Source organism: Scyliorhinus canicula, chromosome 2 (assembly GCF_902713615.1).
Source record: "Scyliorhinus canicula chromosome 2, sScyCan1.1, whole genome shotgun sequence".
Taxonomy (NCBI): Eukaryota; Metazoa; Chordata; class Chondrichthyes; order Carcharhiniformes; family Scyliorhinidae; genus Scyliorhinus; species Scyliorhinus canicula.
Genome location: NC_052147.1, coordinates 219,190,408 through 219,262,496, shown reverse-complemented (window position 1 = coordinate 219,262,496; position 72,089 = coordinate 219,190,408). Strand labels below are relative to the sequence as shown.

The 72,089-nt window shown below is 48.3% G+C and overlaps 1 protein-coding gene and 1 long non-coding RNA gene across 2 annotated transcripts; both read left to right on the top strand.

The window, feature by feature from the left end:
• Positions 1-19,522: 19,522 nt before the first annotated feature.
• On the top strand, positions 19,523-31,583 carry LOC119961955 (cytohesin-interacting protein-like). The gene is made up of 8 exons (XM_038789577.1): positions 19,523-20,191; positions 20,686-20,735; positions 21,008-21,062; positions 21,172-21,274; positions 21,400-21,493; positions 25,950-26,016; positions 27,340-27,406; positions 29,822-31,583. The coding sequence occupies exons 1-8, from the start codon at positions 20,009-20,011 to the stop codon at positions 30,274-30,276; spliced, it is 1,074 nt and encodes a 357-aa protein (XP_038645505.1). The 5' UTR covers positions 19,523-20,008; the 3' UTR covers positions 30,277-31,583.
• A 13,793-nt stretch (positions 31,584-45,376) lies between these two features.
• Positions 45,377-69,697, top strand: LOC119961956. Its single transcript, XR_005459772.1, has 2 exons — positions 45,377-45,477; positions 69,189-69,697. It is a non-coding gene; the product is annotated as an uncharacterized LOC119961956 (long non-coding RNA).
• Positions 69,698-72,089: the final 2,392 nt, after the last annotated feature.

Here is a 72,089-nt window from a genome sequence, read left to right as displayed (position 1 = left end):
CACTGTTCCTGGTGCTGGCACGATTCACCAGGATGTGTTGAGGGTAGGGCCCAGGATCCTTGGGCTCTTATCTAATGACTTAATCCCTTTGTGAGGTATCTTGTCAAACATCTTCTGGAAGGCCAAATACAACACATCTACAGGTTCTCCTCTATCCATTCTGCCTGACACATCCTCGAAAAACTCTAATAAATTAGTCAGACATGATGTCTCTTTCATGAAGCCATGCTGACTCTGCTTGAGTAGATTATAAATTATGATTACTCATGTAAGAACCCTGGAGAATCCCGATTTTGGTTTTAATGCTAATTAACGACAACTAACTTAAATATTATGATTCATTGCACAAGTCTGTCATTTAATTGTTACATTGAACCATGTTTTAATCCAGTTTATCATAAATTCTGGGTAAAAACAGCTGAGCAGTGACTTGATGGGGAATTTTAGCTTGGTCTTACATTGACCAAATATTAAAAAGGTAAATAAACTTCAGCATAAATCTAGCAGAGAGTGCCGGCAGGCTGCTGTTGTGTGAGAATGAAAACAATATACCTTAGCAGAATGTAAGAGACTCAGATAAAGGGCAGAGAACACAATGGTGCCTCGAATCCTAGACAGGCCACCGGGATGCCAAGGCCACTGTGTTTTATGAACTGAGCATTGAGATGTTTATGAACTGGTAAGAGTCTGTACATGAGAAATCTCAGAGTTTGACCGAGCTTGGGAGTTGTCGGATGGTTCAATGAAATTGTTTGTAATCGGGCCATTATAAAGGAAGGAAGTAATTATTGGATTAAATTGGTCTCCATTGGCTTTAATGTGTAAAGAAGGTATAAGAGGTGATTGCCTGAGCACAGAATTATAGCGGTTTTACATGCTGCACTGATTGATGTGACAGTACCTGGGGAACAACCAAGGAATATTTACTTCTACCCAGAATGTAACGGCAATTCTGGGGCGAAATTCTCTGCAGACCGTCGTAACGCCGATTTCCGGCGAGAAAAATCGGTGTACATGACTCCGGTGTGGGGGCCTTCTTTTAGGCGGCTATTCTCCGTTCCCGGAGTGGCCAGCAGCTGACTGACGCGATACGCGTCAGTTTCACCAGCTGCGGAAGTGGTGAGACCCGGCGTTTTTTGGAGGAGGAGGAGAGAGACTGACCCGCGTTGGGGGGGGGGGGGGGGGGGGGGGGGGGGCGGGGGGTGGGGGATGAAGAGCAGACCCTTGATTGGGGGGGGAGGAGAGAGACAGACCCGGCATTTTGGGGGGGGGTTTCCGCATCGGGGGGGGGGGGGGGGGGGCATCGGGGGGGGGGGTGCGGCATGCGGGGGGGGTTGTCGGCATGGTGGGGGTTGCGGCATCGAGGGGGGGGTTGCGGCATCGGGGGGTTTCGGCATGGGGGGGTTGCGGCATCGGGGGGTTTCGGCATGGGGGTTGGCGCGGCGATGCGGGGGGGGGTTGCGGGCAGCGGCGTGCAGAGAGGGGGGGCGAAGATGCCCGGGCCAACGACCGTCGCCCCCCCCCTCTGTACGCCGCTGCCCCCTACCCCAACCACCCCCCCTCACCACCCCTACCTCCCTCCCCACCACCCCCTCCCCCCCTCCCCACCACCCCTACCTCCCTCCCCACCACCCCTACCCCCCTCCCCACCACCCCTACCCCCCTCCCCACCACCCCTACCTCCCTCCCCCACCACCCCTACCACCCCTCCCCACCACCCCTAACCCCCTCCCCACCACCCCTACACCCCTCCCCACCACCCCTACCCCCCCTCCAATGCCGCCCTCCATCTCTCGCAACGCCGCAACCCCCCCCTCAACGCCGGGTCCCCCCCCCTCAACGCCGGATCCCCACCCTCCTCAATGCCGGGTCCCCCCCCCCCTCAACGCCGGGTCCCCCCCCCTCAACGCCGGTACCCACACCCCGTCCCCCTCCCTCTGAAGGCCGGTACCCACACCCCCCCCTCTCTCCTCCTCCCCCCCTTCCTTCCTCCTCCCCCCCTTCCTTCCTCCTCCCCCCCTTCCATCCTCCTCCCCCCTTCCTTCCTCCTCCCCCCCTCCTTCCTCCTCCCCCCTCCTTCCTCCTCCCCCTTCCTTCCTCCTCCCCCCCTTCCTTCCTCCTCCCCCCTCCTTCCTCCCCCCCTTCCTTCCTCCCCCCCTTCCTTCCTCCCCACCCTTCCTTCCTCACCCCCTTCTTCCTCCTCCCCCCCTTCCTTCCTCCTCCCCCCTTCCTTCCTCCGTCCCCCCTTCTTCCTCCTCCCCCACTTCCTTCCTCCGTCCCCCCCTTCCTTCCTCCCCCCCTTCTTCCTCCCCCCCTTCCTTCCTCCCCCCCTTCCTTCCTCCTCCCCCCTTCCTTCCTCCGTCCCCCCTTCTTCCTCCTCCCCCCTTCCTTCCTCCGTCCCCCCTTCTTCCTCCTCCCCCCCTTCCTTCCTCCGCCCCCCCCCTTCCTTCCTCCCCCCCTTCCTTCCTCCGTCCCCCCCCCCTTCCTTCCTCCCCCCTTCCTTCCTCCGTTAGTGGGGGGGGGGTGCGGCGTTAGTGGGGGGTGGGGGGTGGGGGGGTGCGGCGTTGGAGGGGGTTAGGGGTGGTGAAGGGGGTAGGGGTGGTGAGGGGAGGGGGTTGGGGTAGGGGCAGCGGCGTGCAGAGGAGGGGGGCGACGGATGCCCGGGGCTAACGCACCGTCGCCCCCCCTCTGCACGCAGCTGCCCCCTACCCCAACCCCCTCCCCTCACCACCCCTACCCCCTTCACCACCCCTACCCCCCTCCAACGCCGCACCCCCCCCACCCCCCACTAACGCCGCACCACCCCCCCCCCCCACTAACGGAGGAAGGAAGGGGGGGAGGAGGAAGGAAGGGGGGGAGGAGGAGAAAGGGGGGGTGTGGGTACCGGCCTTCAGAGGGAGGGGGGGTGTGGGTACCGGCCTTCAGAGGGAGGGGGATGGGGTGTGGGTACCGGCGTTGAGGGGGGGGACCCGGCGTTGAGAGGGGGGGGGGACCCGGCGTTGAGAGGGGGGGTTGCGGCGATGAGGGGGGGTTGCGGCATTGAGGGTGGGGGGTTGCGGCGTTGCGAGAGATGGGGGGGCGGCGTTGGAGGGGGGTAGGGGTGGTGGGGAGGGGGGTAGGGGTGGTGGGGAGGGGGGTAGGGGCGTTGGAGGGAGGTAGGGGTGGTGAGGGGGGGTGGTTGGGGTAGGGGGCAGCGGTGTACAGAGGGGGGGGGGCGACGGTGCGTTGGCCCAGGGCATCCGTCGCCCCCCTCTCTGCACGCCGCTGCCCCCGATGCCCCCCCGATGCCGCAACCCACCCCCCGATGCCGCAACCCCCCCCGATGCCCCCCCCGATGCCGCAACCCCCCCCGGTGCCGCAACCCACCCCCCGATGCCGCAGCCCCCCCCTGATGCCGCAACCCCCCGATGCCGCAACCCACCCCCCGATGCCGCAACCTACCCCCCCGATGCCGCAACCCACCCCCCCCGATGCCGCAACCCACCCCCCCCGATGCCGCAACCCACCCCCTCCCCCGATGCCGCAACCCACCCCCCCCCCCATGCCGCAACCCACCCCCCGACACTGAACGGCGTCAACCATCATCAATGGTTGACGCCGTTTTAAAGCAACTGTGATTTTCGCCGACGTGACCCGTGGCCACGTCGGCGGGACTTCGGCCCATCCGGGCCGGAGATTTGTGGAATCTAAAAAAAAATGAAATCCCACCGGCGCCAGCTGTTTTCAGAGGCTGCCGGCGGGATTTGCACAGTGCCACCGGCCGGTCAGAGATTAAAAAACCCTGCGGGAGCGGGATTAACGCCGCTGCCGGCCGATTCTCCGACCCTGCGTGGGGTCGGAGAATCCCGCCCCTGTTGTGCGTTGACGCAACTGCTCAGACATTAGCATGTGCCGGATCGTACTTACATTGATTAAAAGATAAGTACTGCCACAAATAACCATTATCATTTTGAAACTTCAGAATGAGAGGTTAAAGATTTAATCACCATCCTCTGCACTGAATTCCAAAACAAAAGGCCTTGCACTGCACACTATTGCTCTCCATGCCCTGCCAGTAACTTCCAAAATGCCTGTGACCTTGAACTTCTTCACTTCTGATTTGTTCCAAAGATCAGACCTTGATGGCATCCTACAAGTGGTTGTGCATCACCCCATCGCGCAGGTCACTGGTGTCCTATTTACCAGAGTTCAACAGCGTATTCAATTCCAGACAGATGGCGGGTCGCAGGCACAGAGTGCAGTGGGATTCACCCCCTTCACTGGATTCCCACCAATGCAGTCATCAATTGCACCCATGTGGCCATCAGGGCACTGAGTGAATCACCAATGAGATTCGTGATCAGGAAAGGCTTCTATTTCCTCAACATTCAACTGTCCGTGAGCACAACCATGCGTGTACTTATGTTTCTGGCAGTTGTCAAGATGCCTTCAACCTCCACCAGTCTAGCTTTGCTTAGTTCTTCCGTCTCCTCCCTAAACTCGATGGATGGATTTTAGGGAACAAGGGATATCCTCTTAAGAGATGACGATTCACTCCTCTATGAGAACCCAAGACATAGGAAAAACAACACAACTAATAATAATGATAATCTTTATTGTCACAAGTAGGCTTACATTAACACTGCAATGAAGTTACTGTGAAAAGCCCCTAGTCGCCACATTCCAGTGCCTGTTCGGACACACAAAGGGAAAATTCAGAATGTCTAAATTACCTAACAGCACGTCTTTCGGGATTTGTGGGAGGAAGCCACCTGCTCACTAGAATCACCATCAAGCAGCTCATCGGGTTTCTGAAGATGTGGTTTCAGTGCCTGGACCAGTTAAATGTCTCCCTATGTTATACTCTTGCATGTGTCTGGCACATTGTGTTAGTCTGATGCACTCTCCATGGCATGGCCCTCCAGAGAGGTGTGGCCCTTGAAGAGGGTGAGGCCCTGGAAGGACACAGCTCAAGGAAAAGGAGGAGGTGTTGTCCATGAAAGAGGATGAGAAACAGGAGACGATGGGGGAAGATGTGGAACCCAAGGTGCCTTGATTGTACAAGAGGGTGACCAGGTCTAGTGGAGGGCTTGAGGGTCTTGTTAAGATGTTATTAACTTTAGAGATCATCTGACTCAGGCATATTTCAACTGAGCCCCTTTGACCCTAAAGGAACAGCATTGAGTAAAACTATGCCAGTGCCAACACTTTCATGGCAGGTGCAGCCTGGGACATGTAACTCTTTACCACCAATGAAAGAAGCACATCTTCCCTGAGGTTTCACCAGTACCTTTGCTCATCTTCACCACTTCATACTTCTTACTTTGACCCAGCATTATTTTTTTTTTATAAATGTTTTTTATTCAGTTTTCATGTTTTATATTGAACAAATTACAAATTGTTAGAGAGAGAGAAAAAAAAAAGAACACGCAAAAATTAACATATATATTTACAGGTAAGCATCTTCGTAATAATAACTGTGGCCTCCCCCCTTTAGCCGGCATACATATTTTACATTCCCCAATATGGCCGAGGCACATGTTTATTGGCATTTATTTACAGTTTGGTTTTGGGCCTTAGCTAGCCATCAAACCCCCATAACGAACCCGTAGCCCCCCCCCCCCCCCCCCCTCCCCACCCCCAGAAACCTTCCCCCGATTCCCGTCCATTTTCCCCTGATTCTTGGCCACCCGACTATTCTTCCTCTTGTTCGTTGGCCACAAACAGGTCCCGGAACAATTGCATGAATGGCTCCTACGTTCTGTGGAAGCCGTCGTCCGACTCTCGGATGGCGAATTTGATTTTCTCCATTTGGAGAGATTCCGAGAGGTCGGACAGCCAGTCTGCAGCTCTGGGCGGTGCTGCTGACCGCCAGCAAAACAGGATTCTACGGCGGGCGATCAGGGAGGCAAAGGCAAGAGCGTCCGCCCTCCTCCCCAGGAATAGATCTGGCTGGTCTGAAACCCCGAAGACCGCCACAATCGGGCATGGCTCCACCCTCACCCCCTCCACTTTGGACATAGCCTCGAAGAAGGCTGTCCAGTACTCCACAAGTCTGGGGCAAGACCAGAACATGTGGGCGTGGTTGGCCGGGCCTCTTTGGCCAACCGTTCACATCTGTCCTCCACCTCTGGGAAGAACCTACTCATACGGTTTCTCGTTAAGTGGGCTCTATGTACCACTTTTAGTTGCGTCAGGCTGAGCCTTGCGCACGTGGAGGTGGAGTTGACCCTATGCAGCGCTTCGCTCCAGAGTCCCCACCCTATCTCCATCCCCAGGTCGTCCTCCCATTTCCTTCTTGTTCCGTACAGTACGGTGTTGTCCCTTTCTACCAGTCGGTCATACATGTCGCTACAGTTCCCTTTCTCTAGGATACTTGCGTCCAGTAGGTCTTCCAGTAGTGTCTGTCGTGGCGGTTGTGGGTACATCCTTGTCTCCTTTCGTAGGAAGTTTTTGAGCTTCAGGTACCGTAGCTCGTTCCCCCCAGCTAGCTGAAATTTCTCTGTCAGTTCGTCCAGTGTTGCGATCCTGTCGTCCGTGTATAGGTCCCTGACTGTCAGTGTCCCCCCGTCCTGCCTCCACCTTTTGAAGGTGGCGTCAGTCAGTGCTGGTGTGAACCTATGGTTGTTGCAGATGGGAGCTTTGTCCGCCATTTTGGTCAGGCCAAATTGCTGCCGCAGTTGGTTCCAGGATTGGAGGGTGGCTGTCACCACTGGGCTGCTGGAGTGTTTTTTGGGTGGGGATGGGAGTGCTGCCGAGGCGAAGGCCCGGAGGGAGGTCCCCATGCAGGAGGCCTCCTCCGCACGCACCCACTCGGCTTCTGGCTCCTGGATCCATCTCCTTACTCGCTCGGCTGTTGCCGCCCAGTGGTAGAATTGTAGATTCGGGAGGGCTAGCCCCCCCCTGGATTTTGTTTTTTGTAGGACCTTCTTTGGGATCCTAGCATTTTTACCCCCCCTCCCCCATACGAACGCCATGATAAGTTTGTCCAGCGGGAGTGTGTTCCATCTTTGCAGGTCCTTTTTAACTTCTTCCGCCAGGCTGGTGAGGTTCCATTTGTGGATCCCTTTCCAGTCATGGGCTATTTGGATCCCCAGGTAGCGGAATTTGTGTCGGGCTTGTTTGAACGGCAGCCCCTTTAGTGCTGCGCCCCCCCCCCCCCCCCACCCCCCACCTTGCGGGTGTACTGGGAAGATCTCACTTTTGCTCATGTTGAGTTTGTAGCCCGAGAAGGCTCCAAACTCTTTCAGAAGCGCGATGATTCCGTCCATGCTGCTTTGTGGGTCTGAGATATAGAGGAGCAGATCATCCGCATAGAGTGAGACTCTGTGCTCTCTACCTCCCCTTCGGATCCCCCTCCAATTTTTTGCTGCCCTGAGCGCGATTGCTAGTGGTTCGATTGCTAGTGCGAACAGCAGCGGGGACAGTGGGCATCCTTGTCTGATGCTCCAGTGCAGCTGGAAGTATTGGGAGTTGGTATTGTTGGTCCATACACTCGCCATGGGAGCGTTGTATAGGAGCTTTACCCAAGCGGTGAACCATGTTCCAAGCCCGAACCGCTCCAGTACCTCTATGAGGTATTTCCATTCGACTCTGTCGAAGGCCTTTTCTGCGTCCAGGGAGACGATCATCTCTTGTGTTCTCTCCCCGGTGGGGGTCATTATCACGTTCAGCAGGCGCCTGATGTTCGAGGTAAGCTGTCTACCTTTGACGAAGCCCGTCTGGTCCTCTGTGACCACCTCAGGTACACAGTCTTCTAGCCTTTTGGCTAGGATTTTGGCCAGTATTTTGGCGTCTGCGTTCAGCAGAGATATGGGTCTGTATGACCCACATTCCGTTGGGTCTTTGTCTTTCTTAGGTATCAGCGAGATTGAGGCCTGTGCTAACGTGGGTGCAGTGTGCCCCTAGCTAGCGAGTCTGTGAACATCTCCCGCAGGTGCGGGGCCAGCGCTGTCGCAAATTCTTTGTAGAAGTCCGCCGGGAATCCGTCCGGTCCCGGCGCCTTCCCCGTCTGCATGGAGCTAATGCTGTCCATGATCTCTCCCAGTGCTAGTGGTGCTTCCAGGTCCCGTTTCCTGCCCTCTCCCACGACTGGTATGTCCAGTCCATCAAGGAACCGGTTCATCCCAGCCTTCCCCGTTGGGGGTTCTGAGGTGTACAGCTCTTGGTTTGACCCAGCATTAATAAAAAGATGCATGCCAATCTAGTATCAATCTTTAGATGGTGCTCATAAAAGAAAATAGTGTACCATTTCAGATAGATGATAATCCCAGTGACTCACTCAGTGCTCAGTCAGACACAGAAACCTGTCATCTACTTCTATGCAATGCTCCCCTTGTGTCCTCAGATGAGGTGGTGGTAGCCTCCTTACTTGTCTCTACCTGCAGCTGAAATGCACCTGTCAGTCATCCGTGTCATGGAGGTGCCATTTGGGGTATCTCCTGAAGCGGTCATATCACACTATAGAATCCCTGCACTGCAGAAGGAGGCCATTCAGTCCATCGAGTCCACACTGACCCTTCGAAAGAGCACCCCACCTAGGCCCAAAACCCCTCCCTATAACCCCAACTAACCTTTTGGTCAGGAAGGGGCAACTTAGCATGGCCAATTGTCATGATAAGGAGATATTAGGAACTTGGTCCAGAAAAGAGGTCCAAGATGTAGCAGGCAATTTAGGGGTTAAATGAACTGAGGAAAAAGCCTGCTGGCAGCAGTAAGAGGGATATTCCCCAACCTGAATTACCTTGTTCCATTCAGACATACCTTATTAGTGGGAATACACAGGATGCCCCAGTCGAGCCAGGCTAATCCATTCATACTCCATTGTCATTCGGGACAACCTTGTTTCATAGAATTATAGAATTTACAGTGCAGAAGGAGGCCCTTCAGCCCATCAAGTCTGCACCGGCTCTTGGAAAGAGCACCCTACCCAAGGTCAACAACTCCACCCTATCCCCATAACACAGTAACCCCACCCAACACTAAGGGCAATTTTGGACACTAAGGGCAATTTATCATGGCCAATCCACCTAACCTGCACATCTTTGGACTGTGGGAGGAAACCATAGCACCCGGAGGAAACCCACGCACACACGGGGAGGATGTGCAGACTCCGCACAGACAGTGACCCAAGCTGGAATCGAACCTGGGATCCTGGAGCTGTGAAGCGATTGTGCTATCCACAATGCTACCGTGCTGCCCTGCACGGTATTTGACCAGCCATTATCCGATTTCAGAATCTGATGACCTATTTGGGGCGGCTTAGTGGCACAGTGGCTAGCACTGATGCCTCACAGCTCCAGGGTCCCGGGTTAAATTCCGGCCTCAGCTGTCTGTGTGGAGTTTGCACTTTCTACCCTGTGTTTGCATGTGTTTCCTCCGGCTGCTCCGGTTTCATCCCACAGTCCAAAGATGTGCAGGTTAGGTGGCTTGGCCATGCTAAATTTCCCCTTAATGTCCAAAAGGTTAGGTGGAGTTACAGGGTAACGGGGATAGGGTGGAGGCATGGGGTTAAGCAGGGTGCTCATTCCAAGGGCTTTGCAGACCTGATGGGTTGAATGGTCTCTTTCTGCACTGTAAATTCTATGATTCTACGATTTGTACACCAATGGAACGTTAATTGTACATGAATGGTCCAGCTATGTTCTTCTGTAGAAACAACACAGCCTAGATAACGGTGATGTGTTCAAGTCCAGCCACCTCAGGGGAGAACCTTTGTTTGAGGGGGTTTCCAAAGCCTAGAGCGAGAGAAAGACTGCTGTTAGAAGAGTTACAGGCAGAATGCTGTGGAAATGGTCCAGAGAGGTCATGAAAGTTGCCACCGAGGCAGGCTTTGGAAAAGGGTTCTGAACAAATTTCGTGATCTGAAGAAAAATTTATTTGTAACTGCAAGTATTTTTGTCTGTTTCAGAACCTACTCAAAAGCTCTGAACCATTGTGCTGGATATGAGTTGGATGGTCTCCCTTATTCTCGGCCCGTGACCACACACCACCTCAGGGAACTTCGACATGTGGGAGTACAACTGGTGCTGCTTGTTAAGATAGAGCTGCCTTTCCTTTGGCTTCTGAGGCCTTCTACTTGTACCCAGCTGAGCAGGACTGTGTCTGTCCTCCATTGGCTGAGGAAGATTTTCCACAGCTGCCTGTGCCTCTGGCAGAAACGGCCCTAGGGTTGCTGGCGCCCCGGGCAAGCTGAACTTCGGCGCCCTTATACATACTCTAAAATTCTTCGTATTTTGTAATCATTACATTTGACAATCATTTCACTAGAGTTCCGGGAAGTTTGATGGTCATTAATCATTATCATAAGCATGAACAAAGTTAGCATTATTTGTGTTGCAGTTATGCATGTCACGTTTATGTTCTTTTAATCTAATAACTAAATATTCCCAGTTTCATCTATATTACACGGTTTACACCAGCATTTCGTTTTTCTGAAATATTATTTCTTACTAACATCGACTTAATGGTAGAAGTGTACTTAATAGCTATATTCACATCGAGATCACATCTGTTTGTAAAATCGTCTGTGGTACGTAAAAAATAGCTTCCTAGCCCAGGGGCTGTATTTTTACGTGGGTCCCGCACTTGACTTGACCGGAATTCAAGTAAAAGTAGCCAACAGAAAATGATTTACGGTCACGTAAAAATAGACACTGCGTTGTAAAATAAATTAAAAACAGTCAGATAAATACTTCATAAAAATTATGAAATAATTTGTCACGCACTCCTTGATGGCGCCCCCTAGCACATGGCGCCCCGGGCGACTGCCCGAGTTGCCGGTACCTTGAGCCGGCCCTGGCCTCTGGCACCACCTACTGCACACTAATGCCATGCTCATTATCCAGTGCCGCCTTATCTAATCGCATACACGGTCCTGCTGAGGTGACTGAGTGTGAATTATAGCGTGTAATGAAATGAAATGAAAATCGCTTACTGTCACGACTAGGCTTCAATGAAGTTACTGTGAAAAGCCCCTAGTCGCCACATTCCGGGACCTATTCGGGGGGAGGCTGTTACGGGAACTGCTGGCCTGCCTTGGTCTGCTTGCAAAGCCAGCGATTTAGCCCAGTGTGCTAAACCAGCCCCAACCATCTCTAGTCCATTTCCACTGCATTCTGCCTGTAACTCTTCTAATGGTACTTCTTCTGAACTCTGATTGGGCCAGTGATGGTAAGTTCTAATTGCTTTGATGTTTTCATCTATGAGAGACACAAGAGATCATGAAAACTAGCCTTGGAGAGCAGAAACTGACACTTCCCAATGTAATTGAGTGTTCGGCATGCTATCAGGGAGGAGTACAAAACATCCCCTCAATTAAAGCATTGCACTTCCACCACCATCTCCCCCACTTATGCCCATTTTGTTTTGCCCCACTTTTTTGTGCTCCATGACTGTTGTGATGTTCATGGCTTCTTTCTCCATGGTGGGTGATAAAGTGCAGATCGGGAACCCCTCTCCCATCTGGGCTCTCTCTCAGGCATTATGGGCCTCTTCCCCCTCGAAGAACAAACAAGATTAAGATACGGTACTACATACGGTACGGTACTACAGGGGCTGGTTTAGCTCACTCGGCTAAATCGCTGGCTTTTAAAGCAGACCAAGCAGGCCAGCAGCACGGTTCGATTCCCGTACCAGCCTCCCCGGACAGGCGCCGGAATGTGGCGACTAGGGGCTTTTCACAGTAACTTCATTGAAGCCTACTCGTGACAATAAGCGATTTTCATTTCATTCATACTAAAGGTTAATTAAGTGTCCAGTGTATACCCTTCCGAGCTGCAGGTGCCCTGAGGCTCCTCAGCTGGAGTGCCTGCTCAAGGGTGAAGACCAGAGGCCTGTCCTAAGGCTTTAGTATTGGATTCATCTTGCCAGAGTGTATAAAGCCAGTTAACAGCTTCCTGAACTGAACCCAGCTGCTTCCCACCACATTCCATCTGCTGACTGTGCCAGTTATCTCCATCCAGACCTGCTTGTTCTGAGTGGGTGATGATTCTAGGCCACCAATAAAACATATTTCAAACAGATGGTGAAACAATAAAATGGCAACCACAGTAATATTCTGCTGAACAGTCAGTCCCTCCATATCCACTCCCGTTGCTGCTAATTGGCTGACCTGTCTCCAAGCCAATTTCAGGGGCACTGCTATGAAAATCAGAGCTGGTGACTGTTTCTTCAAAGCTCTCCCTGGCCCATACCCTCTGTTGCCTTAACATGGTTCAATATTTTGAGGTCCTGTCACTGATCTATATCTCTTCGATTGGGTGCAGTATTCTTCTTTATAAACTGAGAACACATCCGCTTTCAGCATATTCATAAAAATGTCTGCAATCCTTGAGAAAGGTTTTGAAACTTGACCCCCCAGCCTGAGTCATTAATAGAATCTATAGAAGTTGACTTGAACTGATGACTCAACCTTTGCATTCAACTCAAAATAATCCTGTGAATAATGATTAAATGCACGAATTGATAATAGCTGGACAAGCGGCAGTCAGCTTATTGTGCCAATGCTGGTGAGGTGCATGCTTCTCTAACCTGTTCAATTCCATCAATTCTTACAATCACACTTAGACTGACCTACTGCATGACTTTGGTCACGCTCGAGGGAAATTTGATAGGTTTAGATAAATTGGGAGTGTTTCTATGAAAAAATGATGTACACTTTAAATTAAGTAAACACAAATTCTTCCGTGCAGATTTTTGCAGGCGATTTGGTTTGGATACTTTGAGCATGGTAGTGAATTTCCAAGTGAAATATTCAGCTATTTTTGTGGCTGTGCTCTGTGTATCTTAGTATATGTGGATAGAATATGGGCTGGATTTGGTGAGAAAAGCTGTGTGAAACTCGGTGGCTTCACCTTTTCTCATCTGATTAAACAGCACTCTGTAATTTCAAAATGCTGGTAAGGATTACATAGCCATCTGTGGGGGTTGCTAAACATGCCATCAATGCCGAGATTCCGAGGGGCTCCCCGATCTCGAAGTTAAATTAAAGAACCCCATCTCCCCACGGATATCAGAACCCCCTCCCAATGGAACCCCCCCCCCCCCCCCGGACATGGCTCCCCTGACAGACATCGGGACCCCCCCCCCCCCCCCACAGATATGCATCCCCCAATGAACATCAGGGCTCCCACCCACGGACATCGGGATCCCACCTCATGGACAAGCGGACAATCCCCAATCCTTGCACGCAGAGGCAAAACCCCCCCTACCACTCAAGACCAGGGCACCCTCCCCTCACCCTACCACACAAGCATCAGGGTAACCTGACCACCATTCCCCGCCCCCCCCCCCCCCCCCGGGCATCGGGGCACCCTCCTTCACTGGCATCTGTCCCACCCCTCTTCACTATCTCTGCTCCCTCCCAATCCCTAATGTATGCACAACCACTAGGGTCCCCCCACAGCAGACATAAGGGGAATTTCCCCAGTGGGGCTCTCCAGAGGTCTCACCCTTGGCATTGTCAACTTGGCAGAGTCAACCTGACACTGGCAGGTGGGCAGTGCCAAGTTGCCAGAAGGCAGTGCCGGGGCCTTGTCTGCCATGTTCCTCACCACCCAGGGGCTATATTCACCTCTGCACCCCTGGCGTAGTCATCATGACTTTTCCTTTGACAACCAGTAGTATTTCTTGCCTGTGTGATGTCACGCTGAGTTGGTGGGTGGATAAAGCATGGACATTATGGCCTCAAGACCGGGAAGTAGATGTTAATGTATTTTAAATTATGGCAATCAGGCTCATATCATGCCACCGGTGATGGTGGTGGTGGTGGTGGTGAGGGGGGGGGGGGGGGGGCGTTAAATTCCACATAGTGTTTTCCAACAACCTGTAAAATTGGCTGGAACATTCTAGCCATTCCCATTAAGGGGTCTTCTGGGTATTACAGTGGTGAGCAATGCATTCAATGGGAAACCCCATTGACAATGACGGGACCGGAAGATCCTGTCACCAGCCAATGGCATGGCGGGTCATCTCCTACATGGAGAGTTTTGTGGAAAATTCTGCCCAATTAATTCTGGATGCAATCCAATTGTCACGCTGTACCTGAAAGGCAGTGCGACAAGGCGCAGTGTGATGATAAAAGCCGGGAGAAACCCCCCCCCCCCCCTTTCTGGAATCTGCCCAGCTAGCAACGCCTCGTGAGATCTAATGTGATCAAACGTGGGCAGCACGGTAGCACAGTGGTTAGCACTGTGGCTTCACAGCGCCAGGGTCCCAGGTTCAATTCCCGGCTGGGTCACTATGCGGAGTCTGCATCTTCTTGTTGAGTCTGCGTGGGTTCCTTCCGGGTGCTCCGGTATCCTCCCACTAGTCCTGAAAGACTTGCTGTAAGGTAATTTGGACATTCTGAATTCTCCCTCTGTGTACCCGAACAGATGCCGGAATGTGGTGACTAGGGGCCTTTCACAGTAACTTCAGTGCAGTGTTAATGTAAGCCTACTTGTGACAATAACGATTATTATTATTATTATGAGATTCTGTGATGTAAACCCTGTCCATTGTGAGCAGGATCACTTTTTGGCAAACCTGCATAATAAAGCGAGACAGTTAGTTTCACTCGTAGGGGATTGGAGGCTCCAGCTACATGCCCTTTGGGCAGGCTGGTGCCCTGGAACTGCTGGTGCCAGCTGGATACCCTGGAAGTGCCAGCCTGATGCACAGTCAATTGCACAAAGACTAAGGTTGGGTACAACTGTGGCTTTATTGCAGTCAGATGCGTGGCCTCCTACTGCAGCTGGCGAAATGGCAGATTAATGGAGGACATGCATATTTATACTCCTCCTACTGGGCGGAGCCAGCCGACAGGGGCTACCGGCGAACCTGTAGTACAGGTCCTACATTACATGCCCTAATACAGGTGTACAGTGGTTCACCACATTCACCCCCTGTTAAAAATGAGTCCGGCGGGGGTGGTGTGGAACTATATACAGTGTTGAGAATTATGTACAGTGTCTTAGAAAAGAAGTGGGGGAGAAAATAAATGTCCATTTTGACCGTCCGGTGCCCGTTAGAGGTTCAGTCGATCTGGTGCTTTGACGATTCGCTGGGAGCGACGTAACGGTGGCGGCGATATCGGTGCTGGTGTCACCGATGTCGGTGCTGGCGGTGCTGGTGCTGGCCTGCTGTCGGGTGACTCCGGGAGCGTGCCAAAATATTCTTCGTCCTCTTGCGTGGGCAGGGGAAGGAGGGATGGCCCTGGTGGGGTTAATGTTGGGAGCGCCGGGGGAGAGGAGGATGGCGCCTGGGCGGGGAAGTGTGTTTGGTTGGAACCTGACGGTGCCAGGTCCCTGAGGGAGACAGTATCTTTGCGGCCACCGGGGAACTCCACGTAGGCATACTGTGGGTTGGCGTGGAGTAAGGGTACCCTGTCCACCAACGGATCCGCCTTGTGGAGTCGGACGTGCCTACGGAGCAGGACTGGTCCTGGAGCTGCGAGCCAAGTCGGGAGCGACACCCCGGATGTGGACTTGCTGGGGAAGGTAAAAAGATGTTCATGGGGTGTGTTATTTGTAATGGTGCAGAGTAATGACCGGATAGAGTGTAGTGCATCAGGGAGGATCTCCTGCCAGCGGGAGGCTGGAAGGTTTCTGGACCGTAGGGCCAGCTGGACGGCCCTCCATACAGTCCCGTTCTCCCTCTCTACCTGCCCATTTCCCCGGGGGTTATAGCTGGTCGTCCTGCTGGAGGCGATACCCCTGCTGAGCAGGAACTGACGCAGCTCATCACTCATGAATGAGAATCCCCTGTCACTGTGGATGTAGGCGGGGAAACCAAACAGAGCAAAGATTGTGTTGAGGGCCTTGATGACGGTGGCAGACGTCATATCGCGGCATGTGATGGCAAAGGGGAACCTGGAGTACTCATTGACCACACTGAGAATATACGTTTGCGGTCGGTGGAGGGGAGGGGCCCTCTGAAATCCATGCTGAGGCGTGCATGGTCTGGCCGGTAGAAGTGCGGCTTGCACTCCGCACATACCTGGCAGTCCTTGGTGACTGTCCGTACTTCCTCGGCGGAGTAGGGCAGGTTGTGAGCCTTGACGAGGTGGGACAGTCGTGTGACCCCTGGGTGACAAAGGCTGCCGTGCAGGGCCCGGAGTTGGTCTACTTGTGCGTTGGCGCATGTACCTCGGGAGAGGGTGCCTCGGGGCTAGTTGAGCTTGCCGGGGCGATACAAAATTTCGTAATTATAGGTGGAGAGCTTGATTCTCCACCGCAAGATTTTAGCGTTTTTGATCTTGCCCCGCTGTGTGCTATTGAACATGAAGGCTACCGACTGTTGGTCAGTGAGGAGAGTGAATCTCCTGCCGGTCAGGTAATGCCTCCAATGCCGCACAGCTTCAACGATGGCCTGGGCCTCTTTTTCGACGGATGAGTGCCGAATGTCTGAGGCATGAAGGGTGCGAGAAAAGAATGCCATGGGTCTGCCTGCCTGATTTAGAGTGGCGGCAAGGGCGACAGCTGAAGCCGCTTTCTACCTGGAAGGGCAGTGTCTCGTCTACTGCATGCATCCCAGCCTTGGCTATGTCTGCTCTAATACGGGCGAAGGCCTGTTGTGCCTCGGCCGTGAGGGGAAATTGGGTGCTGTATGAGCGGGCGGGCCTTGTCCTCATAGTTTGGGACCCACTGAGCGTAGTACGAAAATAACCCCAGGCAGTGTTTGAGGGCCTTGGGGCAGTGGGGGAGGGGAAGCTCCATGAGGGGGCACATGCGGTCGGGATCGGGTTCCAGAAGTCCATTCTGGACTACATAGCCGAGGATGGCCAGGCGGGTCGTGCTGAACACGCACTTCTCTTTATTATACAGAAGGTTGAGAACAGTGACGGTGCGGAGGAATTTAGCGAGGTTGGCATTGTGGTCCTGCTGATCATGGCCGCAGATCGTGACATTATCTAAGTACGGAAACGTGGCCCACAAACCGTACCGGTCGACCATTCGGTCCATCTCCCTTTGGAAGACCGAGACCCCGTTAGTGACGCCAAAGGAAACCCTAAGAAAGTGACAGAGCCGACCGTCCACCTCAAAGGCAGTGTATGGACAGTGCAATTTCTAGATGGGGAGCTGGTGGTAGGCGGATTTCAGGTCAAATGTTGAGAAGACCCGGTACTGCGCAATCTGATTGACCATATCAGATATGCGTGGGAGGGGGTACGCGTCGAGCTGCGAGTACCGATTGATGGTCTGGCTGTAGTCCATGACCATTCTGTGTTTCTCCCCAGTTTTAACTACTACCACGTGGGCTCTCCAGGGGCTGTTGCTGGCCTCGATGATACCCTCCCGAAGCAGCCTCTGGACCTCGAACTTGATGAAGGCCTTGTCCTGGGTGCTGTACCGTCTGCTCCTGGTGGCAACGGGTTTGGAAGTTAGATTGGCAAAGAGGGAGGGGGGCTCAACCTTTAGGGTCACGAGGCCCCAAACGGTGAGTGGAGGTAGGGGCCTGTCGAACTTGAGGGTGAGGCTCTGGAGATTGCACTGAAAATCCAGGCCCAGCAATAGTGCAGCACAGAGATTAGGAAGGATGTAAAGGCGGATACCGCTGAATTCAACGCCCTGGACTGTGAGAGTGACCGTGCAGAACCCTCGGATTGGGACAGAATGGGATCCGGAGGCCAGGGCGATCCGTTGATTAGCGGGGTGGACCGCGAGGGAGCAGCGCCGTACCGTATCCGCGTGTATGAAGCTTTTGGTGCTCCCGGAGTCCAGCAGGCAGGAGGTCGCGTGGCCATTGATTTTCACCGTTGTCGAAGCGGTGGCCAGGTTGTGTGGACGAGACTGGTCCAGCGTCATCGAGGCGAACTGCGGGTGATCGTTGGAGGTTTCAGACGGAGAGCGTTGGCGGCCCAGGTCATGGGATGTCGTTTTTGTTCCTGCCCCGTGGGGAAGACAAGATGGCGGCGTCCGGAGGTCCTGCGTGGAACAAAATGACGGCGCCCATCGGCCGCACGTTAGCAGAGCTGGACAAGATGGTGCGCCCATGGGCTGCACGTGGACTGAGGGGAAGGAGATGGCGGTGCCCATTGTGCGTTTGGCAGGGGGGAGGGTGCGATAGCGGCGACTGCGCGGGCCTGGCACACTGTGGCGAAGTGGCCCTTTTTGTTACAAGACTTGCAAGTGGTGGTGTGGGCCGGGCAGCGTTAGCAGGGGTGCTCCTGTTGGGCGCAGAAGTAGCAGCGGGGACCCCCGGGGTGCACAGACTGGCGTGTGGCGCAGGTGTATTGGCTAGGCAGAGCCCCAACTGGAGGGGTCATTTGCTGGGTCCAGGAGGGATAGGAGGGGTGGGTCGCACGGCGAGAGTGGTAGGCCTGAACATTACGGGAGGTGACCATCATGGAGAGTGCTAATGTTTTTGTCTCCGCTAGGTCGAGCGTGGTCCCTTCCAGCAGTCGTTGTCGGATGAGGTCCGACCCAATCCCCGTTACGAACGCATCCCGCATGTGGAGATTAGAATGTTCGGTAGCCGTAAAGGCCTGACAGTCCCAGTCCCGGACGAGTGGGATTAGGGCCTGCCAGAAGTCTTCGATGGACTCACCAGGGAGTTGAGAGCGAGTGGCGAGTACGTGCCTGGCGAAGATCGTGTTCACTTTCTGCGCGTATTTCTCTTTTAGGAGTGCCATGGCTTCCGCGTAAGTCGGGGTGTCCTGGATCAACAGGAACACGCTTGAGCTCAACCTGGAATACAGGACCTGTATCGTCTGAGCATCTGTCGGTATGGCGTTCGCTGCGTTGATGTAAGCCTCGAAGCAAGCTAGCCAGTGATTAAAGTCCTTTCTGGTGTCGGGCGAGTGCGGATCCAGCTGCAGGCGATCTGGTTTGATTCTGATATCCATCTTGTTGAAAATCTGACTGAAATATATTGATGCACGATCAATTGCACAAAGACTAAGGTTGGGTACAACTGTGGCTTTATTGCAGTCAGATGCGTTGCCTCCTGCTGCAGCTGGCGAAATAGCAGATCAATGGAGGACACGCATATTTATACTCCTCCTACTGGGCGGAGCCAGCCGGCAGGGGCTACCGGCGAACCTGCAGTACAGGTCCTACCTTACATCCCCTAATACAGGTGTACAGTGGTTCACCACACAACCCATCACCATGGCAGTGCCAACCTGGCACTGACAGTGGCAATGTGCCTAGCTGGCAGGGGCACTGCCAGGGTGCTAGGTTAGCAATGCCAAGGTGCCAACCTGGCATTTTCTGTGCAGGCAATCGGGCTGGGATGCCCTGTGTAGGTGTTTGGGGGTGAGGGGAGTGCAGGGAATAGTGCATTCATGCTGGCTGGGAGTTTGGGAGCCACTTTGGGGGCCTTGGAGGTCGGGATGCCATTTAAAAATGGTGTCCCGATCTCTGGCTGCACTGGAGAGTTCCGGTGAGTGGAGATCCTCAGCGTGTGGAACCGGGCGATGTGTGGCCTTGCCATGCGCTCCCCGCTGAGGCCCCTTGTACAACGTGAGTGCCGGGAAAGACGTGGCTAAACGTGTTCGCTATGGGAATTTGTTCCCAATTAGATGAATCGTGCCCTCTGTTGCTCTCCACAGAGACTGCTGAGTGTTTTCAGCTTTTTCTGTTTTAATGTTGGATTCCCAGCAGTGTGTTGATTTTGTTCTAAATTAAAGAAAAACGTTCTTCAATGCGTGCAAACGGTATGTTCAAAGGCAACAAAGTGCTCTTACTTACATATGATCAAACATCGGGCGTGTTTTAAATTGGGAAGAAAAACTGAATTTAATAAATGGGTCCAGAAAATGTGCACTTTCCTGCTTCTCTTTTCAGACTTTCAAAATCGTTCAAAAGCTGCAGCAAGCAGAGTTAGGCATGCTAATTCTCCATCACCAGCTCTCAGAAACCAGCAACTTGCGTAAACCAAACCAATTGATGCAAAGTGCTCGAGTGGCCACAAACCACCACATCACATGACTTGAATTTCCGTCCTGATACTTTGTGAGCGCTTTGAGTGGAGCTCGATCCAGTTTTGTTCCACTCCATGGGACGTTACCTAACAGCAATGAGACTGATTGACCGAATCTAAAACCATGACTTTACAAAGTGTCCTTCAAATTAATGGTAACGCGAATTACATGGCAGCGAACTCTTCGCCATCCGGCTACGATTCCTATTCTGAGATCTCCAACCGGAGCTTCACTGCTAAAACTGATAACAAGCGTCTTCAGATTGTCGCCAGTACCCTGGGGACCCTGCCCCGGGGGCGTAGACAGGTAAAACAGCCACTCGGCACAAACAATTAGTGCAGCTTTAACAAGTGGATGATGCAAGAAGTGGTCTCGATAGAAAACGTGTCTATATTACAGTGGCACAAAAATATTTTTGGTCTTAATATTTTCTTGTTCTCTGTAATTTCTGTTTGCTCGATTGAATATGCAACTATGTTCATCAGTGTTTGGCACCTCTTCTGTAAAGAGCTGATTCAAAATGTGCAAAAACTACAAAGTAGTCGAGCATAAAATGGTTATTAAATTGAACAACTTTGAGTGTATGTGTTTGTTTTTTTTACACTTTATGAAGCAATCAATGAAACCTCCATGAAACATCATTGATTTCTCAATGTGTTAACAGGATGCAAATGAATAGGGTATTAGACTAGTATTGATCATCAGTAGGTTAATGGATGGGATTATATATACTAATAAAAGTTTATGTTCTTGAAGGAGGTAATTTGGATTATTTTTGATTTCTTTCTTTTCTTTTGCAGCTTTCTTTGACTAGATCAAACTCTTTGGCAGGCACTTCATATTTTCAAAAGTAAGACCCATTTTTAATAAGAAATAATCTGCTCCCTGGAAATTAAATCTGCTGTGCGGTGTTGAAAGAAAGTTCATGTTGACAGTGTGACTCTGATGTAAAGTTCAGGGATGATATGAATCTTTAATAGTGAGCATGTAGAGTATTGTACACACCACTTTTCTTCAAACGATGGAATGATTACATGTTTCAGGGAGTTTGATTTGCATTTTATGTATTTTACACTAAGTAGGTAAAATAAAACTATGTTCATTTCTTTGTTTTCCAAACAGAAAAATGGTTGTCTTAAACAAGCAAGACAATGAAACTTTTGGATTTGAGATTCAGGTGAGCAATTTGCTGCAGGTATTGTGTTTGAAGTTTCCAAGATATAACTTAAGTGGATTTTACTACTTGTTTCTATAGGAGCTGACTTATTTTTGCTTTCTACTGACAGACCCATGGAATAGGCCAGCAAAATGCGAATGCATTGGAGATGTACACTTGTGTGTGCAAGGTGCATGAGAACAGTCCCTCCCATGTTGCAGGGCTGAAAGCTGGTAAGTATTCACTTCCTCTTTTGATCTGCTTGGTTCTGCCTTTCTCACGGATGTGCACGAAATGCATGTAGTCCATCACACCGCTTCCTACACCTGTATGACAACCACTGTTTTTTGTTTAATAGGTGATATGCTAGTTAACATTAATGGAGTGGACACTGAGGGGTTTAGTCATCAAGAAATTGTAGACCTAATTAAGTCATCTGGTAATTTATTAAGGTAAGCGTGAATATAAATGTGTTTTCTGATTTCCAGGGCAGTCCTCTGTTTCTGTTACCAACAGCAGTTTCAATTTTGCCAAATCAAACACTGTGATCATGCTTTCTCGGGGGTCGAGCATGCTCATTAAAATGGTGGGATTCACTGAGGTTATAGAGTGAGTGGAATTTTGGAAGGTATTGTAATTGCTGAAAGCATTTTATTTTCTGGCTACTGACTGGGACCACACAAGTGTGAGGTCGTTGAGTGCAAGGAAACTTGCTGCAACCCGTGTAATAAAGAGGAGATTCGCCACGTGAAAAATTGTTCTGTCTTGAATCTTTTAAATTGGAGAACCCTTCAATGGTGTATTAGCTGAAATGATTTTCACCCATCCTATTCCAGCTTGTTAAAATAGCAGCTTATGGTGTTTGCAAATGACATCACTGTAGTGGCATTGGCACACCATCAAACATAGTTGGGTTAGAAACAAATTTCTCATTTTAAAAACACAAAACAAAAAAACTATACTACCTCAGTTTGTATTTGGTTCCAGGAGATTCTCTTCTTCCCCGAGCTCATTTAGATTCATTCTGGTCAGTGGACATGACTTGGATTTTGGAATGACCATGAGGCTATCAGCACTCGCCATTATTTAAAAAGAAAATTGTGCAGTAGTTTCTGTCCACACACATGTAGTTAAACTTGGATATCAGAGAGTTTGCTCTCAATTTACCCTATTCCTCCGCAAGCTTTGCTACACTGATACCTTGCCAAGAGAGCATACGTTAAACCACATGAAGGGTGTGAAGTTGTGGTACTTGCCTACCTGCTAGATACCCCAATATACATGCTGGAGAAAGTTAACAGTTGTCCATTCAAGTTCAAGTGAACTTTTAATGGTCTGATAAATCTTAATTACTCAATCTCTCTGGCACTGAAAATTCAGCTTTTACAAATGTGGTGTCTCATTTCTTGAGATTTTCATTTACAAATTTTTGAAAAAAATTTGGAGATTTTTTTTTCAACCTTTTCTTTGTCTATCCATTAATCTCCATTCAATCTTTTTTTATTTTGTTCTCTGTTCATGATTTTAAATGGAATGAAATACTCTAACACGCACATCCTGGTTTTAGACATTGCATGTCTCAGTAAGCATTTTTCAATCTGATTGGTTGAAGAGCCACACTGCTTGCATAGGTCCCAGATCACCTGTAAAGTGTACCATGCTGAAATGGCTGACTATCCTCTAAAATTGCCATTCAAAACCCACCAAAGCTGCAGCTGCAAGCACAATAAATGGCGAGCAAAATTTGGGCATTAAGTGCTCCTGCTCCATTCTGGAAGTGCATATTGAGTATTATCCACTCAAACGTGCTTGAACCTTCTGTACCAATTAAGGTTGTATAATTCTTTATTTTTGATTTTGAACCCAAAAACAGGAGCTGCAAAAAGCACATTCAACCTGAATGATTGCAAAGTAATTGATTACTCATCGAGCACGAGTGTTACCTTGATCTCAGCCCACCTGACGCTGAAACCTTCATTCATGCTTTTCTCACTTCAAGACTTCTTGATTCCAATAATGTACTGCACAAACTTTCAACCTTCATGCTCTGCAAGCTCCAAAAATCTGGTGCAAAAGTCTTACCCCACGTCAGATCACTGCTACCACTTCATGTCTTTCTTGCTGACCTAGATTAATTCCCAGTCGTCCAAGGTCTATGATTAAAATTGTTCATCCTTCTGTTTAAATCTGATCATGATCTTGCCAACCCCTATTTTTGATTTTTAAAATAAATTTAGAGTACCCATTTTTTTTTCCAATTAAGGGGTATTTTGTGTGACCAATTCACCTACCCTGCACATCTTTGGGTTGTGGGGCTGAGACCCACGCAGACACAGGAAACGTGCAAACTCCACACAGGCAATAACCTGGGGCCGGTATAGAACCTGGGTCCTCCGTGCGTGAAGCACCAGTTGCTAACCACTGTGCCACCCTACCGCCCAGCGACCCCTATTTTTGTGACCTGCACCAACCCCACTTTAACTAGAACTCTTCAATCCTCTGACTCTGGCCTCCTCTGTACCTTCTCAGCCTTGTCCTACTGATGACAGCCTTCAATCTGGATTTTTGACTTGGAAGCAGGAGCTGGGTCGGCTTTTGTGTCAGAAATCTGCCCCCTGTGAGAAACTGACTTAAATTCAGATTTTTGAGGGATGAGCCCTTGATTGACATGAAGAAAGGTTCCCTATCCAATTAAGACTGGTAAGGGCAGGAATGGAGGTGAATGAGAGGAAGTGAGGTGATTATCAGACACCTACAGCAGATAGCACTGAGACAGCTGATTGTTTATGCCAAAGCTTTTCACTATACCACAGGGAAGCAAGATGTCACAAGGAAGTTGGAGGCTTTGCACACAACGGGGAGGGGAGTGAAGCCCTCTTCTGGTGGGTTGGAGGTGGAGGCCACCTTGTCATTCAGCAGTGGCACATTCTTTTCAGAATCACCTCCTTCTGCCACCAATTCTTCCTCCTCTTGCTTTCTGCTCCTCCTCTGAATTGTCCCCATCCAGGGCCACTCTTCTGGAGGGCCATGTTATGGAAAGCACAGCGGACAACCACAATGACTGAAACATTTGCAGGAGGGTATTAAAGGGTACCATCTGATCACCCTCTGAGCCCGTAATGTCCCATCAGTTTTGAATCTAGTATGCTGCCCAGCCTTGGCAAAGATGGCATCTTTCACCTGGATGATGCACCAATGTGAAGCCACCTATGAGACTGAGGTCTGCACTGGTTTTTAACAATGTCCAGGTTTATATGCCTCTGCCTTTAAATCCTGTGCTCAGGGTAGTTCCTTCTCTTTTGTGGTCCTCATCCCTTTCACCCGGCCTCTTGATGCCTGGCACGCTGGCAGTGGTCTTTGAGTTCCCAGGGTGTAGCACTCATTTCCATCTTCATCCTTCCAGGTGCTGAGGTGGAGTCCAAACAGCCATGCCCACTGCGCCAAAGCCCGTCCAATTCCAGGAGGGTGACAACACCCTGAAGTGGCAAAATTCTTAATTCTGCCCCCTTTTAACCTTTGATAAACATGCACACTTAAACCTTTCTGAAACGTTGCTAGCCTCCTGTGACATGGTCCCCACATGCCTTCAGCTGCTCTGAGGCAGACATCTCCTGAACATTGGCTGCACACACAAAAAAATCATAGTTTCATAGTTTCTAGAGATGTGTTTTTTTTAAAACAAACCCTTCGTGAGATTAATTAGCCTGGTAAGAAGTGATGGTGGATTCAGAGGCTCACGCTTCACCTGCCCTCAGAAATATCGCTGGTGCCAGAAACTGAGGTGTGACATGAAACTGCATGACGTCGCCACCATGTTTCTGCTACCTTTCTCCCCTCTGGCCCGAAATGGACCATATTGCCTCACGGTAGCATGGTGGTTAGCATCAATGCTTCACAGCTCCAGGGTCCCAGGTTCGATTCCCGGCTGGGTCACTGTCTGTGTGGAGTCTGCACGTCCTCCCCGTGTGTGCGTGGGTTTCCTCCGGGTGCTCCGGTTTCCTCCCACAGTCCAAAGATGTGCGGGTTAGGTGGATTGGCCATGCTAAATTGCCCGTAGTGTAAGGTTAATGGGGGGATTGTTGGGTTACGGGGTTACGTGGGTTTAAGTGGGGTGATCATGGCTCGGCACAACATTGAGGGCCGAAGGGCCTGTTCTGTGCTGTACTGTTCTATGTTCTTCTAAGATCCAGCCCCTAAGCTCCAGTCTTCCTCAGCACCTTTGCATCCCTTGTTTCCCTGACAACCATTGTCAAAGCTTACTTCTGTGACCAATATTTTTTTCAACTCTCCTGCCTGTCTCTGACGATTAGCATTGAAAGGAAATAGGTTTGGGTGATCATCTCTACCACTTTTCTTTTTGCTCCCGTCCCCTCATCAAAATATTTCTTAACCGCCATTGATTCTCAGAAACCCTTTCACTTAACGAAAACCCATCATAATTTTGTGTTTTCGCCCTTTATGCTAATAACAATGCCCATAATGTAACGTCATTTATGTGGCATCCTCCTTATTTGCTACATTCATAAATAAACGTGTTTGGAAATTGGCTGATGTTGATATCCTTAGTTATTCGTGAAGGCAATTGGCCGCCTTATAATCCTTGTGGTGAGATAGGGAATTCTCAGAACAATGAATGAATTCTGATTAATATCCAGGTCAGGATGGTTGTGACTTGGAGAGGAAATTGAAGGTGATGTTTCTGCTCGTTTTCATCTTGGTGGTTGAGTTGAATTTAATGTAAACCTGGTGCATTGCTGCAGTGCATCCTGTAGAAAGTTTATGCTTCAGCCACTATACATCAGTGGGTGAGGGGGTGGATATCTTTTAAGCATGAACTTGCGTCAGACAGTGCTTTATCTGTTTACACCTGAACTTTACCTCTTTTTTTAAAAAAAATCTATTTTACAGCGTGTTGACCATAAATAAAGACTCTGCCAAAAGAAGTGAACTTGAAAGAAAATTGCATTTTTTAAAGGTATATTTCCCAAACTTTTGCTATGTGTCAGTTCAACTGTGATATAATAAGGACAAACAATTAATTCAGCTGCATACTTGCAAGATGAAAATGGAAGCTGCATGAGTTCATTATCTGGTAAAACTCATTATGAGAGTTCAGTGAATATAAGTAAAAGTAACTATTCATGTTGTAGTAATGTCTGCAGCTGATCATAGAACAGTACAGCACAGAACAGGCCCTTCGGCCCTCGTTGTTGTGCCGAACAATGATCACCCTACTCAACCCCACGTATCCACCCTATACCCGTAACCCAACAACCCCCCCCCCCCCCAAACCTTACTTTTTTTAAGGACACTACGGGCAATTTAGCATGGCCGATCCACCTAACCCGCACATCTTTGGACTGTGGGAGGAAACCGGAGCACCCGGAGGAAACCCACGCACACACGGGGAGGGCGTGCAGACAGTGACTCAGCCGGGAACCGAACCTGGGACCCTGGAGCTGTGAAGCATTTATGCTAACCACCATGCTACTGTGCTGCCCTTATCGAGGCAACATTTTGGCTCAACTCAGTTTTTCAGTTGGTTTGCATTTTTTTTCTGGAAATATTTGCACCAAGTCCAGGTGCTATTTGGTTGAAATAAACTTGCTCACTGTGATAGCACTCGCGGTTCACATGACCGACTTGGGCCTATCAGGTGGGATTGTGTGAAGCGCAAATGGGGATAAAGCACGTGGCCCTGGGCAGAGTGATCCCTGGAACCAGAGAGTGAAGACCTGTTTGGAACGAAAGAGAAAATGCTGGAAAATCTCAGCAAGTCTGGCAGCATCTGTAGGGAGAGAAAAGAGCTAACGTTTCGAGTTTGATGACTCTTTGTCAAAGTGAAGACCTGTTTAGTAACTCTGGCCTGTGTGTAGTTTACCTTTACTTGAAAGATTACTTTTTTGAACATATTTTTTAAAAAAAACAATTTTCAATTGAGGGGAAATTAGCATGCCCGATCCACCTACCCTGCACATCTTTGGGTTGTGGGGTTGCGATCCACGCAGGCATGGGGAGAAAACTCTACACGGACAGTGACCCAGGGCCGGGATTGAACCTGGGTGCTCGGCGCCGTGAGGTGGCAGTGTTGAACATATTTGATCATTTCTTCAATGTTATTTGATAGTGGTTAATTAATGATACTAAAGATATCCCACTAGTACTTGGCTAGCACTTTGTGGAAATGTATCGAAACATCTCAAAAAATGATGCTGCACATATATTTCAGAAAAGCTTCTCGGCAGAGAGCTTCTGTATTTTTACACTTTTATCAACATTTATTTCTTGTATCTCTTAGAAAACACTTCAAGGGAAATGGGCGGAGTACCGATCACTTATGCTACAGGAACAACGCCTAGTTCATGGTAAGTTTCTACTGGGAAACCACAATGTACCATCATTTTAAAGCTAGTATAAATTTTTTAAATTTTAATTGGAAACCTTACCATGTTATGTATAAAATGAAGAAGCAAATAGGACGATTAAAAGGTCTTTGTAAATTCTATATAATTCATCGAGGTGAAGGGATCTCGCCACCAGTAAATGAACATTATTAGATCTTGTGCATTTCCTGCACATTTAAAACTCTGAGAACCTAAGGATGTAGAGTAAAGCTTCTGCAGTCTTCTTGAAAAATATGTGCTAAGTCTGTCTTGGCAAGTGACTCTTAATGAACTAGTTTGATTTTTTATTTTCCCCATGCAAACCATCCTACTGTTTTTTCTTTTGGTGACATTTCTTGTTTGGTTCCACTTGTGGGGAAGGGCTGTATTCCTAAGGAACTGAAATGAGATTTTCCAAACTTGCTTCCCACAGGACCCTCACAATCAGCAGCTAGGTACTGCAGTCGGTCTGTATAGAATTTAAACCAAAGCTCTAGATATACAAGAAAAGCAATTTCACCATCTTAAATTTGTATATTTTAAAGTGACTGGATAGTGTGGAGAATGATTCTTCTCCCCTTAATTAAGAGTGCATGCCATCAGGAATTATGGAGTTTTATCATAACTGCAACATATTAAGCTTAGCTTTTCAGCAGTAAGTGTTTTATTTGATGAGTCTGTAATTGGCTGGGTGCAGTTAGGTCTGGCACCCATCCATTGTAAGGGCTGAATTTTGTTCTGGAGGCCAGTACAGTGGCCCCACCCCTGACCTAAAGGTCAGTGGTGAGACTGTCTCTGCTTGGCTAGCTTTCCCTGCAGCCATTTAATGGCTATTAGATGAAGGGGTGGCCCTCGAAGGGGGATAGCGTGTCCTCCGGCCACCTGGCTGGCACTTGCTGCCAGTCACCCCTGCAATGAGTACAATTGCAGTGGGGGCAGCGCCAGTGCTATGATGTTGAACTTTATGCCACCCTCTCCTCCTGTGATACCATCCCCCAGAGGGGCTATAAATTCCATCGAAGGATTGACCTTGACATTCAAATCCAAATCAATGTCCCAATGTCAGCGAACTTAAAAAACGTTTTTGATTTGCTGTTTTGAGTGGATTCTTTTCCATTTATGTGGTCGAAATTGAAGTCGTGGCAGCTTGCGAGTTTTTGCACCTTTTTTAGAAAGTGGTGGAGAGTATGCTGAACGTACTTTTAAAGTACGTGAGGGCAGCACGGTAGCACAACTGGCTAGCACTGTGGCTTCACAGCGCCAGGGTCCCAGGTTCAATTCCCTGCTGGATCACCGTCTGTGCAGTCTGCACGTTCTCCCCGTGTGTGCGTGGGTTTCCTCCGGGTGCTCCGGTTTCCTCCCACAGTCCAAAGATGTGCAGGTTAGGTAGATTGGCCATGATAAATTGCCCTTAGTGTCCAAAATTGCCCTTAGTGTTGGGTGGGGTTACTGGATTATGGGGATAGGGTGGAAGTGGATCGGTGCAGACCCGATGGGCCGAATGGCCTCCTTCTGCACTGTATGTTTTATGTTTTGCTGAGCATGCGGTTCCTCTTTACGATTGCTTATTTTAATGCGTTGGACTTTAATTTGTCCGACTCTCACCAAGCCTGTATGTGACCCCTTGTTTGAATTCAAACTTTGGCAATAGCTTTGCCAGTTTTGGGCTCTTTATTTGAGGAAGGATGTGGTGGCATTGGAGGCAGTTTACAGGAGGTTCACCAGATTGATTCCGGGGTTGAAAGGGTTGACGTTTGATAAGAGTGAACAGTTTGGACTTCTACTTGCTGGAGTTTAGAAGGATGAGAGGGGATCTGATCGAGGTATACAGAATACTAAATAGAATTGATAAAGTCAACATCGACCAAATGTTCCCCCCTTGTGGGGCAATCAAAAATGAGAGGTCACAGATATAGTTTGAGAGGCAGTAGATTTAAAACTGAGATGAGGAGGCATTATTTCTCGCAGAGGGTGCTAAATTTGTGAAACTCGCTGTCCCATAGTGCGTTGGAGTCTGAATCATTAAATGGTTTCAAGAAGGAGATAGATATATTTGTGATTTTAAAATAAAACAGGTTAAAGAGATATGGGGGACAGGCAGGGGGGTGAGTTTGAGACTAGGAAGGGATCAGCCGTGATCTGATTGAATGGTGGAGCAGTCTCGGATGGTTGAATTACCTACTTCTGCTCCTTATTCCTATGGTCCTAATAGGTAACCGTGGTCAGCACTCACTCATCTGAATTTCAGAATAAAATATAATCTATTATTTATTGGAAAACCCAATCCCCCTTTGAAAAATGCTGTCAATTACAAAGGCAGTAGACATGCAATGAGCACAAGGCAAGGGAAACTACTTTAAATGTACACATACACATTTGTATTGTCTCAATTTTTAGGACTCTTGAGGAACAATAGCACAGCGGAAGCTGCAGACTCCTTGCTATACGACAATATTGCAATATTTGGGTCAGCCATGCGGAACAAGGAAAGAATTTCCAGTGACAGCAGCTGCAGGAGCCAACTCAGCTTAATGACTGATGACAGTGAGGATTGTGACTTCCAACTGAGTGTGTTTGATGACTTAGCCATTGGAAACCACTATAGGCGGAGCAGTATGGACGAAGAATGCTTTTTCCACAGAGAAACTGAAATGTTCACTCCAAAACGGCAACTGAGCAGGAGCAGGAGCATTAGCGTGACCAGTAGTGGGAGTGGACACATGTCACCATCATGGGACAGCGGCTGTGGGACAATTCCTCGGAAAACAAGGAAATCCAGTGTTAGAAAACGTCTCATGAAGTTCATTCCAGGCTTAAACAGGGCAGTGGAAGAGGATGAGAGTCATTTTTAGATTTTTAAATTACTACTTTAACGGTACTGCTAGTTTCATGACAGCATTAAGGAGCAATAAGAAACTGTGGCATTAAACCATGTAAAATAATCTCTTGATTGCAGAATGAACCTGTATTACACAAAATGTAGCAAAATATTTTGAAGAAACTGTACAGTTTTAATCAAAAATTAACTTCTCTGTATATTTTTTTGCATAATCCACTGTTTCTACAATCATCGGAGATCCAAGTATTGAAGGTGGGGTTCATTGAGCAATATGTTCACATTATTTCATATCAACAATTGTGTCTATAAGCTTGCAATTTTACAAGTCTTGGTCCAAGAATTAATAGATTGTTCTAAAATACCCTTATACCCTGATAACAGATAATGTAGAAAGGTTTGGAAACTTTAGCCACATTTCAATCTGTGTAAACTTGTTAAAGATCCCTGTTGTGGGCAGCACGGTGGCGCAGTGGGTTAGCCCTGCAGCCTCACGGCGCCGAGGTCCCAGGTTCGATCCCGGCTCTGGGTCACTGTCCGTGTGGAGTTTGCACATTCTCCCTGTGTTTGCATGGGTTTCACCCCCACAACCCAAAGATGTTAAGGGTAGGTGGATTGGCCACGCTAAATTGTCCCTTAATTGGAAAAAATGAATTGGGTACTCTAAATTTATTAAAAAAACATCCCTGTTTCCCATTCTGTACTTTGTAAATTTACAAGTAGCTGACAATTTACAAACTTCCCTCAGCAAGCAGCCATTAAACATGGATTGGCATCAGAACCATTTTAAAACAATTCCCATCGGGAGCAATTGAGTAGCGACTTCATTATCTATTGCTTGTGATGTGATGTAACAACTGTACCTAATTTACTCACCCGCCTACTGAATGCTGCAAGAACATTCAGTGCTGGTTCATCGGTGGGGCATTGGGATGTTCCACCGCCACCTCCTCAAGACTGTATATTGCCCCCAACCCTCACTGCAAAGGAATCTGCAGACCACATGTGGGGTCCACAGGTCGGTACACCTCATCCCACTTGACCTGTATTCCTACACTGGGTCCTGACATTTAGGGAAAGTGAAACCGCAAAAGGAGTCCTCAGCCCATGGTCAACTCCCTTATGTCACAGATCTTTCAGCGGTTCCATTCCATACAAGACCAACCGGAAATCTGAGGAGAGGTAGGGAATTGGCCCAAACAGGTTATTACTGTTTTCCAGTCATTGCATCAAACCTGGACTGCAATTACTGGAGGAACATTTGATACAAATTTGTGCTTTCAATTTTATCCTCATTAAATGCAAAGCTCTTCTATAATGGTATGGATACAATTTTCTTTGGTATTCTTTATTCGTTATTTTCATTTGTTCCATGTTAAACTTGAATCTCCTTTCTTTTACTGTTATTCGTTATTAGATATTTGTAAGGTAGCAAAGTATTTTGGTGCATTTGAAGTTTGTGAAACCTTGATTTAGTAAATGCCCTTGATGAGGATACCATTCATTTCAAATTGCATTCAGCTTTAAGGTATATAGAATTTATTTTCCTAAATTAAGGTATTGCCCAGATATTTATGTTGACACATTTCAAATAAGGCAGATTTAAATGGCCCTTTCAAACACAAATAATAACTCCATTATAGAGTTATAGAGATGGAAATGTTGCCATTATAGAGAAATACAGCACAGAACAGGCCCTTCGGCCCACGATGTTGCGCCGAACTTTTGTCCTAGGTTAATCATAGAATTTTGGACAATTTGTCATGGCCAATCCACCCAATCTGCACATCTTTGGACTGTGGGAGGAAACCGGAGTACCCGGAGGAAACCCACGCAGTCACGGGGAGGATGTGCAGACTCCACACAGACAGTGACCCAAGTCGAAATCGAACTTGGGACCCTGGAGCTGTGAAGCAATTGTGCTATCCACAATGCTACCGTGCTGCCCTTAAGAAGTTAACCTACACTCCCTTATTCTACCCTAATCCAAGTACCTATCCAATAGCCGCTTGAAGGTCCATAAATTTTCCGACTCAACTACTACCACAGGCAGTGCATTCCATGCCCCCACTACTCTCTGGGTAAAGAACCTACCTCTGACATCCCTTCTATATCTTCCACCATTTATCTTAAATTTATGTCCCCTTGTAATGGTGTGTTCCACCCGGGGAAAAAGTCTCTGACTGTCTACTCTATCTATTCCCCTGATCATCTTATAAACCTCTATCAAGTCGCCCCTCATCCTTCTCCGTTCTAATGAGAAAAGGCCTAACACCCTCAATCTTTCCTCGTATGACCTACTCTCCATTCCAGGCAACATCCTGGTAAATCTCCTTTGCACCTTTTCCAAAGCTTCCACATCCTTCCTAAAATGAGGTGACCAGAACTGCACACAGTACTCCAAATGTGGCCTGACCAAGGTTTGTACAGCTGCATCATCACCTCACGGCTCTTAAATTCAATCCCTCTGCTAATGAACGCTAGCACACCATAGGCCTTCTTCACAGCTCTATCCACTTGAGTGGCAACTTTCAAAGAACAATGAACATAGACCCCAAGATCTCTCTGCTCCTCCACATTGCCAAGAACCCTACCATTAACCCTGTATTCCGCATTCAGATTTGTCCTTCCAAAATGGACAACCTCACACTTGTCAGGGTTAAACTCCATCTGCCACTTCTCAGCCCAGCTCTACATTCTATCTATGTCTCTTTGAAGCCGACAACAGCCCTCCTCACTATCCACAACTCCACCAATCTTCGTATCATCTGCAAATTTACTGACCCACCCTTCAACTCCCTCATCCAAGTCGTTAATGAAAATCACAAACAGCAGAGGACCCAGAACTGATCCCTGCGGTACGCCACTGATAACTGGGCTCCAGGCTGAATATTTGCCATCCACCACAACTCTCTGTCTTCTATCGGTTAGCCAGTTTGTTATCCAACTGGCCAAATTTCCCACTATCCCATGCCTCCTTACTTTCTGCATAAGCCTACCATGGGGAACCTTATCAAATGCCTTACTAAAATCCATGTACACTACATCCACTGCTTTACCTTCATCCACATGCTTGGTCACCTCCTCAAAGAATTCAATAAGACTTTTAAGGCAAGACCTACCCCTCACAAATCCGTGCTGACTATCCCTAATCAAGCAATGCCTTTCCAGATGCTCAGAAATCCTATCCCTCAGTACCCTTTCCATTACTTTGCCTACCACCGAAGTAAGACTAACTGGCCTGTAATTCCCAGGGTTATCCCTATTCCCTTTTTTGAACAGGGGCACGACATTCGCCACTCTCCAATCCTCTGGTACCACCCCTGTTGACAGCGAGGACGAAAAGATCATTGCCAACGGCTCTGCAATTTCATTTCTTGCTTCCCAGAGAATCCTTGGATATATCCCGTCAGGCCCGGGGGACTTGTCTATCCTCAAGTTTTTCAAAACGCGCAACACATCTTCCTTCCTGACAAGTATCTCCTCAAGCTTATCAGTCTGCTTCACGCTGTCCTCTCCAACAATATGGCCCCTCTCATTTGTAAATACTGAAGAAAAATACTTGTTCAAGACCTCTCCTATCTCTTCAGACTCAATACACAATCTCCCGCTACTGTCCTTAATCGGACCTACTCTCACTCTAGTCATTCTCATATTTCTCACGTATGTGTAAAAGGCCTTGGGGTTTTCCTTGATCCTACCCGCCAAAGATTTTTCATGCCCTCTCTTAGCTCTCCTAATCCCTTTCTTCAGTTCCCTCCTGGCTATCTTGTATCCCTCCAGCGCACTGTCTGAACCTTGTTTCTTCAGCCTTACATAAGTCTCCTTCTTCCTCTTAACAAGACATTCAACCTCTCTTGTCAACCATGGTTCCCTGACTCGACCATCTCTTCCCTGCCTGACAGGGACATACATATCAAAGACACGCAGTACCTGATCCTTGAACAAGTTCCACATTTCACTTGTGTCCTTCCCTGACAGCCTATGTTCCCAACTTCTGCACTTCAATTCTTGTCTGACAGCATTGTATTTACCCTTCCCCCAATTATAAACCTTGCCCTGTTGCTCGCACCTATCCCTCTCCATTACTAAAGTGAAAGTCAGAGAATTGTGGTCACTACCTCCAAAATGCTCCCCCACTAACAAATCTATCACCTGCCCTGGTTCATTACCAAGTACTAAATCCAATATGGCCTCCCCTCTGGTCGGACAATCTACATACTGTGTTAGAAAAGCTTCCTGGACACACTGCACAAACACTACCCCATCCAAACTATTTGATCTAAAGAGTTTCCACTCAATGTTTGGGAAGTTGAAGTCGCCCATGACTACTACCCTGTGACTTCTGCACCTTTCCAGAATCTGTTTCCCAATCTGTTCCTCCACATCTCTGCTGCTATTGGGGGGCCTATAGAACACTCCCAACAAGGTGACTGCTCCTTTCCTATTTCTAACTTCAACCCATATTACCTCAGTAGGCAGATCCCCCTCGAACTGCCTTTCTGCAGCTGTTATACTATCTCTAATTAACAATGCCACCCCCCCACCTCTTTTACCATCCTCCCTAATCTTGTTGAAACATCTATAACCAGGGACCTCCAACAACCATTTCTGCCCCTCTTCTATCCAAGTTTCCGTGATGGCCACCACATCGTAGTCCCAAGTACCGATCCATGCATTAAGTTCACCCACCTTATTCCTGATGCTTCTTGCATTAAAGTATACACACTTCAACCCATCTCCTTGCCTGCAAGTACTCTCCTTTGTCATTGTTACCTTCCCCACTGCATCACTACGTGCTTTGGCGTCCTGACTATCGTCTACCTTAGTTGCTGGACTACAGATCCGGTTCCCATTCCCCTGCCAAATTAGTTTAAACCCTCCCGAAGAGTACTAGAAAACCTCCCCCCCAGGATATTGGTGCCCCTCTGGTTCAGATGCAACCCGTCCTGCTTGTACAGGTCCCACCTTCCCCAGAATGCGCTCCAATTATCCAAATACCTGAAGCCCTCCCTCCTACACCATTCCTGCAGCCACGTGTTCAACTGCACTCTCTCCCTATTCCTAGCCTCGCTATCACGTGGCACCGGCAACAAACCAGAGATGACAACTCTGTCTGTCCTGGCCCTTAACTTCCAGCCTAACTCCCTAAACTTGTTTATTACCTCCACACCCTTTTTCCTACCTACATCGTTGGTACCAATGTGCACCACGACTTCTGGCTGCTCACCCTCCCCCTTCAGGATCCTGAAGACACGATCAGAGACATCCCTGGCCCTGGCACCCGGGAGGCAACATACCTTTCGGGAGTCTCGCTCGCGACCACAGAATCTCCTATCTATTCCCCTAACCATTGAATCTCCTATTACTATTGCTTTTCTATGCTCCCCCCTTCCCTTCTGAGCCCCAGAGCCAGACTCAGTGCCAGAGAAACTCCAGGTTTTCAAAATTTGACAAAACTGGAAAGGGGCATTATACCCTTGGTTCTGGGCCTTTTCAAAGATGGTGGGCGCACTTTTTAATGGCTTTGTTGTTTAATTTCTTTATTCGTTCTTGGGCTATGGGCGTCGCTGGCTGGGCCAGCATTTGTTGCCCATCCCTAATTGCTCTTTAACTGAGTGGCTTGCTCGGCCATTTCAGTGGGGGGGCAGTTAAGTCACCTGCATCTGTGTGTGGATCTGGGGTCACATGTAGGACAGACCGGGTAAGGACAGCAGATTTCCTTCCCTGAAGGATATTAGTGAACCAGGTGGTTTTTTGCGCCAAATCAGTAATGGTTTCATGGTGATCTTTAGACATTTAATTCCAGATTTTTATTGAATTCAAACTTTACAATTTACCATGGTGGGATTCGAACATGATACCCCAGAACATTACCCTGGGTCCCTGGATTATTAGACCATGACTTGGTGATGCGACGTGGTTGTTTAATCTCGCAAGAGTCCTCTCGTGGGATTCACGACGTTCAGAATGCCTCACTGGACAAGATTCAGATTAACATGTTTAAAATTTAAATATGCCTCTGCCAGATTCTCCCGAGGCCCGGGTAATTACAGCCCCCATGGTGCCCTTTAGCACTGGTGCACACAAACATGGATGAGATGTAACAACACTTGGGGGGGTCTTCAAGGCCATTAGAGCCCCCCCCCAGGTTGTCAGGCTCTGGATAGGATGGTACCCTGGCGCTGCCACCTGGGCACATGCTCTGCCATCCTGGTACTGCCAGGCTGCCAAAGTGGCACTGCCAGGTTGCCTGTGCCAAGGATTGGCTCTGGGGTTGCCCTGCCTTAAAAGGTGGGGTGAGGGCGGCTAGAGTACCCCCAAAGTGCTAAATTGGATCAGTTGTGGGGGGGTGGGGTAGGTCTGTAGGCTGTGGTGGGGTGTCGAGAGATCGGAAGGGGCATTTAAAAAATGGCCCAGCGATCTCTTCCTGTGCTGGTGAGCTGAGCTCGTCAGTGCAGGAAATGAGAGTGCGATCTCGGTGGGGCGTTACCTGCAAAGGCCAAAAGAAATGGCAGAGTCCCGTTAGATAGTGGGGCACGTTGCAGGTGCTGGGAAACACCCTGCTATATGTGCCCAAAATGGGACAACTTTTTTTTTGTTAAATCGAGCCCACCATCAGTTGATTTAAGAACATTTTTCACGTTCTATTGATTGTGAAGTGGTAATAAAGGTGAACTTGTTTGATTACTGTTACAGTTTGATTTTTCTTCTCTGAAAAATATGTTCCAAGGGGCTGGCAAGCTGTGGCTAGATCTATATTATGTCTTAATAATTTCCATTAAATAGGTTCTTCTTGCTATTACAAAGATCCTTTATCCTCTTAACATTTAAGACGACTTGCAGCGATCTGAAAAATAAGTCCTAATTAGAAATGAACAGTATTTGAAAATGTATATGTGCGAATGTATACTGGTCTGTTTGTAATATTTAATGGACTTTTCACTTCACAGTGAACGCCTTTCTCAAAGATGACATTTAACTTTAGCATTGTTATAAGAACTATTGCTGGCTTCCAATTAATTTCTTGAAGAATAAATGGTCTCTTTGGAAAACCATAAATCTAATGTGACAGAAGACTTTAAGACTCATTTTGAAACTGTCAATGAGGATGGAAAAAGTGTTTGAAGCGACAATATGATTCAGATGTGTAATTGAGGGCGTTAGTATGTTACCAACGGTACATAACGTTTTTTTGTATTTATAAAGTCCATGATCCTCCATTGTGCTGTAGCTGCAGGGGATTAATTTTATTAGTGACACAGAACAAGTTACACAGTAAAAATGGCCTAGTGCATTCCTTGAGTCACTTTTCCTCTAAAATAAAGTTCCTTAGAGCACCTTTTGCCATACTGATTAGATTTGTATGCATTCAAGCTAAACTTAAGTGGTAGAATAAACTACCAAATTAGATGAAAGGATGTAAAACATTTGGTAAATTAGTGCCGTACAAATATTATAGTTAAAACAAATGACCTTTGCAGGATTATTTCATTGATACAATTATCTTAGAAATACTTAATGTTGATCAGTTGTGATCTACATCCACTTACATTGTGATTATTGAATGCACTGTATTATTTAGTTGCACTTTGAGACAGTACTGTAATGTTATGTGCTGTTTGTGGCTGGAGACAAGTCTCTCATTGTACCCTAACGTGCTTTAGAAGAACGTTATCGAGAGTCAAGGTAGAGCCTGGATACAAGGTGCTGTGGTAGAGCAAATCTCAATGGCTAGGACTTTCCACTCCCATTCGTGTTTGGCAGCGACAAGTGAAAATATCACGAGAATGCCAAAGTCATGTTAAAGGTCAATGTAAAAACAGAAAGTGATCGTTTTACCCCCACCCCGTCAGGAGCAGGCCCTGCCTTCTGCCATTTAACAAGATCTCCCAGTCATCCAATTTGGATCCTGCCCATCAAGTGAGCAGTTAAGCTCACTTGAATATGTCTGTGTCGGAGTTACCAAGGTGCAGGATTTAAAGGCCTCACCTTGGGAGACCCCAGGGAGGTGCTTTTATGGTTTCCACAAACGTGGACCAGGTGCATTGGTATTTGGGGGAGGGGCTCCCAGGCTATTGGTGGCTCCCAGGCTATTGGTGGCTCCTGGGTGGTCAGTTTCTGAACAGTGGCAGTTGGGCATCCTGGCAGTGCCACCTGGGTGCCACTCTGGAAATGGCAGGGTTCCCAGGTGGCACTGCCTGACTGGCATAGACACAGCCAGAGTCACCTGCTGGCAGTGCCCAGGTGGCATCTTGCCCATGCTGGGGAACTAGCTAGAGGACCCCCAATTGGTAATTTGGGGCATGGGATGGGGGTGTCGAAGTTGCAGTGGGGTATTCAGACTTCCTGCACTGGCGAGCTGAACTCGTTATTACAGGAAATGAGATTAAGTGCGGCCCGCCACGTTGCTCACCAAGGCTCGGAAAGGAAACAGAGTGGCGTTTAATAGCGGGGCCGTTTTTGGCACTGCAGCACTGGGAAACATCCGGCTAAGTGCACCTAAAATGGGTCTTTTCTTTTCCATCAAATCACAGCCACCACATTAGGCACTGCTTGAACAATATACCTTTAATAAAGCTAATAGTCAACATCCTACAGTATTGCTAGTTAAGGTGTATTAAAATTAAATTTATGTGATGGGTTGGAGAGATCTATCAAATTAGATGAAAATATATATATTTTTTTAAATGCAAATACATCGACGGCAACATTGCTGGGCTAAAAGAAGGTAAATATGTTGGGTCTGTGGGAGCAATTGTGGGTGGGGTTAGTCCAAATGTGGGCATTGCTGGCAAGCCAAGCATTTATTGCCCTGGAGCATCACCTTCTTGACCTTTGAAGTCCATGTGGTGAAGGTACTCCCACAAAGATGTTCGGAGGGAGTTTGAGGATTTATATCCAATGGAAATCTAGTTCCAAGTCAGGATGGTGAAATGAAATGAAAATGAAAATCGCTTTATTGTCACAAGTAGGCTTCAATGAAGTTACTGTGAAAAGCCCCTAGTCGCCACATTCCGGCGCCTGTCCGGGGAAGCTGGTACGGGAATCGAACCGTGCTGCTGGCCTGCTTGGTCTGCTTTAAAAACCAGCGATTTAGCTCAGTGAGGAGCTTTGAGGAGAGCTTGTGCCACAAGAGTCTCTCAAGAGGGCTATTGTGTGAGTGATTATGTTGGTGAGGGGATTTGGAAAGTTGGGAAGAGGGGCTGCTTTGCATGTGGGTAGCTAGGGGATTGGGAGGAGGGGCGTGTGTGGTAAGGGGAGAGGGGCTGCTGTGTGTATAGTGGTCGGGGGTAGAGGGCCTTCACTGAGTCTTCTGCCATCAAAAGGTATGACGAGCTTGGTGAAAATCTACATAAGTACAAATAAGACATTTTTAAAAACTTACATTTTCAACTGCATCGGTACTCTGCGAAATGTAATATATACTGAATGCTACTCTGCTGTTTCACTGCTGTTTCTTGCTGACAGCTGGGTCATGTTAATTTTTAAATGTTAAAATGGGGTCACACTGGGAAATATTTGGGCAAGAACTGAACTAGAAGAAGGCAGTATTTCAGGGTTTGGTCAAGGCAAAGGAGCTTTAGAGGTAATTTTGCACCATGGGTTTAAGTAAGGGTATGGATGAGACAGAGGCAGCAGATTTCATGGTTTTAGTCTTACTGACCAGAAGTCCAAGGGCTGCTTGAACTTGTTGGAGGTAAGGGTGGAGGAAACAAAGGGAGAGAGTCATGGACAGATATGTTTTGGGATACTTGGGAGCAAAGTTGTACGGATGAGGTGTTTCTGCTTTCTGGGCTATCAGACAAAGCTTGCCACCAACATGGGAAGGTGGGGGCCATATGGGAATTGTTTCCAAAGCAGGTTGTAGAAAGCGGCTGCTGACCACTTTCCTGGTTCACCCAATTTGGGGGACATGAATGCCATTTAAATAAGGGGATCTCCCCTGGATTTTGTTAATTTTGGCAAAGTGTGGTGGAGTTCCAATGCAGATGTTTCTCAATCTGAATGCACTCCAACCCCTCTAACTGCAGCGAAAGAGAAAATGCTGGAAAATCTCAGCACGTCTGGCAGTATCTGTAGGGAGAGAAATGAGCTCACGTTTCGAGTCCAACGACTCTTTGTCAAAGCTTAGCAAAAAGGGCCTCTCACTGCAGAATGTGTTCGGGCAGTGGCCTTTTTATTCACACTGCTATAACTTGCTAGTGTTCTAACAAACCCTTAAAGCAACTGTGGGTGGTTGAACTTTCTCCTAGAGGTGGGTAGTGGGAGTCGAGAGGTTTCCTTGTTTGGTGTGCCTGTCTTGAGGGGGTGGGGGTGGAGGGTTGGGGAGGAGGGGTGTGTGAAGGTGCCTGCAGACGCGGGACCTTAGTTTGGGGGAGGGTGACAGGAGGTAACTGGAGTGAGGCCTGCTGTCCGTGGAAAGAATTTGGAGGCAGCCAGAAGAGCTGCTTTGGAAACAATTCCCAGCTGAGGTGGGCTATATAAATGGGAACCTCCGAGCTCTGGGTCTTCATCCCAGTTACGATAAAATCAATAAAACAAAAAAACAATCCTCCAGTCCTCATCTATCAAACTCTCCATGTCAATCTATGATGCTTGCATGTCCATTCACCCCAGTGTACACTTTTGAACACTCTTTAAAGAATCACTGAATTCTACAGTAACATATGCGAATCCATAAGTCCGTGATTGTGCTTCGCAGTGGCTTAGTCGTTAACTTCTGTAGTATGGCTGACCAGGAACCACCTTCCTATTCTTACCACCTGCCTTAAACCTATGTCCACTAGTAATTGACTTTTCCACCCTGGGAAAAAGCATCTGACTACCCACTCTCTCCATGCCCACCATAAATTTGTAAACCTCTATCAGGTTGCCCCTCACCCTCCGCTGTTCCAGTCAAAACAATCTGAGTGAGTTTATCCAACTTCTTCTCATAGTTAATACCCTCCAGACCAGGTGGAATTATGGTAAGCCTCTTCTGTACCCTCTCCAATGCACCCACATCCTTTTGGTAGTATAGTGACCAGAACTGTACGCAATATTCCAAATGTGGCAGAACCAAGGTTCTGTACAGCTGCAGCATGACTTGCTATTTTTGCACTCAATTCCTCAACCGATGAAGGCAAGCATGCTGCATGCCTTCTTGACTGCCTTATCTACCTGCGTTTTCACTTTCAGTAATCGTTCAGTGGACCAGATCCCTCTGCCTGTCAATACTCCTAAGAGTTCTGCCATTTACTATATAATTCACACCTGTATTATACATTCCAAAATGCATTACCTCACCTTTGACCAGATTTAACTCCATCTGACATTTCTCTGCCCAAGTCTACAACCGATCTATATCCTGCTGTATCCTCTGACAATCCTCTTCACTATCCACAACTCCACCAATTTTTGTGTCGTCCGCAAACTTACTTATCAGACCGGCTACATTTTTCTCCAAATCATTTATATATGCCTCAAACAGCAAAGGTCCCAGCACTGATCACTCTGAGATACCACTAGCCACAGCCCTCCATTCAGAAAAGCATCCTTCCACCGCTACCCTCTGTCTTCTATGACCGAGCCAGTTCTGTATCCATCTTGCCAGCTCATCTCTGATCCCGTGCGACTTCACCTTCTGGTATACTGCCCAAAAGGAGGGACGCTACCACTACACAAGATCTCTCTTTTCTGTTGAAGGTCGTTGACCTAAATGTTAACACTGTCTTTCTCTATTCATAGATGTTACCTGCCTTTCTAAGTGTGGCCAACATTTACTGTTTTTATTAAAATTTTCGGCCACCATGGCGGCACGGTGGCGCAGTGGTCAGCATTGCTGCCTACGGCGCTGAGAATCCAGGTTCAAATCCCGGCCCTGGGTCACTGTCTGTGTGGAGTTTGCACATTTTCCCAGTGTCTGCGTGAGTTTCACCTCCACAACCCAAAAATGTGCAGGGTAGGTTGTTTGGCCACGCTACATTGCCCCTTAATTGGAAAAAATAATAATTTTCGGCATTCGCCGTAATATTTTTTCATTAATGGGGTTTTGTCTTCATACCTAACATTCTATCATTTAACTTGCTGTGGTCTGTGAACTTGATTAAAAACAGGATGTGGTAAACATGCACTTACTTTTTCAAGAGCAGCTTTTTCCAATATGTAGAATCAGCTGAGCCTCTTTTTCTTGTTACAGTGAGACTGAAATCAGTCAAAGCAGGAAGCCTAAACAAATTTGATAGCATAAATAGTACTCGGAAAAATATTGCCTTAACGTAACAGTGATACTTGGACACGATGGCAAACCTGAAGAAGGTTCAAAAGAGACCCACAGGCAGTCGGACAACACAAATGTTTATTAGGTCCCAACACCACAATTATTTTTTCTCACCTTGTGCAACACAACGTATAATTTCATTTCAACAATGTGACTCAATTTCCACACATATCAACCAAAGTATATTCCATATGTCTATTTAATGCGGTATGGTGGTTTGTTTAATTCTGTAGTCTAATATAAATCAAAAACTGATGGTTGAACAAAAAAATGACCTTTCATATAGTGTCAATATTTGAAGGTTCCCTCCATTCAGGCCTGTAACCTTCTCTGGTGCACTCGATTGTTTTTTCTTTATTCTTCCATCGGAGAGGTGGTGGGGTAATGGTAATGTCACTAGAAACTCAGGCTAATGCTCTGAGGTCATGGGCTGATATCCTACCATGGCAACTGGTAAAATTTAAAATTCAATCAATAAATTAGTCTTGGTAATGGCGACCATGAAATGATCATGAAACTTTGGAAACAAAACCCATCTGATTCCCGGAAATCTGTCATCCTTGCCTGGTCAGGATTACATGTGACTCCAGACCCACAGCAATGTGGTTGACTCTAGGATGGCTTATCCAGCCACTGCAGGAAAGTTGATAAGGAATGAAACCGTCGGACACCACCCCCCCCCCCCCAAAGGAATAGATTTAGGTACTGAAAATAACAATGGCACATCTACCTCTGCCAATCCTGCAATGCCCTGCCCAAAATCGGAAGAGCTGTCCCACAGGCTAGTCAAGCAACAGCCTGACTTAGTCATGCTCGTATTGGGCAAATTGATAACTTACAGAAAATACCCTAGACATCATCTTTCACCATCCTGTGGCCTGCATCACTCACAGAATGTACTCTGGGTGGCCACTTCAATGTCCACAACCAAGAGTGGCACTACAGATTGAGCTGGCTGAATCCGAAAGGACATAGCTGCTAGCCTGGGTTTGTAGAAGGTGGTGAGGAAACCAACAAGGTGGAAATCCTAGTCCTCGTCTCCTGACTCTCCAAAGCCTGTCCACCATCTACAAGCACAAGGCAGGAGTGTGTTGAAATACTTGCCTTGATGAGTGCAGCTCCAACAACATTCAAGAAGCTTGACACCAACCAGCTCAAAACAACTCATTGGACTGGCACCTCAGCCACCACCTTAAGCATTGACTCCCTTCACCACCAACGCACAGTAGCAACAGTGTGTACCATCTACAAGATGCACAGCAGCAACTCGCGAAGGTTCCTTAATCAGCACATTCCAAACCAACAATCTCTGCCCTCCAGAAGGACATGGGCAGCAGATGTATGGGAATACCACCACCTGCAAGTTCCCCTCATAATCACTCACCATCCTGACTTGGAAATATAGTGGTTAGCACTTTTGCTTCACAGCTCCAGGGTCCCAGGTTCGATTCCCGGCTTGGGTCACTGACTGTGCGGCGTCTGCACGTTCTCCCCGTATCTACAATGTGGGTTTCCTCCAGGTGCTCCGGTTTCCTCCCACAGTCCAAAGATGTGCAGGTTACATGGATTGGCCATGTTGAATTGCCCTTAATTAGGGCAGAATGGTGGCGCAGTGGTTAGCACTGCTGCCTCACGGCACCGAGGTCCCAGGTTCGATCCTGTCTCTGGGTTATTGTCCGTGTGAAGTTTGCACATTCCCCCGTGTTTGCGTGGGTTTCACATCCCCCACAACCCAAAGATGTGCATGGTAGGTGGATTGGCCATGCTAAATTGTCCCTTAATTGGAAAAAATGAATTGGGTACTCTAAATTATTTTTGTTTAAATTGCCCTTAGTGTCCAAAAAGGTTGGGTGGGGCTACTGGGTTATGGGGATAGGGTGGAGGTGTGGGCTTGGGTAGGGTGCTCTTTCCGAGGGTCGGTGCAGACTCGATGGGCTGAATAGCCTCCTTCTGTACTGTAAATTTTAAAATCACTGTTTCTTCATTGTCACTGGTTCAAACTCCTGGAACTCCCTTTCTAATAGCACAGTGGGTGTAACTATACTTCATTGACTGTAGTGGTTCATGAATGCAGCTCACCACCACTTTCTCAAAGACAATTAGGAATGGACGATAAATGTTGACCGAGCCGACAACCCGTGAAAAACATTTTAAAAAAGGATGTTGGCATCATTGGCAATGCCAGCATTTGTTATTGAATTGAGTAGCTTGCTAGGCCATTTCAGAGTGTAGTGAAGGGTCAACTGCACTGCTGTGGTTCTGGCGTCCAATATGAGCCAGATGGGTTTTAATGATGATGTTCCTTCTGTTCTTGTTGTTCAATTGTGCTGTGGGAAATACCCTTGGATATCTAGCTCATTTTGTGCCCTATTCTTTGTTAAAATTATGAAGTGAGAATATATAATCCCTTCCACGTGAGTAATGCTCATTTGTATATTTCAAACAATTTAATTAAGGGTTAAAGTTCTGCCTCCTTGGTCTGGTGACACAGATATACCAGGCAAGAGAGCCGGGACATTAGTTACATCTAATTGGGGCGCGGGTCCTTAGCTTCTTGGAATAAGTGAGTTTGGGATGGGTGGGGGACTAAAAGTGCTGATATTGACGATGCATTTGGAAGCCGGCCCCTAACCATCAACTTTTTCATTTAACTGCAACGCCTTAGATGACGTGGAAGAACTCCCCTTGGGATAGGAAGTTTGCAAACCAAAATATGTTAATCGGCGATTATGTTTTTTTAAAAATAAAAATGTAATTGTTGATGCATGGATTTCCTGGGCTTCCTGTAACTCACCGGTGAAAGCAATACAGTGGCACAGTGAGAATGGAGTGTACTGAAGATCTGAGGAGAAAACATTCCCACACATGTTGAGTCCTTAGGAATGCTTCCTTGCCTAATTGTGAGAATGGCTTTTGCTCACAACTTTTTCTGAGTTTACATTCACCATTTTACAGGTAAGTTCTATTTTGGTGGTGACTTCATTATTTTTGAGATGTTTTTCATTATATATGAGAGACTTGTGACCTGAATCTGCCATTGGTCAGCGCAGCAAATGTTGAGACATTCACCTACTGTTGAGACCCTATCCTGTGTAAACTATGATGTGGAGATGCCGGCGTTGGACTGGGGTGAGCACAGTAAGAAGTCTGACAACACCAGGTTAAAGTCCAACAGGTTTGCTTCGAATCACTAGCTTTCGGAGCGCAGCTCCTTCCTCAGGTGAATTCAGGTGAGGGGCCGAATGGCCTATTCTGCTGAGTGCCTTTCCTCATACGAGTTCACCTCCTATGTAGCTGCTTCTCTTTCCATCTACTTTTTCTCTTTTGTATTATGCATTTCCTTCTTCTGCAAGAGATATACAGAGTCCACAACATGACAGTCTCACTTAATTCATTACTGGAAATGAACCCTGTGATCATCTGCACAAGATCTGAGTGAAAGGACCTTCAGAGGTTTAGCAGATTGCACACGATCCAGTCAAGAGCTTAGAGTTGCGGATATTGTTAGACATGTTCATTATGCAAAGGTGGTATAAATGGTCCCAGCTGTATGTTCTTTACTGGGGTGGTGGGGAACTTGGGTTGTTAATTTTGATCAAATGATTACATTTTTTTTCCTGCGATGTATTACTGATTTTAAAGTTTTGGAGGTGAGAGCAGTAATTACTTCAGTCTTTCCTCATTTCACTGTGAAATGGTCTCAACTTGTTCAGCCGATTCACAAAAGATTGGGAAATTCAGCACTTCACATCATGTCCACACTGTCCCCAGTTGAATGGAAAGGCTGAGGCTGCAATGCCATTCTCCAAAGAATTCAACAAGCAAATCTAGCACAAATGTATGCAGGCAATCCTTGAGTAAAGAAACACATCGACCGAGGCGTGGAAAGTAGTCCTGTCCAGAAACTAATGTCATGCCACACGCAAACTACTTTTCCAATCGCAAATTTAGATTTAGATTTATTGTCACATGTACTGAGGTACAATGATAAGTATTGTTCTGCGTACAGTCCAGACAGATCATTCCAAACATGAAAAAAACATAGGACATAAGATAAATATACAATGTAAATACATAGACATACTCATCGGGTAAACCATACCGAGTATAGTGCTACACAGTAGAGAAGATGCATGGAGAGAGCAGTTCAGTCCACAAGAGGGTCATTTAGGAGCCTGGTAACAGCAGGGAACAATTTGTTTTTAGAGTCATGGAGCCATAGATGTTTACAGCATGGAAACAGGTCCTTTAGCCCAGCTTGTCCATGCCGCCCAATTTCTATCACTATGCTAGTCCCACTTGCCTGCATTTGGCCCATATCCCTCTATACCCACCCTGTCATGTAACTGTCTAACTGCATTTTGAAAGGCAAAATCGTAACCGCCTTTACCACTGTCTCTGGTAGCCTGTTCCAAATGCTCACCACCCTCTGTGTGAAGAAATTTTCCCTCTGGCCCCTTTTGTATCTCTCCCCTCTCACCTTAAACCTATGCCCTCTGGAGGTTGGAAGAGAGAATAACCTGGGTGGGAGGGGTCTTTGATTATGCTTCCCACTTACCGAAGGCAGTGGGAGGTGTAGACAGAATCAATGGTGGGAGGCGTGTTCGTGTGATGGACTGGGCTGTGTTCACGATCTCTGTAGTCTCTTACGGTCTTGGGCCGAGCAGTTACCATACCAGGCTGTGATACAGCCAGATAGGATGCTTTCTATGGTGCATCTGTAAAAATTGGTAAGAGTCAATGTGGACATGCCGAGTTTCCTTAGTTTCCTCAGGGAGTATAGGTGCGGTTGTGCTTTATTGGTTGTAGCATCGCGAGACTGGACCAGGACAGATTTTGATGATGTGCACACCTTGTAATTTTAAGCTGTCAACCATTTCCACCTCGGCATCATTGATGCAAACAGAGGTGTGTACGACACTTCACCTCCTGAAGTCATTGACTGGCTCCTTAGTTTTTCTGACGTTGAGGGAGAGATTGTTGCTGTTGCATCATGCCACTCGGTTCTCTATCTCCCTCCTGTACTCTGACTCATCCTTGTTTGAAATCCGACCAACTATAGTTGTGCCATCAGCAAACCTCTGGATGGAGGTTGAGCCAAATTTTGCCACACAGTCGTGTGTGTATAGGGAGTATAGTAGGGGGCTAAGTACGCAGCACTGCGAGGCCCCGGTATTGAGGACTGTTATCGGCCAGGGTTTAGAGAACCACAAAGTTTTTATGGAGTTCACCTGACCCACAACTTTTAATCGATTGTGGTATGGGGAGCACATGGCCCACTCTACAGGTGTGGCACAGCAGAAATGGAAAAGTTTTTTTTAAAGCAAAACAAAGTTAACCTTTTTAAAACATACAGTGACCATCTTAGCAACCATGAATTCAAATACAACCCCCAAAGAATACAACACTATGTAATCCTTAAGCTGTCCTTTTAACATCCATAAGACTTTAAAAAAAACTTTTAACAGAAGCACTTCAGGTTAAAGTCAATACTGAGCAGTTATTAGTTTTAAATCACCAAAGGACCGATTTACAGTGTTTAGATTACAGAGAGAGAGAGACTAATACCCCTTCTGGCTGTGACTGCAGCTATCCAGCTCTGAAAAACGAAACTAAAACACACCCTGCCACAAACAGCCTAAACCAAAAGTAAAAATCTGACAGACAGTGTAGCTCCACCCACTCTCTGACATCACTGCAGACACCTATTTCTTAAAGGTACTCACACTACAGATATTTATATACATACCCATTTATAAACACCAATTTCTTAAAGGTACTCTCACATGACAGGACTATCACGGAGGTGCCATTGTTTTGCTTTCTGGTTGTGGTCTATGGATCAGGACGTCGAGGATCCAGTTTCAGAGGGAGGAGCCAAGTTCTAGGTTTTGGAGTTTTGATTTGAGCTTGGCTGGGATTATGGTATTGAAGACCAAGCTGTAGTCAATGAATAGAAGTCTGACGTAGGGGTCCTTGTTGACGAGATGCTCCAGGAATAAGTGTGCGTCTGCTGTGGTGGTATGTGAATTGCAGTGGAGCAAGGCATTCTGGGAGTATGGAATTGATGTGTCTCATGGCCAACCTCTCGAAGCATTTCATAATGGTAGTTGTCAAGGCCACTGGACGGGAGTCCACACAGCTCCAGGGTCCCAGGTTCGATTCCCGGCTTGGATCACTGTCTGCGCGGAGTTTGCATTTTTTCCTCGTGTTCGCATGGGTTTCTTTCGGGTGCTCCAGTTTCTTCCCACAGTCCAAAGATGTGCAGGTTAGGTGGCTTGACCATGCTAAATTGCCCTTCGTGTCCAAAAAGTTTAAGTGGGGTTACTGGGTTATGGGGATAAGGTAGAGGTGTGGGCTTCGGGAGGGTGCTCTTTCCAAAGGGCCGGTTCAGACTTAATGGGCCGAATGGCCTCCTTCTGCACTGTACATTCTATGAATGTGGGTGTGTCCGAGGCTGCTGGGGTAACTGACATTGGTTTGTTGGTTTCCTGCTTGAAACGAGCATAGAATGCATTGAGTAACAGACATGAGTGAAAAGATCAAGAAGAATCGACAGGAAGCCAAGTGCCAGTTTGACAAGACTATCGAACTATTACCAGCACTGAGCATTGGAAAGCCAGTCAGGGTGAAAACCTTCAGTGTTCTCAACAGAAGTCAGCCCACAGTGGAACTTGGCCCATGTGAATGAGCAGACAGACTGGTACAACATCAGGCATATCCAAACAACTTCTGAAGCGGTTCCTTCACAGCAATCGGGTAGTCAAGGAGAAGGGACCCAACAGCTGTACTGAATAATAATAATCTTTATTAGTGTCACAAATAGGCTCACATAAACACTGCAATGAAGTTACTGTGAAAATCACCTAGTTGCCACACGCCAGCGCCTGTTCGGGTACACAGAGGGAGAATTCAGAATGTCCAATTCACCTAACAGCATGTCTTTTGGACTTAGTTGTGGGAGGAAACTGGAGCACTCGGAGGAAACCCACGCAGACACAGGGAGAACGCGCAGACTCCGCACAGACAGCGACCAAAGCCGGGAATCAAACCTGGGACCCTGTGAAGTTGCCAACACCCTCTGCGATGCTCCTCAGTGATTGGTCCATGCTCTGCAGCACCTCGGCAATGCCCACCTACGACTGGGACAAGCTCCGCAGCCCATCGGCCATTCCAATCTGAGAGCGGGATGTGACCCACGGAACCTCATCAATGTCAGCCTGGTATTGGGTCACATCCCCCAGTGAGTTGGACATTCTGCTAAGACTCTCAGCCATGCCGTCACTGACTGCATGACGCCTTGGACACCTTCAGTAATGGCGCACACGTCGTATACCAGGCTCTCCAGTGAGGTCCTCACCCTAGCAGTGTTGGCCTCAGTGCCGTGCATTGCCGCCGTCATCTCCTGCAGCCACAGTTTCTGGGACTCTTCCAATCAGCTATGAACGTGCTGAAGTGTCGCTGACATCTCCCTCTGAATTCTCACCACGGGCACTTCCTGATGTTTCTATGAGCTCCGGGTAACCTTATAGCAGAGGCTCAGCACAGGCTGGGACCCAGCTGGGTCCTGTGATCCAGCAGACCCCCGACTGCTGTCTCATTTCAGGGTTCCTGCCTCCACCTGATGTGCATCAGTAGCAGTGTGGTGCTCACCAGATTGTGCCCCAAGCCTGTCCACTAACGGTTCCCATCGAGGTGTGTGTATCTGATGGAGGGTGGGGATGACAGCAGTGACGCATCAATCGTGTCTTCCTCAAAGCTCTCCTCTGAGGCGTTCTCTTGGGAGGCTGGAGAGGGGGCCACCAGGATGGGCCGGCGCCATTGGCTGGAAGACCTGTGGGAGAGTGGACATGTGGTTAGTGGGAAAGGATGGGTCAGTCAGTCAGTAAGGCAATTATGACTCATGTTTGACTGGTCCTCCGGGTAGAGCCTGGTGGTTCCTCACCTCTGCAGCTTCTGCCAACCTTCCCGTTGGTGACCGCTCTGTCCTTGGCCATCATTGCCACCACCAGGGCCCGTTCCTCAAAGGTGGTGAGGATTCTTAAGTCCGGCACCCTGTCCCAGTCTGGGCCCTCTCCCGGCGATTGTGTAAGAGTTTCTTTTGCGGAGACACAGAGAATATCATTAGCCACACATACAGTTCAGAGTGGTGGGAGGAGGGCTGTGAAGGAAGGGTTGGAAGGTTGAAGGGAGAGGGTGATGAAGGGAGGTTTGGGGTCTGCATGGAAATTTGGGGGGTGGATGTTCGTGTGAGGGCAGAAAGGTCTTTGGTGTCAACTCACCCATAATGCCCAATGTAGGTTGTTGATTTCTTACTGCACTGGAGGCCAGTCCTCCTGGTCACACTCCCAGAGCTTATAGCTGCCACTACCTCATCCCAGGTGATACTGGCTGTCCTGTGGCTCACCCTCCAGAACCCTTGGGGGAACAGGACATTCCTCCTGGCCTCAACTGCATCTAAGGGCCTTGCCAGGTCAGTATCGCCTTCTCGGCGCCGTGGCTGCGAGCTGACTGGGGTTGGCTGTGCAAGTGCTGTTTAATAGGGGCAGCAGGGTAGCATGGTGGTTAGCATAAATGCTTCACAGCTCCAGGGTCCCAGGTTCGATTCCCGGCTGGGTCACTGTCTGTGTGGAGTCTGCACGTCCTCCCCCTGTGTGCGTGGGTTTCCTCCGGGTGCTCCGGTTTCCTCCCACAGTCCAAAGATGTGCGGGTTAGGTGGATTGGCCATGCTAAATTGCCCGTAGTGTCCTAATAAAAGTAAGGTTAAGGGGGGGGTTGTTAGGTTACGGGTATAGGGTGGATACGTGGGTTTGAGTAGGGTGATAATGGCTCGGCACAACATTGAGGGCCGAAGGGCCTGTTCTGTGCTGTACTGTTCTAAGTCTAAGTAATAGCTGCTCGATCTTGTTAGTGGGGAGGCTGGCGAGGGTGGTGCCTTCATTTGTGGCGAAAAGCCTGTGGGGTCTCGTTAAGTGGACCAATTAAATTTGAATAGCGTTGCTGGCCTTGCTGGGCCGAGCACAGGGAAGCTTGCGGCATTTCCCGCATTTTCCGGAGAATCACGGACTATGTTTTCATTGTTTGTGCAAAGACTGATTAGCAGCTGTTAATGCATGAGAATAGTGGGTATAAAGTGGACAATTTGGGTAACTCATTGTCGCACTGGATCATGCATGCAAATCTGTTTTTTTGGTTGCTCGAAGAAAGGGTGCTTGTATCTATTTCTTATATGAAAAGGGGGCTTGCTATAGTCATATGACTGCCATGAGGCAAGAATGTTAGGCTGGCATTCCAGCCAGTTCAATAAAGGCTCTCACTGAGTACACACTGAAATAGTGTGCAGCTGTCCTTGTAATCATAAATATATTACAAAGAAACCAGAGCATGGATATAAAAACATTACTAAACAGCCAAGGCACAGGAGCAAAATCTTCTTTTTCTTCTTCGCCGATCTCTCGCTAATGTGTCTGATTGGCCACCTAAGAAACTCAGTGTTACTGGTCGTAGGTTCTGTGTGTCCTTGTGTGGCTGATGAGCCCGATCCTAGAATCACATCTTCGATCACACGCTTGGCAGGTGTTTCTGGGAGGTGGAATCAGTCCTTGAACTCTATATCACTGGTATTCTTTCGTCAGGCCCTTTTTCCGGGTCTCCTCTTGCCGTCGGATGTCCTCACGAAATTGTGTCCATTCAATCAGGAGGTTCCTCCAAGTAGGTCTCTTCTGGGCAAGGGTCTCCCAGGCTTTGACGTCAATGTTCCATTTCTTGAGATAAGCCTTCAGTGTGTCTTTGAAAATATTTCCTTTGTCATTCCCTTATTTGCTGGCCTTCCTTGAGCTGGGCAAAGAAGATTTGCTTTGGCAGTCGAGACTCTGGAATCCTAAGCACATGGCCAGACCAGTGTAGTTCGTTTCAATTATCATGGCTGGTGCTCTTGGCTCCTTCAAGTACACTGATGTTAGTTTGCCTGTCCTTTCAGCTGATGCGGAGAATCCATCTCAGACAGCATTGATGGTACCTTTCCAGGGCCCTGAGGTGACATCTGCGTGTAGTCCAAATTTCTGAGCTGCATAGAAGAGTTGGGCGGACAACCGCCTTCTACGTGAAGATCTTGGTGTCAGCACGGATGTTGCAGTCATCAAAGACTCTGGTCCATAGGGGTCCAAGGGAGGCACTGATGTATTGAATACAATGTTGGATCTCTGCATCGATGTCAGCCTTAGGAGACAGTAAGCAGTCTTACAATACCAGGTTAAAGACCAACAGATTTGGTTTGAATCACTAGCTTTGGAGCGCAGCTCCTTCCTCAGGTGAATGCATTCCTTATTTGGGAAGGTCTATGTGTCTTGGACACTAATGGCGATGGCCGTCCAGGACCCGCCCAGCCATCAAGGTGTCTGCCCCCAATTGGTCAGGATCGATCAGGGTGATCAAGACCCTATTGATCCATTGGACCTTCACTTGGGACCGGCTAAAAGGACATTAAAGCTAGAAGAATAAAAGGTACTGCGCAGCCCACCACTCACTCTCTCGACTACACAGCTCACGGCTACAGTTTTGACAGCCAACAACATAGGTGAATCCATCACCAGCCAAGAAGAGCACCATCCACGCAATCCACAGAGGAACCAGAACAGAGGACACAGGCGAGCAGCAACAAGAACTCCAGGGCTGCCAGATTCCCAGGGTTGGGATTCTCCATGAATCGGCGCGATGGCCCGAACCCAGCGCCAGAAACGGCGCAAGTCACTCCAGCGTTGGGCCCCCTCGTAACGTCACAAATTCTCCCGCCGGGAATGGGCTAGTAGCGGCGTGACACCATTCGCGATGACGTCACCCATCACGCATGCACGCGGCGTCAGTGCGCAAAAGATGCCCCCTGGAGACCCGGCAAAATGGCTGCCCGCCGCGCAATGCCAAGTGAAATCCACCCACTGCCTGCCCCCTTTCCCCTTCCCCATCCCCCTGCCCCACATCACCCCTTCCCCATATCCCCCCTTCCCCATATCTCCATATCCCCTTCTCCATATCCTCCATCCCCATATCCCCCTCCCCCATAATTCCCATCTCCCCACTTCCACCATATCCCCCCATATCTCCCTCCCCATATCCCCTTCCCCATGTCTGCCCATATCCGCCCATATCCCCCATTCCTCCATATCCCCCTGCCCCCCACTAACCCATAGCCCCTTCCCCATATCCCCCTAACCCTTATCCCCCTATCCCCTATCCCCATATCCCCTTCCCCATATCCCCATTCCCCATATCTCCCATATCCCCCTTACCCCATATCCCCCCTTCCCCATATCCACCTTCCCCATATCCCCCTTGCCCCATATACCCCTCCCCCTTATCCCACCGTCCTACTATCCCCCAGCCCCATATCCCCTTCCCCCATATTCAAGCCTTCCCCCATATCCCCTTCCCCATATCTCACATATCCCCTTACCCAAGATCCCTCATCCCCATATCCCCTTCCCCTTATCCCCCTCCCCCACATCCCCCCCTTCCCCCATATCCCCCCTTCCCCATATCTCCATATCCCCTTCTCCATATCCTCCATCCCCATATCCCCCTCCCCCATAACCCCCATCTCCCCACTTCCACCCATATCCCCCCCATATCTCCCTCCCCATATCCCCTTCCCCATGTCTGCCCATATCCGCCCATATCCCCCATTCCTCCATATCCCCCTGCCCCCCACTAACCCATAGCCCCTTCCCCATATCCCCCTAACCCTTATCCCCCTATCCCCCATCCCCATATCCCCTTCCCCATATCCCCATTCCCCATATCTCCCATATCCCCCTTACCCATATCCCCCCTTCCCCATATCCACCTTCCCCATATCCCCCTTGCCCCATATACCCCTCCCCCTTATCCCACCGTCCTACTATCCCCCAGCCCCATATCCCCTTCCCCCATATCCCCCTTCTCCCATATCCTCCCTCCCCCATATCCCCCCTCCCCCCATATCCCCCCTACGCCCATATCCCCTTCCCCATATCCCCACATATTCCCCTCGGCCCATATCCCCTTCCCCATATCCCCCTTCCCCATATCCCCCTTTCCCATATCCCCCTTCCCCCCATATCCCCCTTACCCCATATCCCCCTTCCCCATATCCCCCATATCCCCCTTCCCCATATCCCCCTTCCTCTATCCCCTTCCCCCATATACCCTCTCCCCCACATCCCCCATATCCCTTTCCACCATATCCCACTTCCCCCTATTCCCCTTCCCTATCCCCTATCCCCCTTCCCCATATCCCCTTCCCCCATATCCCCCTTTCCCCATATCCCCCTTCCCCCATTCCCCTTTCCCCCATATTCCCCCCTTCCCCATATCCCCCTTATCCCATGTCCCCTTCCCCATATCCCCTTACCCCATATCCCCCTTCCCATATCCCCCTTCTCCCATATCCCCCTTACCCCATATCCCTCTTACCCCATATCCCCTTCCCCATATCCCCTCTTCCCCATATCCCCTCTTCCCCATATCCCCCATATCCCCCTTACCCCATATCCCCCTTACCCCATATCCCCCTTACCCTATCCCCTTCCCCCATATCCTCCTTCCCCTATCCCCTTCCCCCATACCCCCCTCCCCCACATCCCCCATATCTTTTTCTACCATATCCCACTTCCCCTACCCCCCTTCCCCATCCCCCTTCCCCATATCCCCCTTCCCCATATCCCCTTCCCCCTATACTGCACATCCCCCTTCCCCATATCCCCCTTCCTCACATCCCCCTCCCCATATCCCCTTCCCCCATATCCCCCTTCTGCCATTTCCCCTTCCCCATATCTCCTTCTCCCCTTATCTGTCCTTCCCCCATTATTCCCCCTTCCCCATTATCCCCATATCCCCCACCCCCCACAACCCCATATCCCCTTCCCCCATAGCCCCCTTCCCCCTATCCTCCTTCCCCCATATCCCCTTCCCCCTATACCGCACATCCCCCTTCCCCATATCCCCATCCCCCATATCCCCCTTCCTCACATCCCCCTCCCCATATCCCCTTCCCCCATATCCCTCCTTCCCCCATATCCCCCCTTCCCCATATCCCCCAATCCCCCTCCCCATTTCCCCATCCCCATATCCCCCTTTCCCCTATCCCACCTTTCCCCATATACCCCCCTCCCCCCACATCCCCCCATCTCCCCTTCCCCCATATCCCCTTCCCCCCATCCCCCTTCCCCCATATCCCCTTCCCCATATCCCCCTTCCCCCATATCCCCCCTTCCCCCATATCCCCCTTCCCCCATATCGCCCTTCCCCCATATCCCCCCATCCTCAATTTCCCCTTCCCCCATATCCCTATCCCCTTCCCCATAGCCCCCTTCCCCCATATCCCCATATCCTGCTTCCCCCATTTCCCCTCCCCCATTTCCCCCATATCCCCCTTCCCCCATATCCCCCTTCCCTCATTATCCCCCCTTCCCCATTATCCCCCCTTCCCCCATATCCCCTTCCCCCAGATCCCACTTCCCCCATATCCCCCATTATCCCCCTTCCCCCATATCCCCAGGGAATGCGCAGACGAGGCCACACATTGCCCCGTTTTTTTATCGCGGGGAGCTCTGCTCGCCGGAACTCCCAATTGTAGTTGGAGATTGGGACGCCATTTGTAACTGGCAGCCCGATCTGTGAGGCCCACAAAAAAATGTCCAAGCTCCCCGCAGCCCAGAATCAATGTGGGAGAATCCTCCAACCACCCCTGTCCCAAAGCAGGCAACCTCAGCCCAATCAAACACGTGCAAAAAATGCCAACTTGACAGTGCCAATGTCAGATCCACCTTAGCACATTGGCAGTGCCAGGCTGGCACCCAGATGGCACTGCCAGCCTGGATGCCAGGCACTGCCAGGGTATCCAGGTGGCACCAGCAGGGCCAGGGCATGACCCTGCCCAAAATACAAGGAGCTAGGGGCCTCTGATCCCCTTGGGGACCCCCATGAGTGCCGTTCCATCTTGTCCGTGTTTGTGGGAAACAGCATTCGTGCAAGGTCTCTGAGGCAAAGGGGAACCTTACTGCCTCTCTCTAATATGTAGATTGGCCAAAAGCTACATTGTGGGCAGGATTCCCCTTGCAATGACTTGCGAGATTATGTTGAATCATGCGAGGCATTGCGAGGCCGGTAGATCCTGGGAGTTTTCACCAGTCGCAAGCCGCTTTTCCAGCGTAGCAGGGCTGGAAGATCACTCCCTAAGTGTGGGCTGACCGTGGAGGAGCACCCCAATGCCCTAAAAATGTGTGGATCTCATCCCAAATGCCAACAGAAAACACCCCGCCAAATCCGCGCAAAATCACACTTTAGAACTTTTAGGCTGCACCCACCCTGCGACCAGAAATTCCCCCCTGAGGTCAACCCTTTACCTGGTCCTTGTCCCGATCTTACTGTGGGTGCGGCTGAATAATCCAGCCCTCAGAAAGTTTTTGTTTGAATTCCTCTCACATGTTTGTGTGAAAAAACTTTTATGCTCGGCATTGAGTTACTTGACTTAATTTTCCTGTGAGGTAATGGGGCGTCCCCATCAGACTCATGAGGTTGTACCTTCTGAGCTGTTGGGGAATAGTATCTGTGAGCGAAGCAAATGATGCAGCAGGGAGCACCTGCCCCCTCCATCACCCCCCCCCCAACCCCCTCCCTCACCTCTCTCTCTCTCTCTCTCTCTCTCCCCCCCCCCCCCCCCACCCCCAACCCATCGAATGTTATCCAGAAAAGGTTAAGTTTTGAAGAATTAAAACCACTTCTAACGTTTGTGTAATTATTGTTTTGACCCCCACTGACCCACCTTTGGGATCCCAGGAACCCCATGAGCCCCCATGGGAGCCTCCTCACTCATGTGTCCAACCGAGGTGATAGTCTCTGGGATGGTGAAAGGTGTTGGAGACAGCTGTGATGGAAAGTCCGTGTTCTCCTCCAACCTAACTCCAGGGTGTCCTGAGTCTCGGGCAGAGGGCTGGTGTTTCGGCTGCTCTCCCCGTCAGCGCTCGGCCATCTGTGGGACACCAGCTCTGGCACTGGCTGGAAGTGGGGGTCTCCGGATGGACTGAGCCATCTCCGGCAGGTCCTGTAAGATGACATGTATGGTTGGACAGCCGGACGGTGGGGTTGGGGTGGGGAGGGGGGTGGAAGAGTTGTGGTGTGTGGGGGGGATGAGGAGTGAGGGTGAGGGGGATGGAAGGGAGGTCCATACATGTGTCATGAGGATCTGCCATTAAGCAGGGGTCTCACTTGTTCGCCCGCCGCCAATATCCGCGTCGGCGACCTCCCGTTCCTCCGGGATGCCGGCCACATCCAGTGCCATCTGCTTGGGCATGGTGAGGGGCCGCAGGTCTGGTAGTCCCCCTCCGGTCTTCTCCCATTCCCAGCGGTTGTGCACGGCCTTCTCCTGGTTGCGGGGGTGGGAGAGGGCGCAAACACAAACAACGACACTGTTAGACAGTCCGGCTCATGCAGCCCAGGGGTTGGTCAATGATGGCTTCAGTGGTTATGGCACGCGGCCATTGCAGCTGGCATGGCTGCAGGTTTGTGGGGCAAGGTGAGGGTTCGACTGTCCACCGGGGGGGGTTCAGGTTACATACATGTGTGGGGGAGGGGGGTTGGTGCCAGGGGCACAGTGCTGCCTACTCACCCTGGCCGCCCAGAGGAGGTTGTGCAGTTTCTTCCTGCACTGGATGCCAGTCCGGGTGACATTGCCCAGGGTGCTGAACACGTCTGCCAACTGCTCCCAGGTACGGCAATTGGTGGATCCTGGTGGCCTTCCTGCTGGGGTCTGGGTACGGGTCATCCGTCTCTCCTCCACGGTGTCCAGGAGGGTGTCCAGCTCAGTGTCGCTGAACCGTGGCATTGCTCTCCTTCCAGCCATCTTGTTGACTGGGATGGTGTGTGTGGGAGGAAGGACCGTTTACGTGCAGCTACAGCATATGAGTCTCATGTGCGTCAATCACGGACCTGACGAATCCAGCGCTATTTCGCTTGGAACCGGTTGTGTTCCCCGTGGCGATGGTGCTAGCCCATTTAGAGTTGCTGAATCGGTGCAGTTGTTGCTTCGTTTTTGCTGTCGTAAAACACCACTGTTTCCACGCTGGCGTCAACACTTAGTCGCAAAATCAGAGAATGCAGCCCTTTATCGCTGATGTGGAGATGCCGGTGTTGGACTGGGGTGAATCACTGCGGAAGGAGCAGTGCTCCGAAAGCTAGTGATTGGAAACAAACCTATTGGTCTTTAACCTGGTGTTGTAAGACTTCTTACGTTATCTCTGGAGAATCCCACCCAAGGACTTCAGGAAGTGTGTGAGGACTCACATCTCGGGCTGGATTCTCTGGTTGCTTGCCGATCGGCTGGGGAATTAAAGTTTCCGACGAAATGAGGGACAATGCCAGTTTCGTGATGCTCCGCCCCCTCCAAAGTTGCGTAGTCGACGGCCTCAGGACGATGCCTGAGGTCTGCTCCCTGATGCTCCGCCTCCGGCCGGACGGGTTCCTGACACCGTGTGGCTCTCATGGTCTCTTCCCGTCGGGAACCCGGCATGGTGGCTGCGAACTCAGTCCAGTGCCACCACCGTCAGGTGAGGGCCAATCCGGGGGCAGGGGGGACTTTATCAGGAGCTAGGGGCACTGTGGGGGTTGGGTCCGGGGCATGCGAGATGGCCAAAGGCCGGGCACTCGTTTGAAGGCTGGGTCTACGAGCGGCCTCCTTTCCCTGTCTTTACCAGGCAAAAAGATGCTGCCCAGATGATGATGAAAGAGGAAGTAGTTCAGGCACACGAAGGGTTTAAATTTGATAACTTCTTAAGTTCATAAGATATAGGAGCAGATTTAGACCATTCAACCCATTGATTCATCGAGTCATTGAGTCTGTTCCACCATTCTATCATTCTATCCATGGATTCACAACCCTTTGGGAGAAAGTAGTTTCTCCTCAATCTGTTTTGAATTTGCCACCTCTTATTCTAAGATTATGATCTTTCGTAAGGGGTGTACTTGATAGGTTATCTGTACTTAAAGTTTATAAGGAACCAGGACCAGGTGAGATATATCCAAGGACACTGAAGGAAGTGTGAGGGAGAACTGTGGAGACATTGAGCATAGTTTTTCAGCCTTCCTTAGGCTCAAAGCTGGTACCAGAGGACCCTTGTTCAAAAGTGGGTGGAAGGGTAACCCAGCAACAACAGGCCAGTCAATTTAACTTGGGTGATGAGGAAATTTTTGGAAACAATAATTCGGGACAAAATTAGTAGTCACTGGGACAAATGCAGGTTAATTAAGAAAAGCCAGCGGGGATTTTTTCAGGGCAAATTGTGGTTAACTAACTTGCTGGAGTTTTTTGTAGAGGTAACAGGGAGGGCTGATGAGGGCAATGCTTTCGATGTGGTTTATTGAAAAGTGTTTGATAAAGATCCGCACAATAGTCTTATACAGTGTTCTTCAAACTTTTTTTCCGGGGACCCATTTTTACCAACCGGCCGACCTTCGGGACCCAACCCGGCCGACCTTTGCGACCCACGCCAGCCGACCTTCGCGACCCACGCTGGCCGACCTGCGTGACCCACCATTTTCTCTTATCTTGTTTGCTGCTGACAAAAATGGAGGAAATGGTTTTGGGTCCCTTTGGACCTCGTACACGCTCCTCCAATGGAACCTGTTGGATGAAGGTGAAGCCTTCCTGTGTCGGAAGTATGGAGTCTCCATCTGTCCAAAGTTCTGAATTTTTTTCCTCTAATATTTTATCAAATAAAACCACTTGTAAAAAAAAATAAAATGAATAAAATAAATGAAAAAAATTAATAAAACGCGCCCGAACTTGCAAAAAATCAAATAAAATAAATGAAAAAAATAAAAATTAAATGAATAAAATAAATAAATAAATGAATAAAAACCACTACAGAACTTGTAAAACAAAAAGCGCAAATGCGGCCGAATTTTTTTTTCAACATGTTCGCGACTGCGCGGGGATTTGCGCAATCGGCAGCGCCGCGGACTACGGCTCCGTGACTCTCCCGACACCCGCCCTCGACCCACCCGCGACCCGCGCCCCCGACTTTGAAGAACACTGGTCTTATATGTAAGCTTGTAACTGATGAAACAAAACAGACAGTAGTAACTTGGATACAAAGTTGGCTGAGTGACAGAAAATAAGCAGCAGTTTTTTGGAAGGTTTCAGTGTTGGGACCCTTGCTCTTCCTGACATATATTAATGACCTGGACTGAAGTTTATTCGGCACAATTTCAAAAGTTGAAGATGATATGGAACTTGGAAGCATGATGGATTGTGAGTAGGATAGTGTAGAACTTCAAAAAGGAAGTAGATGGCTAATGGGAAAGTGGTGGATGACGTTCAATGCAAAGAAGGGTGAAGTGATTAATTTTGGTAGGACAAATGCAGATATATAATCTGATATAATATACAAATAAAGGGTGCAACTCTAAAGGGGGGGGGGGCAGTGAGGAGCAGAGGAACCTGAGTTTATATGTGCATAGGTCGTGAAAGGTGCAGGGCAGGGTGAGAGAGCAGCTAATAAAGCACAAGTAGCCTCGGCTTTATTAATAAGGGCAAAGAGTAAAAGAGCTGCGAGGCTCTGTTAAACTTGTCTGAAACACTGTTTCACCCTCAACTGGAGAATTGTATCTATTTCTAGGTGTGACGCTTTAGGAAATTTGAAGGTATTAGAAAGAGTGCTGAAAAGATTCACGAGAATGGTTTTCAGGGATGAGGGACTTCAGTTCTGTAAACAGTTTGGAGAAGTTGGGACTGTTTATCTTGGAGGAGGAAAAGGTTCAGAGGAGATATGATGGAGATATTCAAAATGATTAGGTATATGGGCAGAGTGTACAATGAAAAATTGTTTCCACTCGTGAAACAATCGAGAATAAGAGGTCCCAGATTTAAGGTAACTGGCAAAAGGTTGGGGCAGCACGGTAGCATAGTGGTTAGCACAAATGCTTCACAGCTCCAGGGTCCCAGGTTCGAATCCCGGCTTGGGTCACTGTCTGTGCGGAGTCTGCATGTTCTCCCCGTGTGTGCGTGGGTTTCATCCGGGTGCTCCGGTTTCCTCCCACAGTCCAAAGATGTGCAGGTTAGGTGAATTGGCCAGGCTAAATTGCCCTCAGGGTCCAAATTGCCCTTAGTGTTAGGTGGGTTACTGGGTTATGGGGATAGGGTGGAGGTACGGGCTTGGGTAGGGTGCTCTTTCCAAGAGCAGGCGCAGACTCGATGGGCCGAATGGCCTCCTTCTGCACTGTAAATTCTATGAAAAGAAGCAATGAAGAAATGAGGAAAAACCTTTTCATGAAGCGAGTACTTAAGATCAGGGGCTGGATTCTCACCTACCCAGCGGGGCAGGGGGTCTTGGTGGGATGGAGTGGCGTGAACCACTCTGGCGTCGGGCTTCGTGTAGCCCTCACCTTTAGGGGCTAGGCCTGCGCCGCAGTGATTGGCACGTTGCCGGCCGGCGGGAAAGGCCTTTGGCACCACGTCCGCCGGGGCCGAAGTCCGCACATGCGCGGGAGTGTCAGCAGCTGCTGACGTCATCCCCGCGCATGCGCAGGAGGTTCACCTCCGCATCGGCCATCGCGGAGGCTGATGCCCGACACGGAAGGAAAAGAGTGCCCTCACGGCACAGGCCCGCCCGCGGATCGGTGGGCCCCGTGCCCCCCCCAGGACTCCTGAGCTCGCCCGCGCCTCCTGGTCCTGCCGGTAAATACCTTGTTTAATTCATGCTGGCTGGACCGGCATGACAGCAGTGGGACTTGGGCCCCTCGCGGGCCAGAGAATCGCGGGGGGGGGGGGGGGGGGGGGGGGGGGGGGGCCGACAGGCACGGCGCGATTATCCGGTGCCAGAGAATTCGGCGGCCGGCGGGGGCGGGATTCACGCCGGCCCCTGCCGATTCTCCGTCCCGGCGTGGGGGTCAGAGATTCCAGCCCCAGGACTGTTAAAATGTTATGGAGGTAGGTTCAATCAAGGCATTTAATAGGGAATTGGATTATTATCTGAAGGCAAAGGGTGTGCAGGACTATGTGGGAAGTGTAGAGCAATGGCACTTGGTGCATTGCTCATTTGGAGAGCTCGCACAGACATAATGTACCAAATGGCCTTCTCCTGCACTGTAAGAGTTCTGTGATTCATGGATTGTGTTTGCATAATGGTGAGGTTGCAAAATGCTACGGTTAATTTGAGATTTTCAGAATTGTTTCTTCTCCTGAAAGGCAAGTAAATGTTTCAAGGCTCAATTTAATGTTGAAAGCTATCGCAGTAAGAGCATCTTTGTTGCTATGCAATTTTGAAGAGAACTGTTAGATTTAGAATTACTGTAAATATGTTGCTTGTACTGTTCATTTAATTGTTTGATGTTGTATAAATGTGTTTGTCATGCTCTAACACAGCATATGTTCTGGCTGTTGACAGTTATGGAGATTACATGGCAGTACGTAATATATTTCAGTAGTCTCGAACTTAGTGGCGAGGTTCTATGTTCGATCTCCAGGTCTTAGACCACTGGGATCTCTTCTGGGGCAGGTGTGACCTGTACAAGAAGGACAGTTGCATCTAAACTGGAGGGACACCAATATCCTGGCTGGGAGGTTTGCTAGCGTCACTCGGGTGGATTTAAACTGGTATGGCAGGAGGTGGGAACCAGAGTGTTAGCTCAGAAGGTGTAATAACTGAAGGGGAAATAGAGAACAAATATAAGAGAACCCCATCACCCACGCAGTGGTTTGAAGTGTATTTGTTTCAACTCCAGAAGTACAGTAGGGTAAGGCAGATGAACTTAGAGCACGTAATTAGTACTTGGAATTATGATGTTGTGGCCACCACAGAAATGTGATTAAAGGAAGGGCAAGATTCGCAGCTGAATGTTGAGGATATAGATGCTTCAGGAGAGATAGAGAGGGATGTAAAGAGGGGGGAGGGGGGAGCAGCATTACTGGTTAAGGAAAATATTATAGACGGACTGCGGAAGGACACCTCGGAGGGCTCATACAATGAGGCAATCTGGGTAGAGCTTAGGAATAGAAAGAGGGCAATCACAATGTTGGCCAGTTATTACAGGCCCCCAACTGCCAGCGAGAGATAGAGGAGCAGATAGGGAGAGAGATTTTGGATAGATGCAAAAGTAAGAGGGTTGTTGTGGTAGGGGATTTTAATTTCCCTGGATGGGGCAATGTTTGTAAGTGTATCCAGGAAGGTTTCTTGATACAATATGTAGATAGTCCAACTAGAGAAGGGGCAGCACTGGGCCTCATATTGGGGAATGAGCCTCGACAGGTGGTTGAGGTTTCAGTATGGTAACATTTTAGGAGTAGTGACCACAATTCCGTACGTTTTAGGGTATTTTTGGATAGGGATGAGGGTAACCCTGTGTTAAGGTGCTAAACTGGGGAAAGGCAAATTATGATAACGTTAGTCAGGAACTGAAGAATTTGGATTGGATGCGGCTGTTGGAGGGTAAATCAACATCAGGCCTGTGGGAGTTTTCAAGCGACAGTTGATTTGGATTCAGGAAGGTCACATTCCTGAGAGAACGAAGGATAAATATGGGGAGCCTTGGATAATGAGGGATATTGTGAACCACATCAAAAAGAAAAAGGAAACTTTTGTAAGGTCTAGAAGGGTGGGGACAGTTGAAATCCTTGAGTACAAAAGAAGTAGGCAGGTACTTAAGTGGGAAATTAGGAGGACTAGGAGTGGTCATGAAAAGTCCTTGGCAAGTAGGATTAAGGTGAATCCCAAAGCTTTTACATGTAACAAGTAAGAGGGTGGCCAGGGACTGGATTGGACCACTTAAGGACAGTGGGGGTGAGGTACTAAATGAGTACTTTGCATCAATATTCACCAAAGAAAAGGACTTTGTGGAGGATGATTCTTGGGTAGGGTGTGTGGACAATCTGGGTCATGTTGACATCAAAAAGGAGAAGGTATTGGGTCTTTTAAAAGATATTAAGGTATATATGTCTCCTGGGCCAGATGGGATTTACCCCAGAATCCTAAGGGAAGCAAGGGAGGAAATTGCTGGGGCCTTGGCTGATATATTTGTATCCTCATTGGCGACAGGTGAGATCCCAGAGGACTGGAGAATAGCTAATGTGGTACCGCTGTTTAAGAAAGGTAGCAGGGATAATCCTGGCTGGTGAGCCTCATGTCAGTAGTAGGTAAATTATTGGAGAGATTTCTCAGGGACAGGATTTATACCCATTTGGAAACAATTGGACTCATTTACGATAGAGAGCATGGTTTTGTGAAGGGGAGGTCATACCTCACTAACATGATCGAGTTTTGGAGGAGGGTGACCAAAGATGATTGATGACGGGACAGCGGTGGATGTTGTTTACATGGACTTCAGTAAAGTTTTGACAAGGTGACTCATGGCAGACCGGTACAAAAGGTGAAGTGTCAAGATCGGTACAGAACTGGTTCAGTCACAGAAGGCAAAGGGTAGCAGTAGGAAGATGTTTTCCTGAATGGATGATTGTGACTAGTAGTATTCTACAGGGATCTGTGCTTGGGCCTCTGTTGTTTGTAGTGTACATAAGCGATTTGGAGGAAAAACTAGCTGGTCTGATTAGTAAGTCCGTGGATGACACCAAGGTTGGTGGAGTGGTAGATAGTGTTGAGGATTGTCAGAGGATACAGCAGGACATAGATAGATTGGAGGCCTGGGCACAGAAATTGCAAATGGAGTTTAATCCAGACAAATGTGAGGTAATGCAATTTGGTAGGTCTAACATAGAGGGGAAAAATACCGTAAATCGCAAAACTCTTAAGAATATAGAAAGTCAGAGAGTTCTGGGCATACAAGTCCACAGATCTTTGAAACTGGCAACACAAGAGGACAAGGTAGTCAAGAAACCATATGGAATGCTTGCCTTCATTGGATGGGGCATTGAGTATAAAATCTGGCAAGTCATGCTACAATTGTATAGAACATTGGTAAGGCCGCACGTGGAATATTGCGCACATTTCTGGTCGTCACACTACCAGAAGGATGTGGAGGCTTTGGAGAGGGTGCAGAGTAGGTTCACCAGGATGTTGCCTGGTCTGGAGGGTGTTAGCTATACGGAGAGGCTGAATAGACTCAGACTGTTTTCTTTAGAAATATGGAGGTTGAGGGTGACCTGATAGAGGTCTACAAGATTATGAGGGGCATAGATAGAGTGGATGGGCAGGCACTCTGTCCCAGGTTGAAGGGGTCAGTCACCAGGGGGCATAGGTTTAAGGTCCATGGGGTGATGTATGAGTCAGGTTTTTTACGCAATGGGTAGTGAGTGCTTGGAATGCGTTGCCGGGGAGGTTATGGAAGCAGACACATTAACGTCATTCAAAAGGCATCTTGACAAATACATAGATAGGATGTTTATAGAGAGATATGGCACAAGGAAGTGCTGAGGGTTTTGGCAAAGGTTGGTATCATGATCAGTACAGGCTTGGAGGGCTGAAGGGCCTGTTCCTGTGCTGTATTGTTCTGTTCTCTTTGTTCTTTAATGCATTTACCTAGGTATTGGGTCGGTAAAACCACAATTTATTTCATGAGAATCCAAGGTCTACATGTAGGAGAGGTGACTGACCCTGAAACCAAACAAATATCTAGCATAAAGATCCAAATAATAGCATGCACGCCCCTTTTAGGTGCTATGTCCACATTCAAGAGCATAGCTTTGCTAGTTCAATTATGCTAATTATTGAGTGACTCAGCTTCACAGAATTTCACACAGTTAGCATTGTTTAGCTTTTAGCCAGGCTATCATGCCCAGCACAGATTGCATTGGAATTGCAAAGGGCCTCTTTTATCGGGACTGAAGGTGGAATTGTCCTATGCAGCGCGCGGTGTTTTGTGGCTGATAGGAGGAAGGGGGGGAAACAATGCTGCGAGAGCTAAAAAGTTTGATTCCTGCTGACATAAAACTGATGGTAGGAACTTAGTCAGGGCAGCACGGTAGCAGAGTGGTTAGCATTATTGCTCCACAGCGCAAGGGTCCCAGGTTCGATTCCTGGCTTGGGTCACTGTCTGTGCAGAGTCTGCGCGTTCTCCCCATGTCTGCATGGGTTTCCTCCAGGTGCTCCGGTTTCCTCCCACAAGTTCCAAAAGACGTGCTGTTAGGTAATTTGGACATTCTGAATTCTCCCTCAGTGTAACTAAACAGGTTTTGGAATGTGGCGACCCGGGGATTTTCACAGTAACTTCACTGCAGAGTTAATGTAAGCCTACTTGTGACAATAAGAAAGATTATTATTAGTGGAACGAGCGGGAATTTCAACTGTCAACACCCTCGACATTGCAGAAATAATTGAAGAGATTGAGGTTATGAAGAGGCAAATAGAGCTGCAGTTAAGGATATATACCTGGATGCCGGAACAGCTCCAGATCTTAGCCAGCCATGCGAGTCAATCAGCTAGTGTGAAGGAACTTAAACAGTTGCAGCCATATCAGACAACAATTAATTAGTTAATTGATAAACAGAGTGCTCTTTTAGACAACAATTCATGTGTTAATTGATAGACAGAGTCCTGTCTCACAGAAAGTGCACAAAGTGCAGGCATGTCATATGTATGCAACACATGTATTACAAAGCTTCCAGGCCAACCTACTCCAGCTGGATGCACACCAAGTACCTAATTGGGTGAGCGATGATCATTTGAAGGCTTGGATAAAAACAGCCCACCAAGCTCCTGAACGCCTAAGGGAATTAAGGTTGGCCAGGTCGCATCCCCTTTGCAAATGATAATCACAGCCTCCTAGTGGGAATGATTGTTGCACATTCCCAGGCAGAGAGAACAGTACTCATGAACTTCTCCGGGTGAACAATTTGGGACACTATGGGAATGGGTGTTAATTAACTGAAGGATGCCCCTGAAAACGCATACCAAAAGACATATAGCATATACTCCATCGCCTCCTGGTATGCAAAGGAGGGGGAAATAAACTGGTTGTGCCTGGAGAAAGCCATTAGTACGGAAGATTACTGCGGGTACCACACATACAAGAACCGCGCATTAGTGGTCGAAGTAAACAACCAGACTGCATTTAATAGTGCTCAGTGCTTGACCACTTACTACATAAGAACATAAGAACATAAGAACTAGGAGCAGGAGTAGGCCATCTGGCCCCTCGAGCCTGCTCCGCCATTCAATTAGATCATGGCTGATCTTTTGTGGACTCAGCTCCACTTTCCGGCCCGAACACCATAACCCTTAATCCCTTTATTCTTCAAAAAACTATCTATCTTTACCTTAAAACATGTAATGAAGGAGCCTCAACTGCTTCACTGGGCAAGGAATTCCATAGATGTCACAACCCTTTGGGTGAAGAAGTTCCTCCTAAACTCAGTCCTAAATCTACATCCCCTTATTTTGAGGCTATGTCCCCTAGTTCTGCTGTCACCCGCCAGTGGAAACAACCTGCCCGCATCTATCCTATCTATTCCTTCATAATTTTAAATGTTTCTATAAGATCCCCCCTCATCCTTCTAAATTCAACGAGTACAGTCCCAGTCTACTCAACCTCTCCTCATAATCCAACCCCTTCAGCTCTGGGATTAACCTAGTGAATCTCCTCTGCACACCCTCCAGCGCCAGTGTCCTTTCTCAAGTAAGGAGACCAAAACTGAACACAATACTCCAGGTGTGGCCGCACTAACACCTTATACTTTTGCAACATAACCTCCCTAGTCTTAAACTCCATCCCTCTAGCAATGAAGGACAAAATTCATTTGCCTTCTAATCACCTGTTGCACTTGTAAACCAACCTTCTGTGACTCATGCACTAGCACACACCAAGTCTCTCTGAACAGCGGCATGCTTTAATATTTTATCGGTTTAAATAATAATCCCGTTTGCTGTTATTCCTACCAAAATGGATAACCTCACATTTGTCAACATTGTTATTCCATCTGCCAGACCCGAGCCCATTCACTTAACCTATCCAAATCCCTCTGCAGACTTCCAGTATCCTCTGCACTTTTCGCTTTACCACTCATCTTAGTGTCATCTGCAAACTTGGACACATTGCCCTTGGTCCCCCACTCCAAATCATCTATGTAAATTGTGAACAATTGTGGGCCCAACACTGATCCCTGAGGGACACCACTAGCTACTGATTGCCAACCAGAGAAACACCCATTTATCCCAACTCTTGCTTTCTATTAATTAACCAATCCTCTATCCATGCTACTACTTTACCCTTAATGCCATGCATCTTTATCTTATGCAGCAACCTTTTGTGTGGCACCTTGTCAAAGGCTTTCTGGAAATCCAGATATACCACATCCATCGGCTCCCCGTTATCTACTGCACTGGTAATGTCCTCAAAAAATTCCACTAAATTAGTTAGGCATGACCTGCCTTTTACGAACCCATGCCTGCAGTTCTGCCCAATGGGACAATTCTATCCAGATGCCTCGCAATTTTCTTCCTTGATGATAGATTCCAGCATCTTCCCTACTACCGAAGTTAAGCTCACTGGCCTATAATTTCCTGCTTTCTGCCTACCTCCTTTTTTAAACAGTGGCGTCACGTTTGCTAATTTCCAATCCACCGGGACCATTGTGACATTGAATAGTAATTATACCAAGTGAGGCATTGTGTGTGAATTGCTTGGGCATAATGTTGTTCTAACCAATTTAAGTCAATTATCATTGACCATCATAAACTGACTCCATACAGGGATGAGTCCATAGTGGAAGCAGATGACCTCGAGTGAACTGATGATCACCAATACATCCAGAGGAGATTTCCCGCATCTGCACTCACGGGCATTCTGGGAAGGACCTAACAAGGAGGCGACACAGATTGACATCTCTGGAACAAGGAGCAGGAGCTGATTAAAACTCACGCCGAAAAGGCTGAGGAACTATTTAAATTGCAGAACGTTTTCTCTAAAATATGGAACTGGGGACTGAATGCCGATACGCATCATATCGCACATTGTTGTAATTCCGCAGCTGTTTATGCTGCTCATCTTTTTTCGTACATTCTGCTGTGCCAGATGACGAATTAGGGAATGGCGGAAAGATGTCCCCTAGATGAAGAGGAACTGTTACAGCTCTTAGTGTTTTTGGAAAATTGTATAATTATGGCACCTGCACCAGTGTAAAGTAGAGTGGTGTTGGCATTTACCAAATCACTCTCCTCGTACGTTGACCAAGCTTGTAAATAAAGCCGTCTTAACTATTGATCATTTCACACTTAGGTCTGAATCCAGCAAATTCAGTATGTCTATTTAATGGCCTATTCTTGGGCTAGCCAAGGGCCAAAAGCAGGGACTGAAGGGGGTGTCCTGAGATGAGACCCCTTAAAATCGGATAGCTAGGATGACACTAGAATCCTTCTACATAAGTTAGTTTATTGAGGATTGAGACTAATCATAGAAGGCATGCCCAGTAATCATATTAACATATTACACATAGTAAACAAAACATAACTGATAAAGAATCCTGGTAAACAGGTAGGAGGGTGGGGTTAAATCATGAGCAGATCACAGTCATCATGATGTTTAAAGTAAACTTCATTGTCAAGATAACATTGCCAGCTCCAAGGATTAAATCAAGTTCAACTGGGGTGGGCTATTGATTTTTGGAAAATTGTATAATTATGGCACCTGCACCAGTGTAAAGTAGAGTGGTGTTGGCATTTACCCAAATCACTCTCCCTCGTACGTTGACCAAGCTTGTAAATAAAGCCGTCTTAACTATTGATCATTTCACACTTAGGTCTGAATCCAGCAAATTCAGTATGTCTATTTAATGGCCTATTCTTGGGCTAGCCAAGGGCCAAAAGCGGGGACTGAAGGGGGTGTCCTGAGATGAGACCCCTTAAAATCGGATAGCTAGGATGACACTAGAATCCTTCTACATAAGTTAGTTTATTGAGGATGAGACTAATCATAGAAGGCTATGCCCAGTAATCATTATTAACCATTAAACATATATTTGTAGCCATGATGTAGAGATGCCGGAATTGGACTGGGGTGAGCACAGTAAGAAGTCTTACAACACCAGGTTAAAGTCCAACAGGTTTGTTTCAAACATTAGCTTTCGGAGCACTGCTCCTTCCTCAGGTGAATCTGATTTGTTGAAATAGGAGTGTTTGAAACAAACATGTTGGACTTTAACCTGGTATTGTAAGACTTCTTAAAATATTTTTAGAACATAGCAGGAACAAGCATTTAAACTGTTGCGAAAAGCAGAGGTTGCATTGCATGATAGGATTTAAGTTAGCTAATTTGCCCATGTTTTTAGGACAAACAGACTCAGACAGAAATAGTGTGGTCAGCAATAACACAGTCAGCTCAGTAAACAGTTCTTATCAGTGGCCCCAATATCCTGCCTCAGGCAATGCATGGTGTAAAGAGGAACCCAACTTCAACATCTTGCAATGAAAGAGAAAATACTGGAAAATCTCAGCAAGTCTGGCAGCATCTGGAGGGAGAGAAAAGAGCTAACGCTTTGAGTCCTATGACTCTTTGTCAAAGCTTTGATGAAAATTGTATAATTATGGCACCTGCACCAGTGTAAAGTGGGGTGGTTTTGGCATTTATCCAAAACCAAGCTTGTAAATAAAGCCGTCTTAACCAGGCTTGGCATGTCTTCAGGTCTTTGTGTGCAGCTGAGCTGTAACTAAGAAGGAGGAACCCCATCTAAAGCTTTGACAAAGACTCATTGGACTCGAAATGTTAGCTCTTTTCTCTCCCTACATATGCTGCCAGACTTGCTGAGATTTTCCAGCATTTTCTCTTTTGTTTCAGATTCCAGCATCCGCAGTAATTTGCTTTTATCCAGTTGTTTTTTAACATCCTGCACTCAGATGAACAATGAGGTGGGAAGGAACTGGTTGAGAAAAGCACCATGGGAATGGGAGTAAAACAAAACATAACTGATAAAGAATCCTGGTAAACAGGTAGGAGGGTGGGGTTAAATCATGAGCAGATCACAGTCATCATGATGTTTAAAGTAAACTTCATTGTCAAGATAACATTGCCAGCTCCAAGGATTAAATCAAGTTCAACTGGGGTGGGCTATTGATTTTTGGAAAATTGTATAATTATGGCACCTGCACCAGTGTAAAGTAGAGTGGTGTTGACATTTACCCAAATCACTCTCCCTCGTACGTTGACCAAGCTTGTAAATAAAGCCGTCTTAACCAGGCTTGGCGTGTCTTCAGGTCTTTGTGTGCAGCTGAGCTGTAACTAAGAGGGAGGGACCCCATGTAAAAGCCTGCTCAATGCTCAGTCCTTGAAAGCACTCCTACAATCTCAAGGGAAGCTGGTCTTTGACAATTCCCTGTGGGTATTGATGATGATGTATCTTTTAGACTTCCAACTGGAGGTACGCATGCTCATGTCAACATTCGTGAATGGGTGCCCTCTGGCCAGCTTTGCAAATCGGTCTTCCGTGCAAGGCATGTGGTACCGGTTCAAGCAGGAGACCTTGTTAACTGTGATCTTGTAATCGCCACACAGGCGAATTAACTTGTCTGGTTTCAGCACCGGGACCACTGTCCCCACCCACTCTGTGAACTGAGCCAAGTCCAATTCTCCAGTCGGCTCAGTTTATCATCCACTTTTCT

What these genes read in the sequence shown, in the direction of transcription:
- LOC119961955 (XM_038789577.1), top strand. Translation starts at nt 20,009, where the DNA reads ATGACTTTACAAAGTGTCCTTCAAATTAATGGTAACGCGAATTACATG. An exon ending in CTTTTGGATTTGAGATTCAG is followed by an intron (nt 21,063 to 21,171) that starts GTGAGCAATTTG and finishes TTCTACTGACAG; the next exon opens with ACCCATGGAATAGGCCAGCA. An exon ending in TCATCTGGTAATTTATTAAG is followed by an intron (nt 21,494 to 25,949) that starts GTAAGCGTGAAT and finishes TCTATTTTACAG; the next exon opens with CGTGTTGACCATAAATAAAG.